The 72,089-nt window shown below is 36.4% G+C and overlaps 3 protein-coding genes, 1 long non-coding RNA gene and 1 other non-coding gene across 7 annotated transcripts; 1 reads left to right on the top strand and 4 right to left on the bottom strand.

Annotated features, from left to right (window-relative positions):
- Positions 1 to 13,837: 13,837 nt before the first annotated feature.
- LOC126714337 (polygalacturonase-like) lies at positions 13,838 to 16,061 on the bottom strand. The gene is made up of 4 exons (XM_050414446.1): positions 15,569 to 16,061; positions 14,571 to 14,860; positions 14,236 to 14,464; positions 13,838 to 14,115 (listed from the first exon to the last, which is right to left on the bottom strand). The coding sequence occupies exons 1-4, from the start codon at positions 16,004 to 16,006 to the stop codon at positions 13,897 to 13,899; spliced, it is 1,176 nt and encodes a 391-aa protein (XP_050270403.1). The 5' UTR covers positions 16,007 to 16,061; the 3' UTR covers positions 13,838 to 13,896.
- Positions 16,062 to 23,792: 7,731 nt separating this feature from the next.
- LOC126691741 (type II inositol polyphosphate 5-phosphatase 15) lies at positions 23,793 to 42,823 on the bottom strand. 2 transcript variants are annotated; one of them, XM_050386856.1, is made up of 11 exons: positions 42,007 to 42,822; positions 41,289 to 41,529; positions 39,869 to 40,661; positions 32,620 to 32,744; positions 30,262 to 30,346; positions 28,509 to 28,674; positions 28,369 to 28,406; positions 27,996 to 28,263; positions 27,525 to 27,648; positions 26,575 to 26,935; positions 23,793 to 24,590 (listed from the first exon to the last, which is right to left on the bottom strand). In XM_050386856.1, the coding sequence occupies exons 1-11, from the start codon at positions 42,716 to 42,718 to the stop codon at positions 24,234 to 24,236; spliced, it is 3,270 nt and encodes a 1,089-aa protein (XP_050242813.1). In that variant the 5' UTR covers positions 42,719 to 42,822; the 3' UTR covers positions 23,793 to 24,233. The 2 variants fall into 2 exon arrangements, with proteins under 2 accessions (XP_050242813.1, XP_050242806.1); XM_050386849.1 differs by having other exon boundaries at positions 28,369 to 28,674; positions 42,007 to 42,823.
- Positions 42,824 to 49,654: 6,831 nt separating this feature from the next.
- On the bottom strand, positions 49,655 to 54,487 carry LOC126691754 (V-type proton ATPase subunit C-like). 2 transcript variants are annotated; one of them, XM_050386867.1, is made up of 11 exons: positions 54,363 to 54,380; positions 54,067 to 54,222; positions 53,851 to 53,978; positions 53,628 to 53,727; positions 52,435 to 52,502; positions 52,141 to 52,282; positions 51,683 to 51,799; positions 51,349 to 51,474; positions 50,995 to 51,093; positions 50,829 to 50,908; positions 49,655 to 50,079 (listed from the first exon to the last, which is right to left on the bottom strand). In XM_050386867.1, exons 1-11 carry the CDS (start codon positions 54,363 to 54,365, stop codon positions 49,977 to 49,979), a joined length of 1,122 nt encoding a protein of 373 aa, XP_050242824.1. In that variant the 5' UTR covers positions 54,366 to 54,380; the 3' UTR covers positions 49,655 to 49,976. The 2 variants fall into 2 exon arrangements, with proteins under 2 accessions (XP_050242824.1, XP_050242833.1); XM_050386876.1 differs by having other exon boundaries at positions 49,984 to 50,079; positions 50,995 to 51,070; positions 54,363 to 54,487.
- On the bottom strand, positions 50,486 to 50,611 carry LOC126692823 (small nucleolar RNA snoR74). The gene has a single exon (XR_007645099.1). It is a non-coding gene; the product is annotated as a small nucleolar RNA snoR74 (small nucleolar RNA).
- Positions 54,488 to 62,047: 7,560 nt separating the features above from the next.
- Positions 62,048 to 63,314, top strand: LOC126714334 (uncharacterized). The gene is made up of 3 exons (XR_007651580.1): positions 62,048 to 62,165; positions 62,295 to 62,374; positions 63,231 to 63,314. It is a non-coding gene; the product is annotated as an uncharacterized LOC126714334 (long non-coding RNA).
- Positions 63,315 to 72,089: the final 8,775 nt, after the last annotated feature.

The raw sequence follows: 72,089 nt of genomic DNA, 5'->3' as shown, positions 1-72,089 counted from the left end.
ATATAGCTGCAAGTGAAGTTGCAAAGGAAGCTGTGTGGATTCGCAAGTTCATTCAAGAACTTGAAGTTGTTCCTTCTATTGAGTCACCCATTACTATCTATTGTGACAATAATGGGGCTACTGCAAATGCAGTAGAACCAAGGGCTCATCAAAGGACAAAACATATTGCACGTAAATATCACTTGATACGTGATATTATACAAAGAGGTGATGTAGCAATAACAAAGATTGCCTCTGCCAATAATGTTGCAGATCCACTCACAAAGGCATTGTCTCAAAAAGTGTTTGAGAAACATTTGGAAGCAATGGGTATTAAATACATGTATGATTGGTTTTGAGTGCAAGTGGGAGATTGTTAGAATTATGTGCCCTCAAAAACAATATTGTGCATTTTTATTTGATGATAAAATTCTATTTTCACATTCATAATTTTTATAGGTATATTTCATTGTTTAAATGTGGCATGTGATGTCACCTCTGTAGGAAAAATCATGTTAATGGTTAAGGAACCAAAGACAGGGAGTAATGATTTTTCATATATTATTAAATTGTTCTAGGCTGTGGATATTAATTGAATATTACCATTGAAGCCTACACTTGTTGTGCTGCTATATGATAGGATGATTTACTCCATCATTGAAGTAGTGACTTTAAGCAAACAAGTGGGTGTAATGTAACAAGTACATACACTGAATTGGATCCGATCAAGAACAACTTATGGAGTGATCATTGTTATTTAAAAGGTTGTTCTATCGCAATTTTTCTATTGTCCTCAAACATGAGGGGTTTGTGTATATTTATTTATTATGCACATAACTTTGACAATGTCAACTGGTGATGCCAATTTTAAAAGCTATATACAGACACATTGGGTTATGTATGTAATGAGTAAAATATATAAATGCTCAACAATGAATCCACCAGTCTCTAAAGAAGATAGTATATTCAGTTGATTTTCATATTGAAGTTGAACTCAAAACAAAACCGGCCGGTGACATTTTTCAAAAATGTTTTTTCATATATATAATATTGTATATATATATATATTTAAAGAGTTTTTATAAATATTTTTGAGTCCAATAGAAATTATGAAATCAAGAAATTAAGGGTCACATAAGCTAGGGACATGACAATGATATTTATCCAGTCCTAGTGGCTTGTGGGAATATAGTATGGTGGAAGGACATAGATATAAAATTGTATGAAATGGGACCTCATTTGTAATTCTCTAATCTTCAGGGGTCAATTGCAATGTGTTGATGGACATTATTGCAATATGTAGAAGTTCAGATATTTTCTTGATATGATTGAGAAAATTAAGAAATAATTTTGGAAAGAGTTTCAAGATAAGTCAATAACGTTCAAAAAGTTATTGATAAAAAATCCTACGGCTGAAGATTAGGATCCCTAAGGATCCCACGTCCAATCTCTCTCTAGGGTTTTAGAAGTCTACTATAAAATAAGATTTTATAATATCATATTTAGTCGTTGGCCATCAGAACTACTGTGTGATACTGCAGTCTTCTGAAAACTCAAAAGAAATAGAGAGAGAGACGTGAATACCTTGGGAGGCAACACGCTTGGGTTGCTAAGAGAGGTACGCAATTTTGTTCTATTTAGAATCCATGGTTGTGTGGTACAACGATCTTTAAATGAAAATATGATTTTTGTTTTATATTGCTTCCGCAAAAGCTTTCAATTGGATGTATAGAGTTACTAACACCACATATTTTCTTGTTATACTGATAGGGGTTGGTGCAGACTTTCATTGACAATTGGCCACAATATTAGCATAGGATTTGCTGCAGACACCTCTACAACAATTTTAGGAAGAACCATCCTGGTGTTCTGATCAAAGACTTGTTTTGGAAAGTAGCCAAAGCTACTTATAAAGCTGAGTTTGATAGGGTGATGGATGAACTGAAGGAAATTGATGAGGATGCACACAATTGGTTGTAAATTCATTCAACCACCATATGGGCTAGACACATGTTCAGTGAGGATTGGTTGACTGATACAGTACTGAACAACATGTGTGAGAGTTTTAATAGTAGGATAATGAAATTCAGATCTAAGCCTATAATTACTATGGTATGAATCTTGTGTTTTCAGTAACAGTTAATTAGATATTTATGATTGATACATTGTTTGATTCATTGTTTGTGTGTGATTGCAGCTAGAGTCCATCAGGTTATATCTTATGATCAGGTTTCAAGAGAATAGACAAATGATCATGAAAGTGCAATTAGAGATATGCCCTAATGTGCTTAAGAGGTTGCATAAGGAAAAGATTGCATGCAGTAGGTGGCTTTCTTGTTGGGCAAGTCATACACAGTTTGAGGTTAAAAATGGACTGTAAAGCTTCACTGTGGACTTAGCCAAAGCATACTATAGTTGCAAGAAGTGGGATATAACTGGCATACCATATGCCCATGCAATTACCCACATATTCTTCAACAGGCAAGATGCTAAGTAGTATGTGCACAAGTGTTTCCATGTCTCCACATACAAGGCCTGTTATGAGCTAAGAGGCTCAATGGTGTCCAACCTGTTCAGCGTTCTTTCAAAAGAAGACCACCTAGCAGGCCCAAAAAGAAGAGAGCAGGGGAGCCTAATGAACCAACAGGTAGGAAAGCTAGTTTCTTCAAGTAGTATAGGACTTGTGGTAAATTAGGACACAATAAAAGAAGTTGCAAAGGTGAGATTGGAGGAAACTCTTCACACTTAAGCACCACAAATAGAACCAGTGCAGCTAATAAGGTAACATTCTAACATATCTATCAAGTAGATGCTTTTACATATCATATGTTAAGAAATGTGGATTTCTTGTTTGTAGACCAACAGATCCAAAAACTCTTCCAATATCAATCAAACAATAGGACAAGCTCAGCCACACCATTTTCATCATTCCAGTCCAGCATGCATAGCTGCAGTCCAAGTGCACCACTTCAACCATGGACAAGCTCTTCCAGTCCATTTGCACCCCTCCAGACCAGCATGCACAACTCATCCAATCCAAGTGCACCATACCAGTACACCATGCCCAGCTTCACTCCAAATGCACCACCTCAATCATGGACAAGCTTTTCCAGGCCATTTACACCATACCAGACTAGCATGCACAGCTTATCCAACCCAAATGCACCATACTAGTACACTATGCACAACTCTGCCACACATTTTCCACCACCTAGTTTAGCATGCACAACTCCAGTCCAAGTGCACGCCAGACCAAAATGAGCCAATCCAGCCCAAGTGCACCACCTCAAGCCCCCACAAGATCATCCAATCCAGTTTAGGCCAACAAAAGCTCATTCTTTAAGCTTATGCAAATCAGTCCAACTTCAATCCAATTACACCACCCAACTTAGGCAGCAGTCCAACTCCAAGACTAAGGAGGAAAAGGATGGGTACATCAAAGACCCTAAATGCTTCCAAGAATGCATCCAAATACATGGGGGCAATCATATTTGCCAGGAGTCAGTCATCAATGCATGGTCCAAAGAAATGAATAGCTTGTGTTTTTCTGTTTTTTGATGAATGGCTTGTGTTTTGTATAATTATAACCAAGCCAATCACTGTTGTAGTTAAACAATGCCTACTGTTTGGGTTGAGATTGGCAGTTGAACAATGCCTTTCTATTGATTTAAACATACTTTTTTTGTCCTGCTTTTTAACGATAACTATGAAGATGTTTTACTAGAGCATATGTTGTGTTTTGGTAAACCTTGCTTTGGTATTCCCAGCAATGACAGTATGTTAATTAAGATGCTGAGTTTGTTATTTCCTTTTGTCTTGTTTTATATGTGTATACTAGTGCCTGACCTAGAAGTATGTTACTTGCTTGACTTAGAATATGTTATCTGTTCATACCAGTTTTCTTTGTTGCTTTGACTTGGAACTATGCTACATGGTTTAGTGCAATTTGACAATGTGTTGCCAGGGAATGCATGTTCAGCAATTCAACAAGGACATTACTCTATAGCTTTTTTTTCCTTCAGTCATAGTTCAGTTAAATATTCAATTCTCATATTCTTTCTTTTTGAACATCAATTAGTTTGCTTTCTTTGTTTTGATATCTTGGTTGCTGTTGTACTTATTTATAACACAACTAATGCCCCAACTAATGCCACAATAAGTAGCATAGCAGCAGTAGCACATAGCAACAGCACAGTAGCAACACACAACATCCTGCTATTTCAAATTTCCAATTCATAGAAAAATGTTTATCAAACCATCACACTATCACATTACCAGTCCACACATCCACACATTTAAGAAGAAAGGTATTCATTTATTTCACAACAAAAAGAGTACAAAATAACCAGTAGGTGTGTCATTGCTAATAACTAATCCTAACAAAATTGAGCACAATGCCAGCCCTATATACATTAACATTGCCAACCCTACATACACTACCAACCACAGTAACCCACATAAGTTATTTCTGTCCCTACCTAACCAAACATAGAACTACACATATCACCACTAACAATGCCATAGCCACAACTAAAAACTTCTCTCTCTTCTTACAATCTACAACCTCAGCCTCAAGTGTGATGATCCTTTGCCTTTGCTGTGGGATAAGTACCTTACTACGATCACATATCTCATCATCACGCCATTTGAAGAACCTACACTTTTGCCTCACCTGAAATGCAAATAATGCTTTGAAAAATGAAAATCCATAAACTATTGCAACAAAAAATTGAAACATACTGAAATTAATGTAGTAAAACCCACTCAAAAAATTTATTGAAACTAACATACCCAGTAGTTTAGACAACCATAGAACCTTCTGCCAGGATTGTCTGTTTTCCACGACAAAACTAGGACTGGTTTCTTTTATTATAGTAGCACCTCATTGGTGCTCTCCTCCTCACGCTAGAACTTGTTGAAGAGCTTGCTTCCATTCTGGTATGGGGCTTTGAAGATTGTTTTAATCATGGTTTGGGGAGGTGAGGATCAACTGTGTGGGTAGAGGTCCAAGCTCAAATTTTGGGAATTTACGGTTTCTGGTACTGATTTGGGGGATTTTAGGTTTCTAGTACTGATTTGGGGGATTTATGTGGTAGTGAGGGTCACGTGTGAAATAAAGGGGTGGGAAACCCATATGGCATGGGTGACAAGTGCCATGGTGGATTTTTAATAATATTTTAATTCCTCCGTCAGCCACGTCAGATATTTCCATATGTTGACTGACGGAAAAGACGAAAATAACACACGTTAATTAGTTTAGGGACTAAAAGTGGTAAAATGAATGTAGGAACCAAAATAGAAATAGGGTCAAAATGTAAGGACTAAAAGTGCATTTACGCCCATGATTTTAAAAATCGGATCAGACCGGCCAGTTCAACCGAGAACCGGACCTTAATCCAATCTGGTTATTAGTTAAAACCGAAAATGAAAGAAAAACCGAACAAACAATACAAACCGCTAGTTCAACTAGCATAACCAAAAACCAGAGCGGTTAAATTGGTTTTAGCATTTGATGGCATGCTATAAAATAAGCCAACTCCAATCTCGTCCATAAGGGTCGTCCAAAGAAGAATGGGCACTTTATAGATCTGTCATCTATGAAAAGGTCGTCCATCAACAAAGATGCTTGGACAACCCCCAAATAGAAATTCCAAGCATGTTTCTCTACACAAGTTAATGAAGTGAACCACATGTTCCTATCCCGAAGCATGAGTAAAAATCAAAGTTCATTGTTACAAGTTCTTACTAAATACTTCCAAAAACAGCTATGGAAAATAAGTTCAAATAATCTAACTTCCATGGCGGTTGTAGAAGTTAACCCCGAACCCTTCAACCTCCTCAAAGATAGGGGAAGTTACTAAACAAGTAACCACTTCTAGTGTGCACTATATAAACACTCATTCACGACAAGAAAAGGTAAGTCTGAAACAATTCCCAAAAAGTTGGAACTCCAGAATTTGAGAGAGAAACTAACTTAAGCATCGGAGGGTTCTTGGCTGGTCACCACCGGTCTCCTTTGATTGTTTGTTTTCCTTTTCAGGCCTTCCAAATCATTGAAGCCCAAAGCATTCAGCCTACTAATTTTCTGTGCATCATCAGCATTTCTTCATGAATACATCAGCTTTTGTGTTTTTTAACCCAAAAAAAAAAATTAAAAAATTAAAAAATTAAAAATTAAAAATTAAAAAAGAGAGATCTTGTTTTAGATTTAAGAAGAGAGATTTTGATTTTGAAAATGCTCTCTCAAGTATGAAGTGGTGAAGCCTAAGACACCCATAGTGACCCAAAAACATCAGATTTACTTTACTTGCCTTTTGGTCAAAAGAGAAAAAAAATATATATATATCAGATTTACTATATTTGTGTTGAGGAAGAACCAAAGAAGCCCAAAGATAAGCAAATTTGTAATGATCTATCTGCTTCAGTTGAGGCTTTTTTTTGCTGCTCTTGCCTCTTACACATGCACATATTCACAAGAGAGAGAGAGAGAGAGAGAGAGAGAGTTATGAAAAGCAAAAAGTGAGATGGGAAAATTATATGTACAGAGTTGTTGTTGAACCAATCGTGTGGATGTATGAATTTCAAAATGTGTGGTAGTTGGGATATTAACGTGTAGAATGTGTGGATGGAAAAAAATATCAAGTGGGCAATGACATTGCCACCCATTGGTGCACTTACTTTTTGTTATTTGAAATGTTAAAAAATAATTAAAATATTTTATAGTGGGCTTGTGGGTTGTGGGTGCTTGTATATGTTTTTTTGTTTTTGTTTTGGTTGAATTGTGGTAAGCTAAAGTTTAATGTTTTACTATTATTTAATATTTTAGTTAAAATGACTAGTTATAAAATTATTTATTTATTTATTTTTATAATTATTAATTAAATTATTTATAACGTCACCAATTTAACCATCAGTTGGACTCTAGTCCGAGCAGAAAACCGGTAACCAGTTCCTTTTCTTCTTCTTTCACTGTACCCGTTTTTAAAACCATATTTATGCTTGCCAATGTTGTTTTGCTCTCATAGTTCTTGCAAATATTGTTGTGTTTTCTTGGACTTGCTAGTGCTACCGAGCCCTATTCCCTTACTCATTATCTCACAATTTCTTTGGCCCTTTAATAGACCTATAGATCTGCTTTGGGCCTGGGCTTAAGCAACCTTCAAAAAAGGTTACTAGACACCACAAGGAGCTCAAGCCTAAAACCCACAGCCTCACTTCTTCTCTCCGCCTCCATGGACCTCCTGGGTTTTGCTCTGCTCGCTGCCGCCACTATCAATAGTACTTTTTGTGGTTGAATCTCCATGGCTTGTCCACTGTTACATTCAATCTCAGAAAGAGGTTGGGGTTTCGTTAACGGTGGGTTTGGATTCAAAATATTGAGTTTGTTATGAGATTTCTTTGTAGAGCTTGTGGGTCTTGCAAACCATGTCTGTGTTGTATTTGTGTGTATGTGACCGATTTGGATTTGTTTATTTTTGTGTTTGGTTACCAAGTGAAAGAAAAACTAGGAATTATTTTTTGCGTATCTGGGTTATGTTTCAAATGTTTCTATATTATTTTTCATATTTTCACTTTAAAATTGTTGACGCGGCTTTCTTTAATAGCAATTAATTTATTTTTTTTTATTAGTCACCTGTAAGCCAGTTAGCGTTGCACAGAGTTTGCCACATAAGTGTTTAATGTGAATAAGTTGTCGGCCAAGACTAAATTGACTGCGACTAAGATGTAAAGACCATGTTAAAATCTGGCACCTGAAGATCCCAGCAAAGATTCGTATTTTTGCCTAGCGAGCTTGTGTGAATGCCCTCCAAACTAAGCTAAATCTGAGCAAAAGAGGTATTGGCATAAGTTCTATCTGCCCCATGTGTGATGATGAAGTTAAAACCATAGCCCACTCTCTAGTTTTTTGTGACAATGCAAGGCAGGTTTGGAACAGATGGGATGAGTGCCCAGTGAACCTGAGAGCAGGACCCTTAGACATATCAGATATAGCCATGGAATTTTTGTCTAAAGGAACCTCCCAAGACCTTGAAACTTTTTTTGGGGTGGCCTAACCAAAAAGTCTTTGAGAATATTGACCACTCCCCTGCACAGGTCTGGAACTATGCCAGGAGACTTATTCTTGATTTCAAAGAAGCAAGTACTCTTTGCTGTCAAAACCAGCAGCCGGTGTTTTTAGGGTGGAAAGCTCCACCTCCAGGCGTGTTCAAAATAAATGTAGATGGAGCTACATCAGCTGATGGCAGATTGTCTAGTATTGGGGTATTCATAAGGGATAGCAAGGGCGACACCATAGCAGCATTGTGCAAGTCCCTCCCTGGCCAATATTCCAGCGAAGAAACGGAGATATTAGTGGTTGAGAATGGAGTACTTCTTGGCTAAGGACCTGGAGCTGTCACAGGTTTATATTGGATCAGATGCTCTGATGGTAGTCCAAGATATTCAAGCTGGAAATACAAATGGCAGTCTTGGCTGTAATACCCCACGTACCCTTATTTGGAGTTATTACATTTTTTTTTCTTTTATATATAATTGATGGGTCATAAGTATTTTTTGCTAGTAACTGCAGTCCACTACCCCACTAAGCCCATATCTCTAATGTGTTAACTATAGGGTAGAGGGAGAGATAAATCAAGGTTTTCATAGGAAGGGTTTCATCACTAAGAAAGATAGGAGGTGTACTTTTCTCTTATAGTTTAGAACACATACAATTGAAGAGGTAAACAATTGTTCCTGGTATGATTTTCATTTGTTATAAACAAAGGATTAATGGGTGTAAAATGTACTCCCCCCTAAATCGAGGGTTTTACATAAAGTCACCACTTATTTAATTTAAAAGGAAAAATAAGAAAACCTTCAATAAAAAATACTTCTGTTGTATTAATATATATGACAATTTACATCAAATTTTGTAACAAAAATTTACAATGCCTTTTTGTCCTAGATACAATCTAAGAAAAGTAAATTACATTGCTTTATTTCCTAGTTACATTCTAAAAAAAAGTAAAATTGTATATACAAAAGCATAGTTTAGAACCCTTGATCTTGGTTCAGAGGTTAATTTACAAGATAGGAAGGGGTTAAGCACCCATCTCGCCCTGTAAAACCGGTCTCCTAGGTTAAGGTGGCCAATGTCATGTCATGTCAAAAAAATACAAAGAATATGTCATATAAGCATGTAATTTGCAGGAATTGTAAACAAATATGTGTTAGGGAATTTGACATAAAGAGAAACAAAAAGTGAAACTTGTTAGATAACAATTTTAATGTAAAAAAAAAATGAAGGTAATGGCATGTTCATCCAGGAGATCAATATAAACAAAGAATTCCTAGCCTAGACATGTTCATCTAAGCATGTGAAGGAAAAAACAAAGTTGTCATATTATTTGTCATCAACATAATTGCAAAGAGAAACAAATAAAAATAAAACATTTAAGCATATTTGATCATCCAAGCAATTATGAAAAGAAGTAAAGAAAAATCCCTTAGACATGTTTATCTAGAGAAAATCAAAATACTTTGACATGTTTGTTCAAGCATTTTTAAAAAGTAAAATAACTACCTAGACATGTTCATCTAAGTATTCAAGAGAAATTTGTGCTTTAACCTAGAAGTGTTCATCTAAGCATTCAAGAGAAAGTTGTGCTATAACCTAGAAGTGTTCATTTAAGCATTCAAGAGAAAATTATGTATTACCTAGAAATGTTCATCTAAGCATTTAAGAGAAAATCAATAAGACATATAGGCATGTTCATCCAAGCATAGCATAAAAGAAGTGAATAATGATTTGTAAGCATTTATTCTAGCATGTATAAAAATTAAAGAACACAATTAACTATTTGCTAGCATAAAATAAAGGGGGAAGTGATCACTTAAAGGGCTAGGGAGAAAGCAAGGAAGTACTAAACTACAATCAAAGTAAGAACAATGGTTGCTCAACAGCTTTTCTTTTCTGTTTTCTCCCTAGCTCTCTAGAGGGAATTCGAGATCCATAAAATGGAAGAGGTCTTCTCTATTTATAGGGGAAGGGATGGCTTAGCTTTAAAGCTAAATTATTAGCTTTCTTCTGAAGCTAAGGGAGGAGATAACCTGTATAAATGAGCTGGAACGGATTTGGTGTTGATCCCCATTCAAATTTTGAAATGATGCTGCACCTGCTTCGTATTTTGGCTCTAATTTTCCGCTCAAAATTCCAATTGATTCAAGATGGGTTTTTTTTTAAAAGGAAATTCAATTATCTACAACTTTTTCAGAAATAGAGAAAGCCAAATTTCAACGTTATCCATGCCAAAAATGTGTTTCAAATTGCTGCTGAAAATAGTAACGTCTTTTGAGCATTTTTGAATTTTTTCACAGGATGTATCTGTTTCTTTATCCAATTTATTTTTCAAAAATCTTTCTTCTAAAGCAAAGGGAAAGGATAAGTCTGTTAGATAGGCTTGAACAGATTTGATATTGATCCCCATTTGAAATTTTGAGAGAAAATTGAAGATAATGCTGAATTTGTATTATCTTCTGCACCTGTTTCGTATTTTAGCCATAACTTGCTCCTTAAAATTCCAACTAATTTGGGATTTATGTTTTTTGATAGGAAATTTAATTCTCTACAACTTTTATAGAAATAGAGAAATCCAAATTTCAAAGTTTTTCTAGCCAAAAATGCGATTCAAGTTGCTGCTGAAGATAATGACGTTTTTTGAGCATTTTTCTGTTTTTTTGAATTTTTCATGGATTATATCTCAAAAAAAAAAAAATTAAAAGAGCAGATAAGATGCCATAAAGAAAAATTTTTTTATTATTTCTTTAAAAAATGAAATAAAATGAAATCCAATCCAAAATCACACTTAATTAATTTTAAATTAGTTCTTGTGAGAACCAATCAAAATTAAGTGTGTAGAATAGGATGTGATCAAGCCCATCGTATAGGCGAGTCATGATCATTGAAAATTGTTTGTGTGATAACTTTGATCAGGTGGTCTGATCAAAACCCATGACATACCATTATGATCGTTAGAACATCAAGATTTGTTTTGTATTACAAATCTAAAGATCTACCGGTTGGTTAAATACAAGTTGTAAAATTGGGTGTCTACAATGGATTAGAATTTTATCTTGGGAACGTTAGTGATGTTTAGATTTTTCAAAAGGGATTTTTCCTAGAATGGTTGTTTACACTATTACATTAGTTGCCCACTGTGTGTTCTAGAACAAAAGTCATGTTTTAAATCTTAATTCTTTGGCTTTTACATTTTCATTGGGATAAATATATATTAAATCCTAGATTGCCCACTACCCATTATGTGTTTTCTTGAACAGAGTCATGGAATTGCAATTCCTAATTCAAGAACATGGCTTTTACGTTTGTCTTTGTGGTTATATATATTAGGTGGCTTTAAGGTCTTTCAATTGTGGTTATATATATTAGGATGGCTGTAAGGTTTTCAATTGTGGTTATATATTTATATTAGGATGGCTTTAACGTTTTTTCTTTGGGGTTATATATATTAAATCCTAGCCCACTGTGTGTATTTTCTAGAACAAAGCCACGGTTATAGAGCCTAATTCATGTTTAAGGTTTTACTTTTTCGTTTAGGACATATATTAAATCCTAAAGTATTGGCTACTGCCTCTGAGTTTTGATAAATTAAAGGAAACATATTTTTTTGGGTAGAGATGCTTTGCATAAGTATTATCATTTAGTTCAACAAAATATAATCCTAGTGAGTCAGTTTGTATAATTCGATACACTTTTATATTTTGTGAAGGATATTAAATAATTTTCATGGTTGATTTATAGATCTTATTTAAGAGTGTTTTGAGACTATTTGAAGGGTGTTTCGGCTGGACTTTTAAAGTGATTCAAGTGCTGTAAATAATTATGCATAATATGCACAATTTTGTTCATTAGGTTCCTAAAAGTCAAAGATTTTCAAAAGTTATGTTTTTAAGCATACATTTTCTAAAGTTTATCAAAAGATTTTTACATCACTGAAAGAGAAACTTCGCGTTTAGAATAATATTTTAAAGAGAAACTTCAAATTGTAAATAACGTTTTGAACATCTGAATCCCATTTAAAAGATAATTTATAAACTAAACTATTTTCCAAAAATAATTGAGTTTCAAAGTAAGTTTTCTAAAAAGGTTCTTGATCTTTAAATTTGTCTTAAACCAAGTGATTCAAATTCATATTCCTATTTTTCAAATGGTTTATAAAACATTTCTTTTAGCAAATTGAGTTTTCAAACTTATTCAAGAATTGTAAAATACTTACATAAACTCCATAGTTCCTATTTATTCCTTAAGAGAGTTAAGCATTCTTTGGTTTATTTTTCAATTCAATATTGTGATATTTGATATGCCTCTATATTTGGAATAATTGTTAATATTAAGAAAATTATTCCATTTTGTATAAACTTTGCTTTTGTGATATGTGACTCAAAATAAGTGTTTTTAGAATTGATCAAATATATGTGTAAGGTTGTTCATAGGGTTGTATGTGAGAATCAGTGTTGATCCCTCACTAACAGAAGTTAGATGTTGGTATCCGGTCACATGATTGTATGTGAGAATATGTGATATGTGTATATGTGACACTGTGCACTGATCAATTATTTGCATATGTTTTTGAATGATTTTAATATTTGATTACATACGTGTTAAGTGGTTTATTATATTCTTTGGAAAAACTATATTTGATATCATTGAGTGAGTTTGTGAAATCAAAATACTCGTGCTCTACTTGACTCTATTCTGTTGTATATTGTGTATAATTGCTTACTAAATGTGTGGCCCATCTCATCAATTACAATTTTCAGATTAAAGTTTAATTAGGAAACAGAAATTTTGGATCTCTTCATAAGGTGCAAAGTAGAGCATGTGAGTTTTTAGGCAACATCAATAATGCTTGAAGCCTTAAAGGATTTTTAGCTATTTTTATCTGTATATATTAAGAGGATTCAAAAAGTTAGCTATTGTTTTTTTTTTTTCCTGTCAAAAATACCCCTAAATTAATTAACCAACAACTTAAAAATAGGGTTAAAATAGTAAATTAGCAAAAGAAAGTTAGTTATTGTTTTTTTTACTGTAAAAAATAACCCTACCTAAAACTTAAAAATAGGGTTAAAATAGTAAATTGACAAAAATAATAAATTCCTACTCCTACGTTGAAATGCCTTCTTACTTCTAATAAATTCCTACTTTTACATCAATTTAAATTCCTACTTTTACTCTCTAATTTCCTACAAAATAAAATCACTCTTTTGTTAGTTTTAAAACTCCTCAAATCTAGAAAACTCACTTCACTTAAAAATCCCAAATTATAATAAATGCAAATTATTAATATTTACTCAAAAAATAGAAAAGCCGTGAGCGCGTGCTCAGAGGCTAGTTTAGCTTAAGATTTTACAGTATTTGGAGATCATTTCTAAATTGTGGATTTTAGATATTGTAAGAGGTTTATTAAGAGTATTGTTTATTTGGAGTTTTATTTAATTATGAAATTAATTATGTTTATTGAGTTATGTAAGATAAGTAAGTTAGTCATGCATCTAAATTCATGTTCCATGGATTTGGGTCATGACATTGGCCATCTGCATCAGGGAATTAATAGCATCCTTGAGACCTTCAGTTGTTTTGGAAAATTCAGCATTTGAAAAGGGAATACAACAAGGTAGCTCATGAGCTACCTAGTTATGCTAGATGTAATGGTAGTACTTATCAGGTTTGGAAGGGGATTTATCCTCCTATGGTTCAACATCTTCTCCAACTGGAACATGCCTAATTTGTATCCTTTGTAATTTAGTTGCCTTGTTGTACTTCAATTTCATCTTAATGAATTCAGTTTACTATCCAAAAATGTTAAAAGTAACCCCAAAATGGTATTTTATAAATGGCAATACACAAAACACTCATTCCCTTTACAAACAACCATTTGGTTGGACTGAACCGAGGGTCTTCCCAATTGCATTTGTACAAAACGATTGAGCTACTTGATTTGGATAAATCAAATTGACATTTTCAATTCTTATACCAGTGCAAGGGTTCTTGGCACTACAATCAAATTTTATAGCAATTTGTGTTGCTGAAGTTCCTCTGATATCCTGGTATAACACATCACTGATTTTTACTCCAGATACCTGGCATATGAAAACATGAAATACATTCAAGATATGTTCATTTGGACCATAGAAAGTAGTTTATGAGACCATAAAAGTAGTCTCTGTCATATCTGTAGACAAGATAACAAGATTTCTTACCTGACCAGGACAATTGATATTGTGAGGACAGTAATTTTGGTCTATAACTATAGGATTTTGGACATTTTGCATAACAGCTCCTAAAAAGCGAACCCGTTGGACAAATCCAGAGCTGGGTCTGGCCCAAGACTTTATCCTTAGTCCATTTTGGGTACCAATAAAAATGGCTTTACTGACCGTCACATTTTGTACCCCTGCCTCTTCCATGTCCTTCGCAAGGCTCCCTATGCTGCAACAAGCAGAGGAATTCCATTCACTCAATATATTACACCTCTGCTATCGTAACTATCATATTTTCAACCAAATAAAAGATCTATAAAATTTATTTTATTCACCTAATGCCGTGACCGGGGCCACATTTGATGTGTTCAATCCACAAGTTCTTGGTGCCAGGGCCAATGGAGATGCAATCATCCCCAGTTTTGATGGTGGAGTTAACTATTACAACATTACTTGATAGTTGAACATGGATGCCGTCTGTGTTGGGGCTGTCCCCGGAGGCTATAATTTTGATTCTTTCAACATGCACATTCTGGCAGCCGTTGAATACAATATGGTACATCTGACTATTTAGTGACAATAACCCGTTGATCCTAATGTTGTAAGAATTGGTAAAACTTAAAGTCTGCAATCACCCACAAGAAATCTATTTTAAAATAAAAGGTTAGAAATAACTATCGAGATGAAATGCTAGTACGTACATGATTCAATAGTAACAAGGACAATAATAATTACCATCGTCGTGATTATTATTTATTTTGATGATTATTGTCATCATCGTACATTGACTTTTATATGGGGGGGGGGGGGGGGGGGGGAACATGGCACATTGGTGGTTTAAGTGCTTGATATATGAATAAAGGGTTTCTTCTTTTTCTTCTTCTTCTTTCTTCTCTATCTTTTTTTTCTTTTCTTTTTTTTATATGATGAGTAATATATGAGCTACTATGTAATTAGTATGAATGCTCATGAAATAATACCGAACAAAACAAAAGTCTTTCTGTCTTCATTTAAAAATTAATGAAGTTGTCAAAACCATGCAGAGACAGATGTAATAATTCCATTAACCCAATACAATAAGACTAATTATATAATAAATTTCGTAACTTAATTTTTTATAATTATTGAGGTGGCAAGTTATGACTAATGTATAATAAAATTGATTTTGGCAGTAATTGCATGTAAAAGTGATATCGTATGCATATTACCACCTTAACAAAAAATACACTGATTTGAAAGATTTGACTTTGAAATATTGTTTTAAAAAAATTATAATCATGGAATGGATTACTAATAAAGAGATCAGAAAAGCACAAAATCAACAAAGTAATACCGTGGCTCCGCTGGGACAGTTAGTGCCAGCGGCTTTGCAAGCCCACAAGCCTGATCCTTTGGCATCGAGTGCTCCTCCAATAATGGTAACTCCGCTAACACCTTCAAAGCTGAGCCAATTACTAGCTTGGCCAAGAACACGATAATCTGCTGTAGCCACTAGAGTTCCATCAATCTGGAATGCGATATCAGAGCTTTTGCATTCACCTTTGAAGGCCAAGGAGCCAATCAAGTACCTTCCCTTAGGCACATTTATGGTTGAAGAGTCCGAGGAAGCACAAGCTGCAGACCATGCATTAAGAAATGCTGGGGTTGAGTCTGTTTTGCCATCTGGTTTAGCTCCAAAATTTATGACATTGTAAACTATATTTGCACGTGATATGTGGGAGACAGAAAGAATGAAGAAAAGGGTGTAAAAGAGCCTTGAAAACTTGGCCATGTTGATTTGCTTAGGGAATAGGGAGAGAGAGAGTTTTTTTGATATTGAAGAAGTTTGAGAATATGTTAATTAATGGAGAGAAGTTGAAGAGTCTTGGAGTATATATACAACAACATGTTGAAGGTGTTACTTAATTGGGATGGTGTGGGGTTAAAGAAATTAAGGGTGGATGCATGCATGCTGTGATGGAAATGCAAAGAAAGCTGCGCCGGTACTTATTTGGTGGCCACTCTTTTTATGTGACTTAGCTCCTAATGCAATCGGCACCAAATTAATTACAGATTCAAGGAATTTGTAATACTTGCATTAATTCAAACATATGAGTCTCTCTAACTTCGTAAAATTTGGTTATGTTAATGGTCGTCCTTTTTTACTAGGTTATAAAAGAAAGGAAATGCTAACGAGTGCTCTTAGGGCACTGATTAAGAATCCAAATAGAGAAAGTTTTGACATCACTTTTATAGGAAATGAAAAAAGCTGTCAAAACATTAATCAATATTTACCCATCAAAAATGAAAAGGGAAATTAATGTATAGTTTATCTTTTTCTTACACTTGGTAAGGTCTTGGTTATGTTTCTACTAAGGAAAAGTGGTTTACTAAATGCTATATTACCTTGGCTAGCAAGTACGGAGTTGTGACCTTTAGCTGTCTAGCACACATTAAGTCACATGGAAAGTCCTTTTTATAATAGTATCATTGAGCCAACAACGCACTTGCTCATTATATTCAACCAATTTGACATCACTTACTACACTATTTTAAAACCCAACAACTTTCTAATTTTATTTGACGAATATTAGATATCATTTACTACTAGCTTATTTAAAAATAGGAAGCACAACCCTTTTACCTTTCTTCTTCTTTGCTAGTTAACAACATAATTGATAAAGGTACTTCACTCCTGTGCACAACGAGGCATTTACAACCCTCTCTTTTTGTATCGATTGTATTTTCTTTAACTTACTTCTATGTTTTGAGAGACTATATATATACAGAATTTTTCATTTTAGTAGGATTTCCTTATATTTTAGTTCTGGTTAGGACATAATGTGGGCATCTTGATCAAATCAAACATTAGGAATTTGGGAAGGTTGGGAGATACCACAAAATATATCAAAAGCCTATAGAAACAGTTTATACACTTTACACTGAACGTTGATTATGACGCAATAATTACCATTAACAGAATGGTAAGGAAAAGCTTACATTTTAGATAGTGAAAGGTAGCCATGATAATTAAATGCACCACGAAATGATGCATTACCAAATACAAAATGATGACCTAGTGTTTTGGCATTATGACTGTTTGATATCCTATCAATTCATCTTGGAAACCGAGTAGCCCCAGACGACCGAAAAGTTCCATTTACCTTTTCCTCTATTTCAACTCTTTCTTTTTGATGAGGGGTTCTCGGCCAAAATGGCCAAATGGCCATAAAATCGTAAGTATATAATTAGTAGATTCAGTTTGCAAACATTATAATTTATTAACATCTCAAGTCTCAAAGACTCGATTTTGAGACTATAAATCGAGTCTTTAAGGCTCGGTTTGTATGTTTAGATCAGATCTGATGTGGCATTTTTTTCCACGTGGTGTATACCTGGAAATCAAGTCTCTAAGACTCGATTTCTAACCCAAAAAAATTTTAAAAAAATTTTAAGTCTGTACATGCCGAAATACCCAAAACAAATTTAAGAAACCTCACCGCTACTCAGATCAGATCAGTGGGAGAGAAAGAGCTCAGAGGGAGAGGACCTCACCGCTACTCAGATCACCAGCGCGGCCTAGGGCTCGCACCGGCCAGCATCGCGTGCGGCCAGGGGCTCGTGCCGGCCTGGGTCGTGCGCGACTTGGGGATCACACGCGGCATGGGGCTCACGCGAGCTTGGGTCTCTAGTCAGTTTCTGGTCATGCCGCGTGCGCCTGGGTCTCCGATCTCGATCTTCTCTCTCTTTCTATTTCTGGTTTTCTTTTTTTTTTCTTTTTTTTCTCTGGGTTTTTCTTTGATGTTTGCTCTGAGTTGGTCATATTTATAGGGGTTAGAAATCGAGTCTTAGAGACTCGATTTCTATGTGGTCCACGTGGAAATATATGCCACATCGGATGTAATTAGAACATGGAAATCGAGTCTATGATGCTCGATTTATAGGCCAAAATCGAGTCTTTGAGACTCGAGATGCTAGTAAATTATAATGTTTGCAAACTGGGTCTACTAACTATATACTTACAATTTTATGGCCATTTGGCCGGGGTTCTCAAGTGAGATTTTATACAACAATATTAAAACTATGAGAATTTTTTATTATTGATTTCTCTTTCTTTTTTCTTTTTTAATTTAATGATTGAGATTTCTAAAATGTGGAAAATGTAGAACTTAGGATTTGTTTAAATATCCATATCTTAAGTTCATATTATATATATATATATAAGTCAAATTTGAGAGAAAATTCAATTACATTTCAAATTATATTTCAACTGTGGGCTAATTCTGTTTCATATATCAACTTAAGTTTTTTAATATTTGTGTAAAGAGTGTTAATTAGTGTGAAATACTAACTGTAAGGACTCAAAAAGAAAAGTCTAGGCCCACTTAGAATAGTAGTTCTCAGTCCTTCAAACCAAGCCCAATTTAATGAACTTTTAGAGAGTGGGCTTCCGAGTCAGGTGCAATGCAAGCCTAAGTCTTATAGAATAAAAATAGCTAAGATGCATGGAAAAAAAGACAATTCAGCATAAACTCTTCCTCAGTCGGGTCCGAGGATAGATCTCTTACTAATAAACAAGGGTGATCTCTCTCTTACAGGGTGATCCTTTGCTCTCTCACTTGTGCCTTTTTTCTTGAGAAATGTTCATCTCCAATTTCTGAGGGGGTTCATTTCCTTAAATAGCCCCTTCCATTGCATCTCAACCCTTCATCTGTACTTCTCAGGGGAACACTTTGGGATGCTTGTCCCATCAGGACCCTTCTGGAGGTGGTAGAAAGAGCTGTGAGCTGTGAAGTCACTGTTCAGGTGTCATTTCCTCATTAATGCAGCTAGCGGTGTAGAGTATTGAATGTGGAGGTGGGAGGTGTCTCCTTTATGAAACTTCCTTCCTCCACCCCTATATGTTTTGTACTCTTTGTTTGTCATCTACTCCCTTATCCTCAGCTTTTCGAGGTGCCTGCTGCCATTTAGTCTTTTAGTCCTCCTCAGGTAAATGCAATCCTCAGGGCTTGATTGCGTTTATTTGCTTGGGTTGGCACATTTATCCTCGGATTGAGTACCCCCGTCCTCAGCCCTCCCACACTAGCAATCCAATATCAAGACTCAACTTTGTCATTTCCCAATAAGGAGGCCCAACACATGTCTACCTTCCACCACTACAAAGAGATGATGAAGGACCCAAAGAAAAACAACTCTTCCTTCTTGTTACGATGGAATCTACATCTAAGAATGCCTTTACCAGCCTTCTTTGTTTGAATCGTGTCTTTTTTCTTTCTCCATTGTAAATACATACACTACTATAACTATTTTCCATAAAATAGTAGATTATTCAACAAGCTTAAGCTTAAGATTGAGCTTGTGAGTTTTCCCCTCTTCAAACATCAAGGGTTTCCATGTAAAAAAAATGTCACTCATTTTCATTTACATTTTTTTTTATTCTTTAGCTTTATTTTCTCATCATCAAGCACCAACTTTCAGACAGTGTGTAAATGTCATGGTAGCAATCCAATGCCTTAATATATATATATATATAGAGAGAGAGAGAGAGAGAGAGAGAGAGAGAGAGAGAGAGTAGTTTCTTTTTTTCTTTCTTGGCAAATGGTCAACTTTCATTTTGGTCCCTACTTTTTTGGAGTGCCTATGTTAGTCCCTCAAAATTAAAAATTATTACCATTTTGGTCCCTACCATCATTTCACTAGCAAAAATATCATACGTGATAGTGCGAGGTGCATTGCTGGCACACTAAATGCTAACGTAACTATTAAAATAATATTAAAAAATTATGTGCACAATAAAAAAGAATATTCAGCATCCACATCAAATTTAAAATTTTAATAACAAATGACATTCAAAGAAGAAAAAAATTAAAAATAAAAATAAAAAAATAACTGAATTAATCACACACAAACCCAAAAATTGTCTCCCTCATCTCAAAAACTCTCTCTCTCTCTCTCTCAACCACCATGACTAGCCAAACCTTCTCTCTATCTCACCCTTTCTATTTTCCTCTTTCACTAGCCTGATCCCAGCCACAGCCAAAACCCTTAGTTCCACCTATTGCCATTCCCCAACGCCCCCACCTCAGGTAGTGGCTCTCAAAACCACACGACTGGGTTGATGAGGGAGAAGGTAAGGCTTTGATAGGCGGTTTTTTGGTTGATTTGGTCGATGCTGGCATCAGCTCCACCACACCATTGCCACCATGTCGATGTGGTATTATTTAAAGGCTGACGTGGATCTGACATGGCATTTTTTAAATCACTGTTGATACCCATTTTCAAGACACATTTTCTACAGGTCCGATTCAACTAAGTCCAACTTCCTTGTGGGTCCAATTCATATATTAAATTCTATTTTATTCTTTTAAACATGACCCAAGCTCATGTGATATATTGGAGGAAATTGAGGAAGTGTGGCTTGGAAGGTATGGTCGGTTTCTTTCGAACCTTTTGCATGAGTCCAGCCTACGCGTGCTACCAAGTGGCAAAGGACACTAGTAGCATCTCAAGCTCATGGAGGAAGTCTTGTACCTAAAATTTCCACCCCAATAAAGTTTGTATGCTCTTGCTGACTATATCCCAACTTTTCTTCTTTGCAATCTTTTTGCCAAAAGCATATAGCTGACCCTAAGTGACTAGCCCTATCTATTACAGCAACCAAATGTAGACTCCAAGGGTCTGCCATGTCTAGGAAACATCAACCCCTAAATTTAGGCCACTTCATTTCCCAAATTATGCAAAAAAGCAAGTCATCTCTCTTACCCAATTAAAGCAAATCTAACCATAACCTCTTATGTTTCTGACTTACTATGTTTTTATGTATTTCTCAACATTTTTATTATTGGCATTTTGATTCTCTCTTGTTAAAACACCATTAACCTCTATTCACTAAGTATTGAAATTTTGGGCTTAACACTCTCCATAAATAATTACTTCTGAAAAACCTAATAGGAGATTTTGACAATTCTTGCATTTATGGCCCTTGTCGCAAAAACGTCTCCAACAATCACCAATGTTTTTTTTAATATTATTTTAATAGTCACATCAGTATTTAAAGTGTCGGTACTCTATCGCCACATATAAGAGATCAAAACGTAAGACCAAAACTGCATTTTTGCTTCTTTTTTTTTTTTCTAAAATCTTTTTATCATCCAACACGTTCCAATTCAATGCACTCTAGTCGGACAACAACCAAAGTCATGACCTGATTTAGTTCTCATTAGAAAATGGTCCAGTGGTGCAATGAAGCATAGACGAATCGTTAAACATTAGTTTTCGATAGCTTAATTACTAAATGTAAAATAAAATAATAAAATAAAAAGTTGATTTTTTTATTTTTTTAAAAAATCAACTTTTGTTGTTTATTTGGTAAAACTAAAAACTAAGACCCAAAAAAAAAAAAAAAAAAAAGAAAAGAAAAAGACAAAAGCAACACCCTAGCAAGACAAATTGTTGTTTAATTAGTGCTGGTATTTGCAGCAGATTGCATCACCCTAGTGCGTGTGCCCAATTGGGTGTACTTTAGCCTAACATCTGCGTAGATAGCTCTATATATAGCTTCTTCGTTCTTAAAATTCTACTGTGATTCTCTGGAGTATTTTGTTCATCCGACCATGTCAATTTTCAGAATCAACACTGGTAAGAGACTTAATTTCCAGTAGAATATAATCCAAGTCAACTCCGAATCACAGTCGCCAATTTGTTTAAGAATAATACAGTTCCCAAGAAGACTTTCCCAATTCCTTTTTTTTTAAAAATTAAAAAAATAAAAAATAAAAATAAAAGAATAAAAAAAAAAAAAAACATTCTTAAGAGGTAGTTCCTACTTTTCCGAGCCCCTGTAAAGAGAGGCATTGAACATCTTCCCTACAACCCCATTGCAGTTGCCAAGAAAGGTTTTTTATGCTAAACCACTCAATAAAAGAAAAACAAAGCTTTCCTTCAAATTAATTTAAAGAGAAATCCTTTAAACTCCTCATATATCTTTATATTAAGGGTTCGTTTGGATACAACTAAAAGCTGAAAACTGAAAAACACTGTAGCAAAATAATTTTTAAATGTGTGAATAATATCATAAAACCCATTTTTAATGAAAAAGTTACTGAAAAATGAAGTTTGTATGTTCCGTAAACAGTACACGAAACCCACTGATGTGCTAAAAGAGTTGAAAAGTCAAATATTATAGTTACTGTTCATGAACAGTAACCATAACAGTAAAATTTGTCTCCTTGTGCAAAAAAAAAAAAAAAAAAAAAAAAAGCCAAACGCAGATGCGCCGGCTTTTTCAGCTAAATCCAAACGTAACCTTAGTGTAAGTTTTGAAAATCTAACCATTGATTAAACGTTCCTATTATATCATTCATGCTTACAAAATTTTAAGAAAATCAAACATCAATTTCTATGTCATCAAACAAATGTTAAAATTTTAATTTTTTTAATTTAAAATTATGTATAAAAAATAAATTTATTGACCGAATAATAAACAAAATTTGATTTGAAAGAAATTTGACATGCATATTAAGAATATAAAAACATGAAATTCAACGGTTAGATTTTCATGGTTCACACCCAAAACAAAGATACATGAGAAGCTTAAAAAGTCTCTCAACTAGTTTGAAAGTAAACTCATCTTGAATTTTGCTTTTGGGAATCATATGATCTATCAAGCAGCTCTAGGAAGACTTCCTCTTTATTGCATTCCTAAGTTGGTGAACAGTTTTTCAACTCCTAACTTCAATATATTGGTTTCATTTTTCTCTCATTGCTGTCTCACCAGCTCTCGAACCTATGACTTGATACTCATAAGTATTCATGCCACAGAGCTACAAAGAGGACTGGTGAGCAGTTGTAAAATGCTGACTTCAAAGTTGAAACCCCCCAAATAAATGAAACCAAGTATAAAACGAGAAATTGCAGTCAATTTGAAAATACTGAAATCCTTTAATAAAACCAGAAAATTAATTTTAAAAACCTTCAGTAGTAGCAGCAGCAGCAGCAGCAGCAGTCAAAAGCACGATCAATCAGAAAAACCTAACACCACCAAGGGAAGCTCCCTTCTTGCAAAATCAGCAAGTCACACCCATAATAGGTGTGCTTCACATGACTTTAGAGTATTCAATACTTAAAAGGTTAAGTGCACATTGATTATTTGAAATTGCATGACAATAGGCACTATACAATCATTATCTGTCATGAATAAAAAGTTAATTAAAGAAAGATAACTGATTTAAAAATAAAGTAAAATAAAATAAATAAATAAATAAATAACTGATTAGTTGAATCCTACATTAATATTTTCAGATTATAAGGTAAAGAGTAACTCAGCTGGTACTGACATACAAATGAAACCATGCCGGATTGGGCTTTGCCCCAGCAAAGTAAATTTCAGTATATGGGGTAAGAATAACATAGATATAATGTTTATTCACTATAAAACGGAAAATCATGAATTTGGAATTTTCTATTCGAACCAATAAAATAATTCAACAAACCATTAAAACTGGCAGCGGTAGCAGTAGCAGTAGCAGTAGCAGTAGCAGCAGCAACTGAAAAACAAGAGAAAACAATTCCGTGCCATATATGGAAACTCACTGCAGAATCTGCTCCTTGATCTAATTGATGATGGATACTGTTCATATTTCACACAATAAATAGGTTCACTTATAAACAGGAGGTCAAATAAAAATTCACCCTCTCCTGCTGCTCAATGTATTAGCTGTACACTTGAAAACAGAAAATCAGTCCAAAATATCACAGGTTGGAATGAGACCTTGCACAAAAAACTCATGAAAGTTCAAAAGAATTGGCACCAGATGAACTAGATGAAAATTCTATAGACACAAATCAACTGGAAAAAAGAAAACTTAGAGAATGAAAAGGTAACCAAGGACCTCAAGTATTTACATCAAGATGCTTGTATGACTGGACTATGTAGACACAGGAGGATCCCTTTAGGCTAATTGAATTGGCCATCCAATGCCTTGTTTTCTCCATTGACAATTCATGTTAACAGAGATGCTTTAAGGGCTATGCAGATTCCGGAGGTGGTCAACCACGTCATAGGAACTGCTAAGGCTTTGAATATCAGACCGGTGGAGAACAGTTCCTTGGATTTGCCTAGTGCTGATCAGTTCAGGGTCACTCCATTTTATCTTAGCTGCAACACAATGGCGCACGCGAACACGGTGATTTCTTGTCTCCATCGTATACCTGCCCCGCACCTTAACCACCAATATAACTTCCTTGTCTCTGTTGTCTTCACACCACGAGTTTTGTGGGACACCATCAACAAACTCTTCCAGAGTTAAGAATTCATCATGATGAACTGACACCTCTGCAATATGATTAGGTCTGATTATGCCAGCTGCTGGAGTGACCTGGTTCAAATACAAGAATAATAGATAAGCTTTTTTATTTATTTAATTGGTAAGTTATACCTGGTGGGTCTTGAATGCAAGACCTCACCCTCAACCTTGCTCTTACAAAGAGATAGGGTAATATTTGTCCATAAATTTATAGTTATGATTTCATGTATGAAAAAACAATGAAACACAATATATATATATGGAACCAACGCTGTAAAAGTCTAGGGGCCTGTTTGGTAGTGGCTTTTAATCGACAATTTTCAATGTTTAAACAACAATAATACTTTTGACACGTATTTCCACAACACTAAAAACTGAACAATAATACTACACTACTACCAAACGGGCCCTAGATTTGTGGAAAATTATTCAATATTCCCAGAATACAACAATGTGGTACTCCCAAATCTCACATGAATGATGAGTCCCGTCCCACTAATCAAATTGAATAATTATTCTAAAGAAAACAAAAGTAGGCAGCTGTAGGATCTCTGCTGTTGCCTAGTCTAATAAATTGCTGCAGGACAATCAACAGGAAAATAAAATAACAAGAAAATTAAAAGATAACCCTAAGAATCAGCACCTAGGGGTTGCCTGGAATCAGCACCAAGCAATAAAACTTAGGCATAGGCATCAACACCTAAGGTGTTAGGAATCAGCGCCCAACATATTGGAAAATCTCCAATCTGAAATTTCATTAATCAATTGTCTACTATATATCAAATAAACACCACCTGAAGCTTTTTATATAGCTTCTAGGAATAAAAGTTCATAAACCATAAAACTCTAAACTGGTAATAATCTAAAAGGCTAATCCCTATCTAATATAATCCTAATTTGAATTCACAATAATCTGAAATTATAAACTAATCCAATTACATACAATATCCAATCTCCCACGATATAAAGAAAATCTAAAATAATAAATTTTAAAATAATTCTGGGTTCTCCTGCATCAGCATGCCTCATGTCCTCAAGTATAAACTCTTTCTCCATCAGATTGTTGTTTAGAAGGCACTAGATTTATTTCATGAGCATGTTGTTTCAAGTTCCTTTGCGACTCAACTTGTATAATAAAAGATAACATATACCCAAAAGAACATTATACAGGATTAAGGACATTATCCAAGCTTTGTTGCCTAAACAATATTGTTGAACTAAGAGAATATTATTCACCTCAAGGTCCTTTCTTCGACACTGACAGGTTATTCAACTCTCAACTACTTGGACTTGAATTCGCAATGATATAAACATCAAATAAGATTACAACAAAGTAATATATTGTATAAGCAAGTCAATATGCAAAAACAATGATGCCCTTGGAGTTATCTGATCCAAAATTTAAAGTACTTTAATCATGAATGAATTCAGATCAATCCAATCAATTATAAACATCAAAGTCAACAACAAAAGGTAGATTTCAGGTGATAAGAAACATATTAATCCAGACCTCAACTTATTTTTCTTTAGAACTTTATTGGATTGGTTGCTTGCTTTGCAAAACCAATCATTCACCTCTTTCTTTGATTTTCTTGATTCTTGAATTTTTGCACTTGATTGTTGACCCCTGTACACTCCCTGTGTACTAGGGTGTCCCTTTTTGATATCGATAAAACTTATTACTTATAAAAAAAAATAAAAAATAAAAAAAAATAAAAAAAAAAACCTATAGCTATCAAGAAGTGGAGAAATAATGTACATCAAGTTCACATAAATTAAATATAATACCCAACCTCGCTTGTAAGGCTACCCAATAATGCTAAAACCAAATGCAGGCCTTGCATGTATATGAATGAAACAGAAACAAATGGGGGTTCCTGGTTCCATAGCTTCAAACACAAGACCAATTAATCAAACCACAGCTCTAATACCATGACACAGAATCTATAACAAGTTCAAACATTAACTCTTAACACTTTCAATTTGACCAAAGCCAACTCTAGGTCCAGATGTCACAAATAAAAGTACACAAATTAATTCAAGTTGAAGAAGTCACCTCAAGCCATCGTGGATAGCCAAAGGAACCTCTTGGACAATGATCCGATGCTTGTCCATCTTCCTTAATGGAAGACTCACCTTCACAAATTATTTCAAAGAAAGCGTCGCTTTTCCCACACTTATTTGTAATACGCAAAATGGATGTGTCCTGGTTTTGAAGGATTATGTTGTTTGTACTGATAATAGTTTCCGGGATTTTGCATAGTTCTTCAAGAACATATTTGATTTTCTCATTTGATCCAAGAATTTCACCAAGCTCTTGTCTCCTTATTGACTCATCAACTCGAGCGATATCAACAGTAAATATGCAGCGGACAGGCTTGTGATCACTGTCTGTCACATCCATACAAGCTTCATACCTATTAAACAGGAAATGTCAAGTTGGAAAGTATTTCAAGGGAAAAGAAAAACAATCTTATGTATGTTGATGGCTTTATATAATTATATTAATGGCAGTACACTTGCATATACATACAGAAAGAGAAAGCAAGTGCAGATATCAAATTGCATCTAGTATAATAGCCAACGCCTGTTACCACTTTATCTAAAACCAAAAGAATGACTAGTTTAGTCGGACTATATTTGATTTTGATCACATCCCCTTCGGATTTTTTTAATACGTCAATAGTTTGGGTGGGGAGAGTGGAACCATGGATGTCTCTATTGGAAACAACATAAGGTGCTAGTTGAGCTACAAGGCTCTTAGCATCCCCTTCGCATATTTTGGACACATAACATCCAAATCACATGAAATTGCATGCAGGTTAAATAAAAAAAGAATCAAGTCAAATTGAAATGTGATAAGCACAGAAATGCCATCTAATGTGGCCATAATATATACACTCCACTAAATTATCTGAGGCATCATTTACAAATTTTTTTTGTAGGTGTTAACATTCTCACTATTCCCTATAAATGTGCAGAAAGCAATAATACCAGGAAAATTACCTTGATATTGAAGAGACTACAGGACACTCCAAGCTGCACTCAGATACCAAAGCTGAGCGGCTATCACGGTATAAAATTCTGTCACACCAGGCAGGAATGCGCTTCTTTTCACCAGAATCATACCCTGCAGACAATTTACACAAGTTCAGAAGATTTTGGGCAACCCTTACTAGATAATCTAAGAGAGACTCCACGTGCCAATAACTTTCAAAAGGGTTTTATGCTTTTCCCCACCAAAATAGAGAAAACAAAACAAAACAAAAATAAAGAAAGAAAGAAAGAAAAGCATTTATAAACAGGGAAATTGCTTATCGGAGTCGTAAACAAATCAACAAGTCACCAAACAATGTTTAATCAACTCATTCGGCATTGCAGGTCATAACCAATAAAACTATAGTTTTTTCCCCTCTTTTTGAGGCCCTAGCCAGTACTGTTAATCTAAGAATTCATATATGTTAAGGTAAGACCAACCTGCAAGACCAGCTTGGTGTCTTTCGAACTTGTATGTGGGAGGAAATGTAATGACTGCTTCACGCATTCCTTGGAAGACATTACCAGCTTCCATTTCTGTCCGAAGCTGATCCCTTTCTCTAAGCCAATCAAAGCATCTTTGAGAGATAAAGTCCCTTGCTTCATCATAAGAGATACCATCAAGCCGATAATTGAAATCACCGAGAAATATGACCAAGTCCGCGTCAGATAATTCAGGCATCCCTTCTGCAGTGTGTGTGCCAATAGCCTGTAGGGGAATCATGCTTTATGAACCAACTGGAACAAAATCATTTGTACAGAAAGTAACTTAACAATCAAAATGGCAGCTTTACCAATCAATATAATTACATACATTGGTACCGCGAAGCATTTGAACAGAAGAAGAACCAGCTGCAACAGAAAGGACCAATGGCAAGCCAGATCTATAAACAAGCGAGACTAAATACATTGAGAAGGCAAGCGAGCAAAAGAAGAACAGGTACAGAACCGTACCAGCTGCAGCATTGAAAAGGTTGGTTGGTCGGGAGAACGTCATTGTTCGATATACATGATCAAAGTCTGCATTGCGACGATTAACTGCTTCTAAATGTGCAGCAAAGTGACAGTTAACAAAGCACACTACCCGATCATACACTCTTAGCCTCAAACCAACAGCTCCCTGATCAAACAACGATTAGCACATCAATAATATAATAACCACCAATAATATGCAGTTGATTAAGAACAAGAAACTACTTTCATACAAACCAAGGAATTTAAGTCTTTGGGTTTAAGCATGTCTGTAGTTATAACGCAGACGCACACATCTAGAGAATTATACTTTTTGGAAAATGTGATACAGGAGTCACCAACTATTTGACAATTGATATCAGAACCTCATCAGATAAATAATCTTATCACAAAATAGCACAGCACCAAGCTAAAGACAATGGAAGCCATCCCAAGTAAAAAAATATTACATGTCTCAACGTAACTGATGCAGGAGGCATTGGGGAGACAGATTTATTATATTTTATTTGATTTTATGTATCAAGGGCAATTTTGTAATTTCATAATATTCTGGAATGGGCTGTGCTAACAGTCCATTAGATCTTCTTCTGGGTCTTATTTTAATTTTAAGTTTAGTTATTTAGTTGGGCTTAGTAGTAAAAGCCTAAGGAGTCCAAGTCCAAGTCTTATTAGGGTTATAAGAAATCATAGTTCTACTAGGAATAGGTATTAGTCTTTCTATTTAAAGAGTTGTCGTGCCATCTATTGAGATGGTTAACAATAATATTTTCAGTTTATAGCTATGAAGCTTTGTTTATGGTTTGTTTGATGCAAACTATTCCAAGGTGTGCAAACTATTCCAAGGAACCCCAGGAGTGATTCCTAGATATTTATCTTTTATTTTACTATTCACGGTTACTGTTCAGAACACTATTCACAGCAACCCAAACTTGATTCTTCTCCTTTGTTTCATCCCCAAACCCTACTAATCCTTGTCCCCTTTAGAAACCCTATAATCCCTATTATTTTCTAGCCTATTCCTCACTAAAACCTAACCCTAATTCCTCAAAACCCAAGCTATACCAGATCTGCCCCAGGTGTTCTAAATCAGATTTTGTTTGCTCCCCCTTGTCCTACGTCAATAACCCTCATATCAAAAAAAAAAAAAAATTTCCTTTTAGTCTTGGTGTCCTCAGGTTTGAGGGAACTAGTATTTTTTCTTTCTAATTCTTCACCCTCTTTTGGGTAGTGACAAAGGTGGGATGGAAAGAAAATGGACATTTTTCTGAACATAAATAAAAGTGAAGTGAAATAAACTCATTTACTAATATCATACACTAAACATCGGCTGAAAAGATTATAGGATTATGGCCTAAGAATGTTGCAGAATAATTCTTTGGTTTGGGTAACATGGCAGATATATGGTGTGGCATATGGCCCCCTCGTATCTAATGTGGGCACTTCGGAAGTAAAGGAATTATAGTACTATTTATGGGGTGGAGGTGTCAATTATTGAGCTGAATTCTTCATTTGTGAGATCATTGTCTAACTGGTATCAGTGCACGGGAGTCAGTGACATGCACCTCTAGTAGATTTCATAGATTCTCTTTTCTTTAGACTGTAATTCTGCTTTCCACGCTACTCTTTAGAAGAGGTTTGCATATATTTTCTGTAATCATAAACTCTCTTCATTTTTTCAATAAAGTATTAACTATGAAAGAAAAAAAATCAGCAAAAAAGCTGTAGTCCAGGATACCTTATTACCAATTGCACGCCCAAAGCCACAAGGAACTGCTGCAGCATCAACGTCACCAACATAAGCTCTAATATTGTTTCTAACCCTGAAATACAATACTTTAGCTATCATAGATGAGAAAGTCAACAAGGATAGATGCCTTAAATTTTTTTTTGATAGATAATAAGAGTTTTATTGATGAAAAAGAACAATGTGTTTACGATTGTAAACACACTGCCCTTGAGACAGATACAATCAAATCATAAGGAGGATAGATGTCTTAAATAAGATTAAAGACAAAGAAGTAAACGCCTGAGAAAAGAAAGAGAAAGGCAAACTATATATATCTGATAGTTATAACACGAGGAAGAGGGGATACAAACCCTGGATCTTCTAGTAAATCAGAGCAGGCTATACCACTTGGCTCAACGCTAATGGCCTGAGAAAGGCAAACTATACACACACACGCACACGCACACATATCATGGAGGAGCTGAACATCACAAAAATTTCATTAGGCCATTGTTTTATATTGCATTTCAGGACACAGATCAACAGTTCCACGAGAAAGGAGGCAAGGCCATCAAAAATTGGCCAAATATTATAAGAGTGAAGAAAAAAATGATAGCCTCACCTAACATGATAAATAGGATTAACTCATTTCAAATATTATTTGTAAATATTATTTGTAACAATATGAAACCAATGAAATTTAATTAGACTCTCTGAACTCCTCATTACATTGAAAGAGCTTCTCAACATTTGGCACTCGTAGTTAGAGAGGGTTATCATATTTTTTTTTTTGATAAGTAATAAGAATTCATAGATAATAAAAATAGAGACACCCAAGCACACAGGGAGTATACGGGGGTGAACAAGTCAAGAACGAAAATTACAAAAGTCAAGTAAATCCAAAATAGAAAAAGGATGGTTTCTCCACACAAAGAACCATTCAAGTAAGGTTCAAATGAAAAGAAGCTTGAGGTCAGGCATAGCACGCTCAATGTCTTCAAAGCATCTACTATTCCTCTCCTTCCAAATACACCACATCAAACAAAGAGGAATGACCTTCCAAATAACTCCATTGCGGTGGCGACCAAAGTGACCTTGCCAGCAAGCAAAGAGCCCAACAACAGACAAAGGCATGACCCAACACACTCCAAATAAACCAAAAACCATATCCCATAACTCCAAAGCAACCGGGCAATGAAGGAAAAGATGGTCAGTGGGCTGGGGATATTCCTCTTAAGCTTCTGTGCCCTGATCCTTTTGCGTGTCAAGTGATAAGGAAGCTTTATCTCTGATGTTTTGGATCACCAAGTGGATGGGATTTTTAGGAGTTGGAATTTGAGATTTCACAGAGATTTTCATGATTGAAAACTAGAGGCAGTCTTCTCTTTTCTTAAGTACATTTATTCGCAAGTTCCAAGGGGTGAGGGGATGGACAGGATGCGTTGGTGCCATAAAAGTAAGGGCCAGTTTGATACTCAGTCTTTTAATCAGGTGATTTGGGTTGCTACTAAGTCCCCATTTCCATGGAAGGGCATTTGGTCCATTAAGGTTCCTAAAATGGTTGCGTTCTTTATGCGGACTGGAGCTTTAGGTTGGATCCTTACATTGGATCATCTAATGAGAAGGGGGTTGCCTTTGGTGAATTGGTGTTGTATGTGTTGGAGTAATGGGGAGTCAATGGATCATCTTTTACTTCATTGTAATGGGGTCCAAGCTCTGTGGGGAGATGTGTTTCAGATATTTGGGATTCATTGGGTTATGCTGGGAACTGTTGCAGCTTTATTATTTTGTCAGAGGAATTGGTTTGGGAGGCATGACTCTGTAATATGGAATATGGTACCGGGTTGTTTGATGTGGATTGTGTGGAAGGAGTGGAATCGTCACCAGTTTGAGGGCAACATGATTTCATTGGACCAATCAAAATCTGTGTTTCAACACACTCTTTGATTGGGCACAGTGTTGGGGTTTTTCTAATTATTCATCTGTTTTTGAGTTTCTAGCTTCACTTAGACCTGCCTCATAATTTTTTTGTATTTTCTTTTGTTCCTTTGTGTTCATCATCATGATCTCAAAGTGTGTTTTTTTTTTTTTTTTTTTTTCTCTGATTAATAAAATTGCACTACTTACCTATCAAAAAAAAAGAGAGCTTAATTTCTGGATTTTTAAAAAAGCCAACAAAGCTAAATTTAAGGTTTATTTGTTTTAGCTTAAAATGCCAATGCATTTTCACAGCCAGCTTACGGACAGATTTTTAAATTCTTACTTTTTCAAGGTACAACTCTACTGTTACACAACTAATTTTAAACAGAATAAGCCAATGGAAATAAGCTAATCCAAACACACTCTTTTCCCAGGACATATACTCACCAGACAGAAATGAGCAAGCCTGCCAGCTGCCTAGAACCAACACGTTCAAACGTTGATCCTTCATCTAACGTTTTGCCTATCATATCCAGCCACCACTGCCCGACAGAACTCCCGTCAAGTCCTACCTACAGTTAATGGGGAAAATATAAACAAGAGGAGATAAAAATCCTAATGAGAAGTTCATTAAGGATCTGAATATATTACAGGAATGAAAAATAAAGAAGTGTTCAAGAAAAAAATAGTAATCTATTCCAGTCCTTTTGTTCAACAGTAGTAAGGGTGATAACCAATTCTTTCTGTTTCTTCCCGTTTCTTTTAGGAAGGGTAAGTTTCATCCACTTTGTTGAATATATTGTGTTCCCTTTTAACAAATATTACTCAACATTAAAAAAAATAAAAAATATCAAAAAACCCACCCAAGCAATAAAACTAATCTAAAGGGTATTACTATTATGTAATACCCTGATTTATCATCATTACTATTATTATTATTATAGAGTTGAGGTACTGTACGTGTGCACAGTAAGATGGGAGTAGACAATTTTGTGGTGCTACAAAATAGGTGAGAAAATTAACGTTTTAGTGCAGACAATTTTGTGCGGCAGTTTAAAATATTTAAAAAAAAAAAAAAAAGAGGAAGATATAATGTGAAGAGTTACTTTGTGGTTATTCATATAAGACTTTTAGTCTTATTATCAGTTAGGAAAAATGATAAAAGATTAAAACCTATTTGGAGTTCCAGCCTATCTAAAAAGATAAACCTTAATTTTAGGTTAATTGGAAATTAAAGTCTTGGAAGACTATTTAAACTAAGTGGGTTTCTCCGTAAACGTGGATGCCAAAGAAAATTTGAGAGGGAGAGAGAGAGTCAGCGTGACAGGAGGCCAAAATTGTTTAGAGGCATAAGGTTTGGCTGCGAAATCAAGGTGAGAACCTTCATCTCTAAGATGATCAATATTACTATACTATTCTATAAATCTTGAGATATATTTATGGTTTTGGCAGCATGGTAAGATTAAGTTATGTCAACCATATTGACTATTCGATTACAGTGGAAAGATGTTTATATATAAGCGTTATTCAGATAAAGATCCGATGGTAATTCTCTTAAGTTTATGGTTGTGTTGTATTTTATATTGGTAACCCATTGAATTTGAAGACCTTGGGTCTAACAAAGGTTGATATATATTATATTAAATTTCTAATGGTTAGCCTACAGATTTTATTCGAATATAGACTTCATGATTATAACCTTTAATTCTAAAGGTGGCCTTGTACCCTTATGTTTTCAATGGGAATATTAAATCCAAGGTCTAGAATATTTTAGCTACTGCCTCTCTAATGGTAATATGAGAATTGACCCAATGCAAGGAAACATTATTGGTTAGAGAAACTTTACATCAGTATCAAAGTGTTATTAGTCTAAGCAAAGTATAATCCTAGTGAGTTAGTTTATATAATTCGATAAGCTTTATATTTTGTGGAGGATATTAAGTAATTTCCATGGTTGATTATAGGTCCTATTTAAGAGTGTTTTGAGACTATTTGGAGAGATTCAAGTGCTGTAAGTAATTATGTATAATATGCCAAGTTTTGTTCATTAGGCTCCTAGAAGTAAGGTTTCCAAAGGTTATGTTTTTAAGCATACGTTTTCTAAAGTTTATTTAAAGCATTTTTACATCATTGAAAGAGAAACTTCAACTTTTAAATAATGTTTTAAAGAGAAACTTCAAATTTTAAATAACGTTTTGAACAACCGAATCTCATTTAATAGATGATTCCTAAACTAAACTATTTTCAGAAAAGAATAGAGCTTCAAGATAAGTTTTCTAAAAAGGTTCATATTCTTTAAAATTGTTTAAAACCAAGTGATTTCAAAGTCATATTCCTATTTTCCAAATGGTATTTAAAATGTTTCTTTTAGAGAATTGAATTTTCAGACTTACTCAAGAATTGTAAAATATTTATATAAACTCCTCAGTTCCTATGCATTCCCTAAAAGAGTCAAGCATCCCTTGATTTAAGTAAATTATTCTACTTTTTATAAACTTTTCTTTTGTGATATGTGACTCATTAAATGTTTTTAAAATTGATCAAATATATGTGTAAGCGCGCTCACAGTATTGTATGTGAGAATAAGTGTTGGTATCCGCTCATAGATATGTAAGAATATGTGATGCGTATATGTGACACTATGCTCTGACCAATTATTTATATGTGCTTCCAAATAATTTTGAGATTTGATTTGTGAAGAAGGGCGATAATAATACTTGGTTCTTTCATAGATTAGCAAACTCTCATAGAAATGCTAATCAAATTAAAAGGATTGAGGTGGATGTTGTTCTTTATGAGGATGAGTCTAATGTGCACTCTCAGATAGTTCTCTTTTATCAAGGGTTGTATAAGGAAACTGAGGTGGGGCGTCCTACTATGGATGGGTTAGATTTTGCTTGTATTGAAGAGGATGAGCAGTTATCCTTAGAGAAGGAGTTCACGAAGGAGGAAGTCATCCAGGTATTAAGGGAGATGGAGGGTGATAAAGCCCCTGTTCCTAATGGTTTCACCATGGCTTTCTTTCAAAAATGTTGGTGTGGTGGAAAAGGATGTCATGGATTTTTTTGATAACTTTCATCAGCACTCTGTGTTTGAACAGTCTATGAATGCATCGTTCCTCACTTTAATTCCTAAGAAGTGTAATGCCGTTAACATTAAGGATTTTCGCCCCATCAGTTTGGTGGGTAGTGTGTACAAGCTGCTGTCCAAGGTGTTGGCTAATAGGTTGAGAGTGGTTTTGGATAACCTCATCTCTGAGACTCAAAATTCATTTGTTGGCGGAAGGCAGATTCTAGATTCAGTGCTTATTGCAAATGAATGCCTGGATAGCAGGTTGAAGAGCAGAATGCTAGGTGTGGTTTGCAAGCTGGATATTGAAAAAGCTTATGACCATGTGAATTGAGAGGCATTGTTTTATTTGTTGGGCCGGATGGGTTTTGGTTTAAAATGGAGGGGGTGGATTAAGGCTTGCGTTTCGTCTGTCCGTTTTTCAGTCCTAATAAATGGATCCCCTGAAGGTTTTTTTGGAAACTCTTGTGGGTTGAGACAAGAGGACCCACTATCCCCGCTTTTGTTTCTTTTGATTATGAAGGTTTCAAGTAGACTCTTGAAGAAGACAGAGGAGTGTAATCTTATTTGGGATTTTCATGTGGGAGCTGTGAACTCTGTTGGTGTGCATATTTCCCATCTGTTATTTGCTGATGACACTATCTTATTTTGTGATGCCTCTAGGGATCAGCTGCTGTCCATAAGGTTGGTGTTGTCGTGTTTTCAGGCTTTTACGGGTTTGAAGGTCAATGTAGGGAAAAGTGAGATTGTCCCTGTTGGGGAGGTGAATAATCTAGATGCTCTGGCTAATATTCTTCACTGTAGAATGGGCAGTTTGCCTATGAAATATTTGGGGATGCCGTTGGAAACTTCTTTTAAGACAACCTCAATTTGGAATCCTATTTTGAAGAAAATGGAGAAGACGCTATCTGGGTGGAAGCGTCTCTATTTATCTAAGGGTAGGAGGCTCATGTTACTAAAGAGTACTCTCTCAAGTCTCACAACATACTTTTTATCTCTTTTTACTATTTCTAAAGCTGTGGCTGCTAGATTGGAAAGTATTTAAAGGAATTTCCTTTGGGGGTCTTCTGAGGGGAGTTTCAAATATCCTTTGGTGGCTTGGGAAAATGTGCGTTTACCCATTGAGATGGGTGGTTTGGGGATAAGAAGTGTGTTGCCTTTTAATCAAGCTTTATTAGGGAAATGGCTATGGAGATACGGTCATGAAATTACCCATCTCTAGCGGCGAGTTATCTCCTCTAAATATGGTGAGGGTCAAGGGGGGTGGAGTACTAATGTTTGCAAGAGGACTCATGGGTGTGGCCTTTGGAGAAGCATTAATGAAGGGCGGGAGAGCTTTTCTAAGCATTTGACTTTTATAGTGGGGGAAGGCACTCGTATCCGCTTTTGGCATGATAGGTGGATTGGTGACAATACTCTAAAAGATCTCTATCCTGAGCTCTATGTGTGTTCAGCAGTCAAGGATGCTTGTATCTCAGAGGTTTTGTGGATTCCAGAAGGGGGTACTGTTAGAGTGTGGAATTTAACGTTTTATAGAGCGTTTGAAGATTGGGAGTTGGCTGCATCTTATTCTCTACTTCAGCTTATCCAAACTCGTATTCCTCGGGGTGATAGGAGAGATACTCTTTACTGGCAGCTTAAAGGTGATGGTAAGTTTGACACTCGGTCTTACTACCATGCGATTCGGGGTGCTTTGAATTCTTTGTTTCCTTGGAAGGGTGTTTGGAAACCAAAGATTCCTAAGCGTGTGGCGTTCTTTTTGTGGACAGCTACACATGGTCGAATTCTCACTTTGGATAAACTAATGTTTAAGGGTCACCCTTTGGCTAATAGGTGTTGTATGTGTTGCTATAATGGGGAGTCGGTTGACCACCTTCTTCTTCATTGTGCTGTTACCCATTCCCTATGGACTTTTATGCTACAGGCCTTTGGTATTCATTGGGTTATGCCAGGATCAGTGGCGGGTTTGTTATCTTGTTGGCATCAGTGGCTTGGGAAGCATAATTCGGACATTTGGAACTTCGTTCCAGGGTGCTTAATGTGGATTGTGTGGTTGGAACGAAATCGTCGATCCTTTGAGGACAGAGAAGACGTTGGATGAGTTAAAGGTTTTATGCCATCGTAGTCTTTTGGAGTGGTCTCGTTGTTGGGGTTTTACAGATTGTTCTTCTCTCTCTGAGCTTTTGTCCTCCCTTAGCTTAGTTTTCTGACTACCCTCTGTTTGTTGTGCTGTTTGTTTCTTTTATATCTTGTTGTTCATCATCATGAACTTCTCGTTTTTTCATTTTTCTCTCATTTATGATAGCTTTTTGATTACCTATCAAAAAAAAAAAAAAAAAAGTGGTTCATTATAAGTTTTGGAAAACTATATTTGATATCATTGAGTGAATATGTGAAATCATAATACTCATGCTTTGCTTGATTCTATTATGTTCTATATTGTGTATAATTGCTTACTAGATGTGTGGCTCACCCCAACAATTACAATTTTCATATTAAAGTTTAGTTGGGAAACATATCCTTTAGATCACTTTGTAAGATGCAAAGTAGAGCATGGGAGTTTTTAGGCAACTTCAGTAAAGCTTGAAGTCTTATAGGATTTTTAGTTATTTTTATTTCGCTTAAGATTTTACAATATTTGACAATTATTTCTAAATTGTGGATTTTAGATATTGTAAGAAGTTTATTAAGAGCATTGTTTATTTGGAATTTTATTTAATTTTAGAATTAATTATGTTATTGAGATATGCAAGATTAGCAAGTTAGTCATGTATCTAAATTCATGTTCCGTGGATTTGGGTCATGACATATTAAATTAGCAAAATTTTAAAGAATAACATAAGCTTGTTGGTTGTTGTTAAATTACCGATTGTCCCAAAACCTTAAGCTATTGGGATAGGTAAATTTAATCATTTAAACACACAATTCAAACACTCCCCCTCACGTGTAGGGGATTTTTTAAGAAAATAACTACAAAATCCAAACAATATCATTAGTTAGGAAACGTTTCAAACTAATTTGGTTTCTAACAATTCGAGTCCAGAGGACTCGATTTCTAGGTTGTTATTTTATTATTTTGCCAGCCAGAAATTGAGTCCATTGGACTCGGTTTCTAAGCATAGAAATCGAGTCTACTGGACTCGGTTTTCGTTCATGGAAACCGAGCCCAATGGACTCGATTTAGTAACGTAGAGATAGCGAGACACTGGATTACGCAGAGATGAACAACGAAGAAGAAAGAAACAACGCCCAGCAACCCAGGCGCCGATTCTGACCAAACCCAGGCGGCGAAAGCTTCAAGCGATGGATCAAATCGGATCGGACGTGGTTTCTCGCCACCGCTCCAGTGGAAGAAAGAAGCAACGATGCCAACCCAGGCGCCAATTCTGATCAAACCCAGGCGACGAAAGCAAATCGGATTGAACGTGTGGTTTTCTCGCAGCCGCTCCAGTGGAGGACGCCGATTCTGACACAGCGAAAGCAAATCGGATCAGACGTGTGGTTTTCTTGCAGCTGCTCCAATGGAGGATGCAGATTCTAACACGGCGAAAGCAAATCGGATCGGAGAGTGGGACGGCATTTTAAGGAAAAAAGGGAAAGGAAGAAGAAGAAAAAAAATCCGTGCAAGTGTTTGAGGAGTGGTCTGCCTGAACTGAAATCAAGCTCAGAGGGCTCGGTTTCCATTAAACTAAACCGAGTCCTTTGAGCTCGATTTCTATGAAGAAAAAGCGTCTTTGGGATCGATTTCCAGCTCAGCTGCTGTGCAATGGGAAATCGAGTGCAATATACTCGATTTATACATCAAAATCGACACTATTGAACTCGATTTGTTAGATACCAAATTAGTTTCAAACCTTGGCCAACTAATAAAATAGTTTAAATTTTATAGTTATTTAAAAAAAAAAATCCACGTGTAGGCTGAAACTACCTTTAATAGGTGAGGCCCAACACATGGAAATTTAAATGGGAGGTAGAGTGAAGGAGACAAGAATCAAATTCAGAACCTCATGCTCTCATACTATGTTAAATTACCAATTATCCCAAAAGTTTAAGCTACTGGGATATGGTAAATTTAATTATTTAACCACACAATTCAAACAATTGTCATGAGTTGCCTAGAATAACAATATAATACAAGGCCTGCAACACAGAATATCAACACAATCTAGTCCAAATTCAACTTTATAATGCCCCTCAGTAGAGTGTGAAACTCTGATCTCTCTTACTAGCGCTAATGTCTCCACAGCATTCCACACATTTCTAGAGGCTTTAGACCAATAATGTTAAAAATTCTCTTAAGATATCTAAATAGCCAAAATTCTTGATAATCATTGTCTTATTTATGGCATATTAAAACTGTATTTCTTTTATCCTGGCCAACTCTTTTATTTTGAACCAACCCTCTTGAGTTGGAACCACCCATTCTCCAACACCATAACATTGATTACCAAATGTACATTTGAAAGAGGATTCATGGATAAGTTTTGACGCTCTGGATTTTATTTTATTTTTTGATACAATATCTTCTAAGAGTCTATACTTTCCAAAGTCAAACTGAACAATTTGTATGTTGTAAACTTTTGACTTACTTGACAAGAGATTTTGACTGAAAAGAAGTCGTACTTACAGTCTCTTTAGCTGCAGACATTGCAAGAACTCCAGCACCCATTTCAACTTCTTGCAACCCAACAACAATGACCCCAACATCTGAGGTCACAGATCCTAGCCAAGATACAAGTGAATCATGAGACGCTCTTCCTTGCCCGACATTCCAAGTACCAGTCAATATTTTCACATTTTCTATCCTTGTATATACAAATTCTTTGCCAGCCAATTCTGAACGCAATATGCTGTCCAGTGGTCCTGGAGATGTGATGTTCCATCCACGTATGCCACCATGATTAGCCAAGGTGAAAATATAGCCCGCTCCAACAGTCATTCCTATCACCGGACTGTTGTGAGCAACCCACTCTCCAATAAAATTACCATCAAGGTCCATTACCTGTACAATTCCACTGGCATAACCTACCCATATTCGCGACCCAAATGTACAAAAACATTGAACAGCAAAAGCATGATGCTGAAACTCTTGTATGCGATTGCCATTGCCATCCCACTGCACAAGCAAGCCACTTGTACACCCTGTCCAAATTATTCCATCTACAGTCAATACCATTGCTTCAGTTCTCCGATTGTCATCTCCAAAGGCTCCCTTCGCTGCAACTCGACGCACAGCATCTGCAGCTCCCATAATAGCATTACGTGAGCGCTGAAAGAAACCAAAGGAACTCTGAATTTTTTCTTTCTTTGAGCTAGAGGCATATTCCATTGATAAGTCCTGTACTGAAGGAAAGTCCATTCGATTCTCAATCTGACCATCAGTATTAAAAATTTTCAGTAACTCCCTTGTCCGAGCATCCCTGTAAGATAACAACTGAACAAGTTAAATCCATAGACCTATGAAATACAAACAAATACAATTAGATGAACCAGATGCAACGCATGAATACGTTTATTAAAAAGATACATAAAAGCATCATTTTTAGTCATTTATGAACTCTCCCTTCATTCCAAGCACATTTGGAATCACAACTTAAGCGTGCACCAACCCAAAATATAGGAAGCCCAAACTTAAATGCGGCATAGTGGCAGACTATTATCAAAATTTTCGCCCTCTGGTGACCAACAAATTGCCTCCTCACATTCGAAGAAGTATCAGACCAGATAAAGCAGTTTTGAGCTTTATCTGTTGCACAGGATGCATGGGCAGCTCCCAAGATGGATCATGGAGAATTTATGTTCTTATGATTGCTATGAATGGACCAGCAAGGACCAAAGTTAATACATAGAAAAACATGATAGGAAAATGACAGATTTTTCATCGAGCAAGTTAGTCAGTTTTTTTTTTTTTTTTTTTTTTTTTTTTTTTTTTTTTTTTTTTTTGCTTTTGCTAATGTTTGAAAAACAGTTTATTAAAAAGAATCTATGAACAAATAAAAACAATATCAAACTTGAAATAAAGAACAGTATTGAAAGTTAAAACATACCATAGTGCAAACGACAGATAACCAGCACTCCAAACTTTTGCTTTAGAATTATCAGATAACAAGTACTTAACATCTGAACCGAAACCATTGGCAGTGAGTTGGCTCCGCAGGTCAATGTACGATCTCTCCACTAAATGAACAGCAATGGGCCTTTCTTCATTCGTCACAGAGAGAGATTTTTCAATAGCTTCCCATGGCCATATTATAATACCACCACCTTCAAAACCCGACCACAGATCCCCTGGACGAAAGTCAAACAGAAGTGAGCAAAGGAGAAAGCACAATGATAAATTCTTGTAACCCCAAGCCTTTAATGTTGATTGGCTGATAAAGGTTAAACCTTACAAAGCAGAAAAGGTAGAGCCATAACTAATACTTCTAAAATGTTTTTTTTTTTTTTTTTTTTTCCTGAAAAGAGGCGATTTGTGAATTCCATTTTATATTTAAAAGTTGAAAGAATCAAACATCTGAAGAATGTTTGAACACACCTTTTACTTCACAATGATCTCTAACTTAACTTAAAGAAATTTGCATCCTTTAATCTATTCTCTCAACAATCAAGTCTTTCATCTTTGTTTCTAATTTACTAAAATCTAAACCTAAATGTACTCTATTTTAATCCTACTTATTCAAAACCGTTTAAATAAATTCAAAATTCAAAATTCATCCTACAAAACAAATTCAATGATCAAACAGTTAACGGGAAGAGGCACATTACCATAACACGTAACAATCATGGAAAGCACCGGCCCGCGATTCGTCTGCCAAGACAACGCTTCCTTAAAAGGACTCTTCGTATTCGTATTCGCCATCTTCCAGCACCCGATTTTCCCATCTTTGTGTCCACTCCACACCACTCCAGTCCCTAAATCCGCAACCAAACACAGAGTTGAACTAGCCGAAGAGGAAGAGGAAGAGGAAGAGTCCAAAAACGGCGCCGTATCTTCCTCCTCATCTTCGTTTCCAGCTTCGTACAAATCCTTGAAGTCCCAAACCCTAAGAGTTCCATTTTCGCTTCCGCACAACAAGTGAGAGTCCGTAGAAGCTATGGTTCGTAAGAAACGGTTGATTTGAGTTTCGCGAAGCGGATGAGGTCGGAGGTCCAGGGAAGGCGGGCGATCAGGGTGGAGAACGTAGCGGGACGGAGGATTGAAGATGGCGGAGGCAACGCCTTTGGCAATGAACTCAGGGAGAGATGTGGTAGTGGCGGTTTCGGTAGAGAGCTTGCGATCAAGGAATTGGAGCATGTAGTCGAGGCGTTTGGTTGTGGTGGAGGAAGGGACGACGCCGTTTAAGGAGGTGGGTGAGGAGGTGGAGGAGGAGGAGGAGGAGGTGGTGGAGGATGGAGAGGAACTGTAGCGGTCGAAGAAGCGAGGTGCGTCGTCGTCGTCGTTTAAGTCGATCAGTGGTGGTAGTGGATCCATTTCCATTTAGAGTTTGTGAGGGAGAGACTGTTGGGTGTTAGGACTTTAGGAGAGATTACGAGTTGAGACTTCACGATAACAGGGAGGGAATGTGCAGAATTGCTGTGTAAGAGGGTTGTATGTTGTTAGTTAGGCAACGTTTGTAAGAATAATGAAAAGTAGTGTATCGAGTTTTAGAAATTCGAGTTTTACATTAAAAATCAAGTCTCAAAAACTCACTTTGTACCTATTTTGTGGTGCTGAGTTGGGTGAAAATCTACATAGATCTTGAGTTTTAAAAACTCGAGTTCCTATAGTGGGACCAAAATGGCCAACTGGCCCTAAAATCGTAACAATCTAGTTAGTAGGCTCTGTTTAGAAAGATATTTTGTTTCTAGCATCTCGAGGCTTAAAGGCTCGATTTTGGCCTCAAAATCGAGCCTTTAAGCCTCGGTTTTCTATTGTGATCTGGCCAAATCCAGGGGGAATGTCGAGCTGGAAATCGAGTCTTAAAGACTCGATTTCCACGTGAACATGCCCCGTGGCATTTGAGCCAATCTGACGTGGGCAAATCCAAGGTGGCTTGTCCACGTGGAAATCGAGTCTCTAAGACTCGATTTCCACGTGTACATGCCCGTCCACAACAGACTGATCTCGAGTCTCAGAGACTCGGTTTGCTAAAAGTCAAACCGAGTCTCAAAAACTTAGAGACTCGATTTCCACGTGTACATGCCCGTCCACAACAGACTGATCTCGAGTCTCAGAGACTCGGTTTGCTAAAAGTCAAACCGAGTCTCAAAAACTCGATTTTTTAGTACAGTTACTCTTGTTTTGATCGTGTCTGGTCATGTCTGGTCATGTCTTGGTCCCATAGTTCAGCTGGTTTTGTCTGGTCTGGGGTTTCTCGGGAGTCAGCCTTTGCAGTTTGCACATGCTCTCACTCATTGTAGGTATACACATTCAGCTAGCACCCACATCCTTCCTCTCAGTCATTTTCATTTCAGCAGAAAATTCATTATCTGGCTGTCTCTCTCTTTCACTCTCATACAAAACTCACCCCATTACAAACTTCAATTCAAACTCACCCCACATCCTCATGTCAGGTAAGGTTTCTCAATCTCTCTAGTTGTTAGTTACATATAATATATATATATATATATTTATATTTATATATGTATTGTTAGGTTTTTTTATGGGTATGTATATCATGACTAATTTTTTTGTTTGGTTTGATATTGTTTTTTATATTTTTTGATAGAATGATTTGAAGGTTTGTAATGGGGTGAGTTGTGTGTTTAGTTTTTTTTTTTTTTTTTTTTTTTTTTTTGTTTGAGTATAATTAATGATTTTTTTTTTTTTTAAATTTTGGAAACAAATGATAATGATTGAGTGTGTTTGTATGTGAATATGCAAATGTGGGGTTTGTAACAAGTTATATTTGGTAGTGTATATATTTGCTAGGATTTTATAAAAAGTAAAAAATATATTTAGGTATATATTTGTATTGTTAGGCTTTTATCATGACTATTTTTGCAAGTTAGTGTATATATTTGCTAGGATTTTATACAAAGTAAAAAATATTGTAGATATATATTTGTATTGTTAGGCTTTTATCATAACTATTTTTGCAAGTTAATGTATATATTTGCTAGGATTTTATAACAAGTAAAAAATATTGTAGATATATATTTGTATTGCTAGGCTTTTATCATGGCTATTTTTCTTGTTGTTTGGTTTGATATTTTTATTTATATTAGTTAGAGCTAAGTTGAAATTTTGTAATGGGGGTGAGTTTTGTTTTTAGTTTTGTTATTTGTTTGAGTACGAAATGATAATGATTGAGTGTGTTTGTATGTGATGTGGGGTGAGTATATGCAATTGTGGGGTGAGAATTTGTAATTTTTGTACTTTAAGTAGATAGAAAAGGTTTTGTAATTGATGTTAAATGAAAGAGAAAAAATATGTCGCTAACATATTATACTTGACTCTCTAATAGATTCACAACATCTAAAGAATATTGATATAAATGTATACTACGGTGGACCCCTTGACAATCCTGCAGGGGATTGAGGGATTTCCATTTACAGGGCCGGGTATCCAATGCTACCCCATGATGATACGTCGTAAGTTGAAGACGTTGAATGATTTGAAGTTGAAAATAATGGACGAATTGAATTTGAACTCTGCTTGGTATGACATCAAGATTATTTATCGTTACCCACAAGAAGTCCTACATGAACGAATAAATTACGGGTATATGGTGATTAAAGAAGACAAACATGTGAAGATGATGTTTAATAGGATCTAGAAAATGCCCCAAGTAAATGCTGCTGAGTTGTACATAAGGTCAAAGCCGCTTGTGGAAGTTGATACTGAGATGGTGCAACAAACAACTACGTCTTTACAATTTACAACCCTTGATGATGGATGCAATGCAATGGGAGGGTATACAATGGGAGGTTATATGCTCCAATTTCAAGATCATGTTGTAAATACTGGTGAAACCCTCCATTTGTCAAGAGACACATTTAGAGGAGGATGACGAAGACGAAGACTATGTTGAAGACGAAGACGAAGACGAAGATCATGCTACGAATGATGGTGAAAGTATTGATGGTGTGGATGAGTATGAAGAGAGGATTGAACGAGGCGACTTTGAGAACGATGTGGATGACCATGAAGTCGTTCTCCATTTTGAAGAGGAAAATATGGAGTTCAATGATGAAGGTGATGCAGACGATGATATTGGCATCCAGCGTGATACAAATACGACCACTGGCTACAGACCTCCTGCCGACTCATTCTATGCAAATACTTGGGAAAATATGTTTGATTCTTCACGTCTATTAGAACCATTTGTTTGTACTTGGCAAGATGGGATGCATTTTTGTAAAAGGTTGACTTTTGCAAATAAATCGGCGGTGAAACGTGCATTGATAATATACGCAGCAAATGATAATAGAAATTTTATAACCCGAAGGTCGAGCAAAACAAAATTGTGCGTCGCATGCGTTGATAACAACTGCAAGTGATACGTTGGGGCATTCATGAAGGCTAAACTTAATGGTCTGTGGGTGGTCACGTCTTATGTGGGTCCACACACTTGTATACCCTTTGGCCTGCAAAGAGACGGTAAAATGATGGATTCTAATTTTGTTGCATCAGAAATTGTGGAAAAATTGCGACAAAATTACATTGCTCGTATTGATGAGCTCTAGGAGATCATACGTACTAAGTATAATCATGAGCTTTCTTACTATAAAGTATGGGACGCAAAACAAAAGGCAATTGCTAAGATGTTTGGGGATTGGGAGGAGTCTTACTAAAGGTTACGAAAGTTGTTGTTGGCATACTTGGATCAGGACTCAGGTACCAAGTACAGCTATCACACCATACCTAGGCCATACGAAGGTATTGCGGTACTGCGCTATGTATATTGGGCATTCGCTCCATACATTGCTGCATTCAAATATTGCAGGCCAGTGATCAGTATTGATGGGACTCATTTGTATGGTAAATACAAAGGGGTGTTGATGATTGCAATGGCAACTGATGCTAACCAAAAGGTTTTGCCTCTTGCCTTTGCTGTTGTGAACAGGGAGTCAGGGCCTAGTTGGGGTTGGTTTTTAGAATGTCTCAAGACTTCCATAGAGCATGTCATACCTAAGGATGGCATTTGCATTATTTCTGACCGACATAAAGGTATCAGATGCGCCATTCGAGAGTGGCCTAGAGGTGAGGACGGAAAAGAACAAGTATATCACCGATATTGCCTTTGACATGTTGCTAGCAACTTCAACACAAAATTTGAGGACCCGACTCTAAAGGCATTGGCCTTAAAAGCTGGATATGCGACTCATGAAGCAAAATTCACGTCCATAATGCAAACCATTAAGGAGGCCAAGATTAATTTACTGAGGGGTGTAGACCCTACTGATCGCCACATCTTACGCTATATGCCATACACATATCTAATGAGTGATGATGTTGACAAATGGACCCAGTCACAGGATGGTGGAAGACGTTACGGGGCAATGACAACCAATATCTCTGAGTGTTTTAATGGGGTACTTAAAGGTGCCCGCGGTTTGCCCATTGTTGCAATGGTTGAGTTCACTTGGTCCAAACTTGTTGCATATTTCTACGATCGACATGAAAAAATTCTTTCTGATCTCTCTCAAGGTAAGGTGTGGAGTGATTATGCAATGAAAATCTATAACAAAAATAAGCAGAAAACTGCAGGACACACTCTGAGGAATTTTAATCATGAAATTGGTGTATATCAAGTGGTTACCCCGTATAACGACCATAGAGGTGGAGGGGGAAACCACAGTCATGAAGTGCACATAATTGAGCAAATATGTGGTTGTGGAAAGTGGCAAAATTTGAAGATCCCTTGTTCACATGCAATTAAAGTTCTTAAAGGTCTGCACCTCGATACAACCAGCTATATTGACCCATGTTACAGTTTGAACAACGCCATTCAGACATATTCACATCATTTTGTGGTGCCAAAATCAGAGTCATTGTGGAGGGATGTTCACGGACCACGGTGGGTGCCTGACCCACAGCTGTTACGGGGCAAAGGTCGTCCTGTGAAGTCAAGATTAAGGAATGAAATGGATGGGATACGATGAGAACGGGGAAGCCTGAGGGAAGATCCGGACTTGAGGGAGATTCAACCAAGGCAACGATGTGGAATGTGTCATCAAGAGGGGCATAACCGCAGATGCTGTCCCAATTCCTATGGGGCTTCAACAAGTGGTAGTGCTGCAAACTAGGCAAGTGTTGTCACTGTTTTTATATAATATGCTCAGAATGTCATTTGGTTGTTGTTCTTCATATTTGGAAACTAACAACTGTACCTTCGTGGTTGTCAGGCGAGCTGAGACTGGATTTTGGAATGGCATTGTACGTGGGACTTATGGTTATGTTCAGTATGAACAAGTGCTAGGCAATTATGTAGACTATGTTGTATCAGTATGGACAAGTTGTAGGTGACTATGTAGAGTATGTTGTATCAGTATGGACAAGTGTTAGACGACTATGTAGACTATGTTGTATTGACTTAGTTGTTATTTTGTTTATTGCTAAATATTGTTCTAATTGAACGTTTGTTATCCATTGTACTCGTTACATTAGTTGCGTTGTGCAGCTTTTGCCTGTAATGCAATGATATGGCATTGGCAATGTAGCTACTACTTTGGCAACTTCAACCAAAACGGCCTTGTTTGAACCGATGATAATGTATTGAATGTTTTTGTGTGCTAAGGGCAACTATAATGCCCATGAATAGTAACTGTTTGAATCCGATTGTTTGCATCTGATGTACTCTCTCCTTGACTGGTGATTATGCTTGTATCTACTTCTTTACCGCTGACCATGTGATGTGTTCTGGATCTATTTTACTATTGCAGGGGAAGGGAAAAAAGTAATTCTAGTTTACACCTGCAGGACTGCAAAACAAACAAAAAAAAAAAAAATCCCCCAGTGGAAATCGAGTTTCTAAAACTCGATTTCCATTTGGGTGGCATAATCGTAAATAAATTACAACACCAATTTACAAAAATGCCACTTAAATGGAAATCGAGTTTTAGAAACTCGATTTTCACTGGGAAATTTTTGCTCTCACATTTCCCCCTAAACAGTCTTGAACTCTCGGGTTGGCAAGACAAAAAAATTTCCCAGTGGAAATCGAGTTTCTAAAACTCGATTTCCATTCAACACCAATTTACGAAAATGCCACTTCAATGGAAATCGAGTTTTAGAAACTCGATTTCCACTGGGAAATTTTTCCTCTCACATTTCCCCCTAAACAGTCTTGAACTCTCGGGTTGGGAGGACAAAAAAATTCCCAGTGGAAATCGAGTTTCTAAAACTCGATTTCCATTCAACAGCAATTTACAAAAATGCCACTTAAATGGAAATCGAGTTTTAGAAACTCGATTTCCATTTACAACACCAATTTACAAAAATGCCACTTAAATGGAAATCAAGTTTTAGAAACTCGTTTTCCATTTGATGAAATGCTTATATATCCATTAATTAGCATACAAGACATATCATTACATAATTGTTATATATTAATGACGAGCTCTGCTCTTTCATTTGTTCATAACCGGCTAAAGACATATCATTAATGTTTTTCAGACTAGCGAAGAACCTAAGATGTGAAATATTTGGAAGTTTGATGTCTAGAGTTTTAAGCCTTAAAAATATAGGTTTGTGTATTTCATTGTGACTGACTAACTGTAATGGGTAAAGAGTGACACTCGTATAAACACAAAAAGAGACTAAATTAAAGACTCTTATTTTAACTTTTTAGCTTTATGTAGAGCTTTTTAAAACCTAACTTTTCCCTATCAAAATAAATAAATAAATAAATAAAACGTAACTATTCCCACATTTTTTTACTTTTTCATTTGTTTTTTCAAAGTGCAAATATATTTTAGCACACTTTCAGTAAAAAGTTAAATAAGTTGTTAATTATAGTTTATTGCAATTCCAAATGCAACTTCTATACAATCCATAAATTAGCACACAAGACATATCATTATATAATTGTCATTTATTGATGATGAGACCTAGGGTAATGGCCAGCAGAGCCACCGACATGTGCCATAGTGCCTCTACAAGCCATAGTCCAAGGTTGAGGAGAATAATCAGGCTGTCGGATCCCTTAAGCCATTTCTACCTATTCCAGCTCTGCCTACATCCACACTGCTCTTCCAAACCCAAATCCAAACATATGTCACTGACTCACTGTCCAAGTCTTCATCATCCTTGCCAAGCTCCAGCATGCATTTTCATCATCCAATTTCTCTATCAGTGCCCACTGGTCCATACTCCACACTAAACAGTTAAACATTCAAGGGTTGTAATCGGTAATCACCTATCTAGACTAGTTCTGAGAGCATCAAATTTCAAAGGCACGTGAATGTAGTACATTAAAAACAAAATGTATTGCATTTTTAAATTATTAATATAACATTATTATAAAATACACCAAGAGCATTACTGTCCAACTTTGTAAATGCAGATCCCGCAATCTCATAATATAAATCTTGTAATACAAATTTCTACAGAGCAAACCTTTCTCACAGATTCCACCCTCGTACCATCAGACTCACTGGAACTCCCAAAGCTGAAACTATAATTGAACACAAAGAATTGGGCAACTAAATTTAATATACATTACCACTAAACACTTCCATTATTATTGGTGTCTAGAAAAATCCTTGGACTATGACTTCGAAACAGATAATGAACTCAGAGTCAGCACTGATCACACAAGATTGATTGTGAAGGAGACATATGGATGGGAATCAGCATCACCTGCCAGACCAGCCACCCCTCCTCCGACTTCATCTTCAGTTTTCCAATATGTGCTGCATCCAAACATCAGAGGAAAAACAAAATGAGGAAACATAAATCAGATTACAAAACCACTAAGATATACAAATGTACAAACACTTTCCAGAAATACAACATTGCAATTAGTATCATCCTCTGTATTATTGCATAGGTGAGCAAACAAAACAATACACATCATAATTGAACTGCAAGATGTGCTCCCAATTTTTTGAACTTAAAAAGGCATAAAGAATTCAAGAGTCAGAAGTTCCTATAAAAGTTTAGAAAATAGTTTAGAGTTTAGCTTTATCATCAAACAGTTACTGAACCAATGAATTTTAAACCTTTTGACAACCTTCATATTTTTCTTCACCACACAGAGTAATATTTTTTTTTTGATAAGTAAAAACATTGGCAAGCTTAGAACTAATGTAATATAATAAATGTTTCATCATTTACTGAACCTTCGGTCACAAAAAACAAACAGAGGTTCACCCAAAAACAATGAAACTTGATATCCCTGACATTTACGAGAGGCCCGTTCACACAGGACCACACAGAGTAATATGCCCTCCCATGACCACTGAATCAGGTAACAATCTCAAATAACATCTTCTCATTAGTTAACTAAATAATGGATCTTAAGTTCATCTGCATCTACACTGAGTACATATGGCCTAGGTAGTTAAGATCATGTCAACCTTGACCCTCTTATTCTTAACTGTAATTATTGAGGTGTACTCATTCTATACCATAAGACATACACAAAGGCTTATGGACTTGCCTGTTTGCAGTGTCACACAACCCTTCAAGGATTGAGCGCACTTTCTTCTCACTTTTTACCGACGGAGCTAAAACGCATGCCTGAAATCATTTCAACAACCCATGCTCTGTCAAAAAAGGCAAATTCTTGGTTGGAAAACCACTAATGAACATAAGAGTCTACATACCAAGAAAGATGGCGGCAGACCATATCTCAAAATGCTCTCTGTGAAAACGCGCACAGCACAAAAGTGCATCCAGGTGCTAAAAACGTACAGGCAGGAAACCTATTCAGTATAAAAGAAAATTATGAAACCTATTGCAAAGGGCAAGACAACATCAACAAGAACAAGTATACCAACAATGTATACCAATAATAGTAATAATAATAGATCAAACAGCAAAACTAAAAAATTTTAGTTCAAAACAGCAATTTGAAAGATTCCGAACAAAAATGGGACCACATATTTATAATAGGCTACAGAGGTACACATAAGTCAGATGCATCTTATAGATAATGAAAAAAACAAAAAGAAAAATACCTCCCCATAACTGTTATAGCACCACTGCAAAAGAGAACTTCTCATACTTCCCTGATCTTCAATTAACTTTTCTAACTCCTGCTTCCGACTCTCCTGTGCTTCTGGACTATGTTCAAAATCACGAATCTGAATCACATATTAAAATAACAAGCCACTAATTAGATATGTTCCACCTAGTCAAATGCTGAAATTAGCATAAGTGCAGCAAATTCTTTATGCATTTCTGCTTTGCAGACAGTACAAATGAGCATGCCAGGATATAAATTTTAAATGACATGATGAAGATTCACTGTTGTAACATCCCTGGATCATGCCACTTGTACAACATACTCACCTGAAAACCTTTTTCACGTGAAGCTGTTCTAAAATTGTCTGCAACACGTCCAAAGAGCGTCACAGTATAAAGAGCATATTCATTATCCTCAAACAACTTCTTGGATGACCTGGGGACCTGAAAGCACATAGCAAGATTAATCAGACTTGAGGTAAGATCATGATACTAAAAATAAAACAATGTGATTACTACTATTGCACAGGTAAAGTTTTTTTTGTTTTTTGCTAAACAGGTATGATAGGTAAGTTGGATAAATTGAAGTGACCCATATCATATTGTCAGAAAGGTAGCACAACTGTTCCACAGATTTAAGGGGCATGCTGGATAAGTTGATTGATTAAAGTGAACCCATATCAAATTGTAAGCAATGTAGCCTACTAAATCACAACTCTACCACAATATCAACAAGGCCGAACCAACAGGAACTAGAATATATAACCAGAAATAATAATCCATACCACATAGCTAGTCAAAGTCTCATAGCTAGCTAACCAGTCTTTCTGTGAATACTTGGGAACAACTGCAAGGAGAGTCACAAGATGTTCTGAGGTAATTATATCCTCTGGTTTCACTACATTTGAGAGATCCCATACAGCCAGGCTGAAAAATGCAGAAAGCTAGGTCTGATCAGAAACCAGAATCAACTATTTTGCATATATGTGCAATTTTAACCCCCTCCCCCCCCACCCCCCCAAAAAAAAAAAAAAAAAAAAACAGAGAGAAAGGAAGGAAGAAAGAAGAAAAACATGTACCTTCCACTTTGCTTTTGGTTTATAGCATTAAGCTGACTACGCACATTGTTGTATTCAGCAACACGAACCTAATATAAGAGACAAAGCTTTAAGACACATATACATTCATCTAAAAAATAAAGATTTATTTATACGTCAGTCTAAAAAACTAAAGAGCTTTGGCTTAATTATGAGGTTTACTTCTTCAGTCAAGAAACATAACAGATCTAATCAATCCAAGTGGAGGAAAAAATCCTACATGATAAATGACGGGGAGAAAACTAAAGTTTGTAAGGTGGTAGCCAATCATATTAAAGTAGAAATGAATACATGCCTAGAAAATATGAGGACAGCCAAGTAAACAACTGCTCTCATGGTATCAATTGTTGTTATTTCCATCAAAATAAAAAATCATAAACACTCATGCAGCAATTTACCACACTCTACTTATCACAAGGTGTCAGGGAATCAACATTCTATGCTCCTCCTTTTTTGTTACCTCCTAGTATGATAGAGTCTGTGCCAAAACTAATCAGTTGCCTAGTTCAGTGCATGACTGTGCTATATAGCCTAAAGAAAACAGGTGAAACAAACACTCAAGTTTCATAACCATGTACAAAAGATCTGACACACTAAAGCCAATGACACATCCTTCCCTCAAAAGAATAGAGTGGAAGCTGAATTGTGCTCCAAGACCCACTAGATGTGCGTGTGACTCACCAATTAAAAAAAAAAGAAAAAAAGACCCTATACACTAAGAAGAGTTCTTGGAAGGGTTTTGTATCTTAATATGAGCCACAGGAGTTCACCATACCCATCATTCTCTGAAATATCCTGGCTTTACAATTGTAATTCTCTATGATTTATACACAGATGCTCATCCTTCCTATTTTTGGCATTCTCCCGAGCAATTCATCCAGCTAAGGAAGATTACCCCACACTTAAGACATCCACAATCCACAGATATCACATGTCATAAGCTAAACAGAAAACAAGACACATTGTAGTCAAGTGCAGTGAACAGGTGATTTACCATAAACACCTAACCAAATCACATAGGTCATTTGTAAAGAAACTTATTCTATCTCTCTCAGCTGATCTCAAAGAATCTTAACTATACAGTGTTGTCAAGGCTTGGTTTAGTAACAAGCAATGATTCTGCCTTCAAATAATAGATAACCAACATATCAAATCAAGACGAAATTAATTATTACCTTGAGATCATCCTCAATCTTTGACACTTGACTATGAATACTATCCACAGTCTCCCTCAAGGGTGACATAGTTGGGTACTTGGCTTCATCCCAAACAAACCTTTTCCATTACAAAACCAAAACAAAAATTCTCGGTTAATAATACGCAGATCCCTCACAATGACAGAAAAAACCAAAATCCTAAGTCAAAATATCTTTATTGATTTACAGAATTGTGATTCACCTAGTGAGGTACGAATCAACTGGTACTCCGTCAACAGTGAGAGCATTGCTCTCCACACCCGATACCCTCTCTAATTCCTTGATTTGACGCCTGATCTTGTGTGACACTCCTTCCACAAAGCTGTTTGACTACAAAATTCCACAGTAAAACTCCAATTTAATAATAATAATAACTATCTAGTTAAACAAGTATTCATATATAACTATCTGCAAATACCTTTGAAGCAAGCCCTTCTGCTGCCAGCTCCTGCATGGTAATTTCGACGGCGCCCGGCTGTTTCGGTCCACATGGAACCCACATATCATTAGAATTCTTATAAAAGAACATTGCGTCTTGTGTTTTACGAACAGGTTCAAAAAGGACATCCTTAACCTGCCAAAGTGATGAAAAAAATATGAAGGGCACTGTGGTTAGCCATTTCCAATTGACCTGCCTCACATTATTTATAACATTAAGGACAACCTGGTCTAAAAGTTAAAGAATAAAATTCACTGGCTGCAAGTCTAACATACCATTTTAATTATTTAAAAAAAAACTGCTCCAAATAATTACAAGCTATAGTTCAAAAGATCAAAGAAATTGTAAAATGGAAAAGGAAGTCATAACATGGTCTCAAAAACATATCATTTAAAACTTCCATCAATATTACCAGTCACAAAAAGTTTTTTTTTTTTTAATAGACCAAAAAAAAAACACCAGTGAAAACTCAGGATAAAGATCGTGGAGTGGAAGTGAGAGCATTAATTACAAATGCTATAAGGTCCAGAGCATATATATATATATATTAAATTGACATTTTTAAGTGCTTGTACAATGTCCAAATTTTGTTTTGTTAAGGAAAAATATTATTTAAATACCATCAGCATACAAAACAAGAGGGTTGGCCTTAAAGTTTTTTTGCACTGTGTTTTGCTGTTCTAGGGTTTAGGTCCCATGCTCAACCCCATGGCTCCTACAAATTCCCCTTGTTTCATTCTTTTTCAAGAAACTAGTTCATGCGTGGTCAAATTTATGTTTTGAAAGTCAAATCCACAGATTTGTCAAGAGTTAACCTTCACATCTCGATTCTGTATTTTCTTTTGCTAGTATTTTTTTTTTTTGATAAGTAATAAGAATATATTAAAAGAAGAGGGGAGCCACAGGAAGTATACATTAAGGACAAAAACATTTTCTTTTCTTTTCTTTTGCTAATATGTTTGAGATGCTTGATAGGTGTTGGTCTTGTGCTTACTGTTGGTGTACTTAAGGTACACCTCCTGTGTACATGGGTTGCCCCTTTTGCCCATTGTCGACATGCAGATTCCACCTGGCAAGTAAATGAATCCCTGATATCAAAATATGCAAAACATTCAGACATTATGGGTTTATAATGGAAATGTTAAAGGCAGGGAGTTTATATTCAGCAAACCATGTAAAAGATGGGTGAGGTTGAGTTCAGCATATGACTTATGAACCAAAATTATAGTATGGTCCCAAAAGAAAAGAACCAAATATGCATGTGTATATCAAGCAGAGTCCCAAAGAAGAAATTATGGAGTGGACAAGAGTACGTATATCAAGCAACCTGATAGCACACTACAATAAAATAAATTGTCCATTTATAATTCACCTGCTGCATTAACTTGGCAAAGTCAACACACAATGCCTTGCGTCCAGACTCATCGAATATTTTATCGAGAGTGATATCTTGTAAAGCCAATAGAGTTGTTTCCAACATGTCAAGCCCTGTCTGGTTTGCGAAGATGAAAACTGGCACTGTTTGCAATGCCAATGAAAATCCAGCTTTAATAAAATAATACTACCATTTAAATAGACTAAATAAATTGAACAATATGCTAAACCACTATATCAACTCCACAACCGTTCCATCTAAGTATAAAAAGAGGTGTGTTTTCAACTGGAATCTGTACCTTTAATGAACAGCACAAAATGGCATCTTGGTGATTCCATAAATGTTTCAACACCGAATCACCACCCAGAGAATCAAATCTCAGCAGGTCTGCTCCTATATGATAACTGAGGAAAAGATAAAGAATATAATTGACTAGCTTGTACAGGAATATATTGGAAGGGTCTATATTAAAACATTTAATAACAGCTGAACAGAAGATAGGTTGATCATGAACTTCAAAATTTTTTGCTTGAAGGACGGAAGCTAACATCCACTTTGTAGTATTCAATGGAAGTCTTATCGCAACAATTTCAGGTTTGTCACATAAATTCTATTAATGCCACATTATAGATATATGTCATGATTACCATATTTCTATTGACCGTATGTATGGACAACATAGCAACATGAGATAATAGAAGGCAATGCCATATTTCCTTGGATTACTTACAGCCTTAGTGTTTCAACTTGAAGCATGCAGCAATAAAGGACAGTTTTTTTTGTACACAAGTAGTGTACTCAGCATGTACCCTTTACATAACAAAATAGACCAGCAATTGTAAAATTGGGTAAAGCCCCATCAAGCTCGTTTTACATACCTTGTTGGGTGTTCCAACAACAACAAGTTTCCCACTCCTAACTTCCGCATCAGCAACAACGCTAGCTCCAACTCCTTCCCCACCAAAACTTATCGATTGAATACACCTACCCGACTTCTTATGATACACCTCCATTTTCGTGGACCTCAGAGGTAGGGTCCAAGGAAACTGATGAAAAGGCTGATGAGATTCTAAAGTTGGATATCTTGGACTGTTGGACTCCAGAAAATCATTACAGATGGTCTAAATCTAGAAATGTTTAACACTTAGATTCAGTCCATCCATAGTGATTTTCTGGCGTCCAACAATCCAAAATATCCTACTTTAGAACCTCATCAGCCTTTTCATAAGTTTCCTTGGACCCTACGTACAGAGCAAAGTTCAAAAATTGATACGATCCTGATAAACAACATAATCATACAGCACATTTTCAAACTCCCCAACTTCATGAGGCTTAGCCCCTCTAATTGGCTGCAGTTAAATACATCACAAATTAATAAGTTAGAATCATTACCAACCACTTCAAAATCGACCTAAAAGCTACCTTCTCCAAGCTTATTGGCATTAGAAAAGTTATTTGTTGCTACTTTTATTGTGCTGAACTTGAATTTTAGTGCTTCCGGCCTTTTCATAGCATCATCATCATCTTCATGAAAGTAACAAGTGAACAAACCATAATGATTAAGTAATTATTATATGACAAATAATGCTTTTTAGCTGCTCATATATTGTAAAATAAACTTTGAAAATGTATTATTTCAGTTACCTTTTTTGGACCTTATGCCGTCTCGTATAATAAGGAGGAGGTCTTGCATGTCCTTTGTCAGATGCCTCGGGCCCAGCGTTGTGTCCATGTTTGTGCCCCCCTGTCCCACAAGAAAGTGCCTTTGATATGCGTTTCGGCCGACCTTCTGGTTGAACAGGTAACCCACCGCCTGCTCAACATGAACCTGGGGTGGGTTGATGGCTGATGAAGGGCCAATAGATGTACTGTCGGAGGGTGGCTCCTACTGCATGTCAGGTGGGGTTAGATGAATACCTAAGTCAAAGGATGGAATGGGTGACACCTTGGGAAATGACCGTGGGGTGGGTGGACGAATGTCAGACCCAAGACAAGGATGTGGAGTCAATGGAGGGATGGTGGGACTACGGGATGGATGTAGGGTGGGTGAAGGGATTGTGGGGCTAAGGGATGGAGGTGGGGTGGGTGGAGGGGGATCAGGGGTAGGGACAACTCGAGGGGTACGAACAGGCAGACGTCTAGTAGGAGCTGTGCTCGTGCTTGGGCTCTCAGTAGTGCTTGGCCTCTAAGTAGCTGCTGCCGCAGGAGTAGCTGCCTCCTCATTCGGGACCTCAGGGTCCCGAGGTTGTACACGGCCAATCGCCTGCACTGCAGTCAACACATCAATAATGTCCTGGTGGTCCTCCGTGCCCACCGGGTGACGGCTCAACAAACGGAGGTATCCTTCAATCTGCACATGGGAAAACCAAGTATATTAGTAATGCAATACGAAATCAACAACCAGTTTATGTATGTACGAATGAACAATCAATGTTTGTTGCTACTTTTTATGCTACAAAATTGGACACCTTGTATTCTAACAGAAATGCCATGCATTATCACAGATCTCAGGAACTCTCTAGTTGCAAATATCACTTTGCTTACTGGTTCCTCTGATTGGTTTAGGGCTTAAGCAAATTTGTCATGTTTGAAATGGTAGTTTAATTGGCTGAATTGTATGTGTATATATATATATATATATATATATATTTATTTATTTGAAGATAATATATTTGGCAGCGCTGGGAAAGGAATGAATGTCAAATAATAGGTTGCCATACAGGCATGGAATTTTACAGTACATAATTGTTGTTGAATGTTCATGCTGTCAAGAAGGTCCAACAGATCTTGGAACTAGAAAGCTTATGTTTATTCTTGTAGTCCGTATGTGTAGTTTGTTATGTGCAATTTGTTCTACCCGCAAATGTGGGGTTGTTAAACAAATGTTTGCCACACAGCCCTGGAATTCTACTGGACATACAGGTGCTGTTACATTTTATTGTATAAGTGACACAAGTGTTGTTTCATGTGATTTATATATTCATGTTTATGATTGGTAAGTTACTCAACAGTCAATGAGTCTCGAACCATGACCTTACCCTCCTCATTGTTATGGAACGAGAAAGTGTCATTTGAGCTAGAGCTCACTGGCTACATTTAAGTTCTATATTGAGTTTTAGATCTTGGATTAGAAATATTATGTTCCTTTGTAGTTTATTGGAGAAATTAATTGATTTGTGTTATGCATAACTTCTCTTTAAGGAATCTTAAGTAGAAAACAACTTTAAGCTACTTCTTTGATGCTAAGCATACATTGGACCACATATATCATGTTTTATAAATAGTGGTTTCATGCTAAGAAGTACGGTTATATGTAGAAGATGTGGAGAAGTTACCATTATAATCGATGTAGCACCAGGAACATCGATGAACCTCCGAGTCACCCTTTTGAACCAGTCGAAGTACTGATGCTGTGGAGGCATATCACCAAGCACTGCTTGACAACACCATTGAAGGCGGTTACCCCAATTTATGATATGCAAAGCATGTTTCCGCATCCAATTAACGCCCACCTTCCCCCTCAAATCAATGGCATGAAGCACGGTGTCAGTGTCAACATCGCCGGGAATTTCTTGGATCATCCCAAATTGACGAACGACACGATCCGGTGTATGTATCTCTACTAGGTGGAAACATACAAGCGGCACCGTTGCCGTCCACACAGCCCTCTCTGCAATGCACCATGGCGGAAGGTCCTCAAAATCGGCTTCATATGGCTGCCACACCACCTACAGTAGCCCAAAAACAAGTACGCAACACATTAGGCAACTATGTTTATATTTCAAAGTTCACCAAACATATATCTTGTTCCTAAACATGTTAAACAAAGCATTTTCATACCTGGCTTGGCAACATTGAAGCTATTTGCTGGCGATACCTGTCCCTGAAGATGTGGGCAGGCTTGTTTTTCTTGTTTAGGACCCACGCTCACCTACAACAATCAAGAACAAAAGATCAATATTTAGAACTTTCCTACTAAGATAATGTCATAACTAAAACTATAATGTTATCACATATAACTACTAAGATAATGTTATAGATATTTACTCAATTAATAATATGACTACAATAAGAAACAATCCTTATAAGGTAAAGACTTACTTCAGGTACAGAGGACCACGCGCTGGAGGACCATAAGCGCCCACTGGCGGGCCACGCTCAATTGCCGGGCACAAATAGGGGAACCTGGCCTATACCCAATACTGCACCAATAGTAAGCACCCACCGATTTGACTGGTGTCCTTATGGCTTGCCCTGCATAGCTCTCGGTACAACCATGCAAGGCAAGCACTTCCCCAACTGTACCTTCGTGGGTTGCGAAAGTCTTCCAACTGCTGCACCCACATTAGATGCACCTTATCGCCGGATTTGTCCATGAATATTGTGTCCCGCAGTAGCGCTAGGATATGGCATCGTGCGTACTTATGCAGCTCATCCTCTTCGGCATTAGGCGGCAATGGATTAGCAACTTGCTCCAAAAGCCGTTTGATGAGAATCCTTTGGCCATTAAGTTCCTTATGCTGGTCTTGAGTTATAGGTCGAAAGCCAAGGAACTCCTCGCACATAGTCGTCCAAGTTTTCTGTGTGCTCCCTGTTACAGCGTCACCATCAACAAGAAGCCCGAGAATCACCTCCACATCCTGCAATGTGATGGTCATCTCACCATGTGTCATGTGGAAGGTGTGAGTCTCGGGCCGCCATCGCTCCACTAAGGCTGTAATTAGGCCGTGGTCAAGCTCTCTACCCGGCTGCCTCAGCAGTCCCTCCAAGCCCAATGCCTTAATGATGTCAACGACTTGATCGTCTACCATTGGCTCTTGGTTGGAGAACTCTTCAGTATGGCCACGGCAAGTAAGGGCCCCTGGATCCTGCACAAAACGGATCCTTGGATTAACATATGACAAACGTCTGCATGTAAATTGTATGAATTAAATGCGTGTACATTTAACATAAATATTTACTGCTGTATTGTACCTGCCCATTCCAAATAGCTTCTGACTGATGGGTGGGCTGCAACTTTAACACCGAATCGTCAATAGGGCCAGGCTGTGTATGGTCAATCCGTCCAGCATTTGCAGCAGCCATACTGCACAAGAATGATAAGCAATTAGCACGTAATAGACAGGATTCAAAAAAAAAAAAAAAAAAACCAAAAACAATCTAAGAAAAATTCTCAAAAAACAACTTATATCTGGCCATTACGTTATTTTCAAAACTTACTATCCTGGTTTATAACAAAACTCTAAGTTCACAATAAAACTTACTATCCAAAGTCATATAACGTAAAGGAGTCAAACTTTATTAATACTAGCTTTTTTATATATGTATTACGGAGGTTAAGAATTAAGTTTACTATTAAAATGTTTCATATTTTCAATCAAATTTTAAGAGTAGAGTTTCTTCTCTATAACAGATCTAATTCAATATTAAACGGCAAAAATAAATTTTTACAACTGAGAACGCGTGTAAAGGAATTACATGTAACATAAGCAAATTGAAGATGACATGGGAAATTGTACATATTTAAGATCTATATGTAGCATCTGCCATAAAACAATTAATTTATTCTATTGGCATCCTATATAACCCCTTAAGAGATGAAGATGACATATGAGAGATTTCCAGTTACCCTTAACAGAACAAAAAAATCATGAGAAAGCTTTAAAACAAACAATAGTAACAATTACATAACTTTGAAAACACAATTTGTAGATTTTACAGTGAATTATCTGCATGTAAGCCTCCTTAATAATCACATATTCTAGAAAAACAAACCTCGATTACCCAAATACTCAAAACAACACCAAATCTAACACAAATATGCAAAACCAAACCAATTCTAAACCAAATACCTTAGTATATAAACCCAAATCTAAAATCAAACCTGAATTAAAGCCAATCTGGCCAAAATACTCAAGCCAAAAGGGATTTTAAAAAGGGACCTTTCAGAAACAGCAGACCCAAAAAAAATCAAGTTTTAAAATAAAACTTTGGTGTGGTTTTGATTATTAAAGATTTGCCTTTTGAGTGACGGAGCAAATCTTTACAATTGGAAAATTAGCAAAAACTAGCCAGACTTTTGTTGAAATGAAGTTCATATAACTTTACAATTTGAGAATCCCAGTTGGTTGTTTTTTGGTGTCACGGAATATTGACATTGCAAGCAAACATAGATATGATGGTGCAAAAGTTATTTCTGAGTTAAATAAAACAAAAATATGATAATTTAATATTTTACTAGCTATATAAACTTGCTGATTAGAATCTCAATGAGATCACTTAGGTCTAACTAGAATTACTATACTCCAATGAGAACACTTAGGTGTTCATAACCTTCCCATTTTTTTTCCTATATTGGATAATGGTCCAAAGCCACACGTAAGTGGATTAGATCCATATGATATTGCAGCAAATTGAACTAATCCTTTTACAGGTACACTACAATTATGTGACCTTAAATGTTTAAAAGTTCTATTAGTCGTGATTTATGAGGATCATTGTATAATCTCTACTTATTTGTGTTTTTCTTTAGTAAATTCTCTTGGTGAACTATTAAAAGTTATTTTTACCTTGTGAATTTTTTTTTGAATAGCCATTGTTGGGGACATTACACCTTCAGATGGGATTTCAAAGGAAGAGAAGAGTCGACAACAACGAGAAGCATTAGACCACATGTGCAAATTACTTGGTGGAGGGTCAAGAGGTACTTTATTCACTAACTCTATGTGTGCACATGTGTTGTTGTCAATGTTAGGAAAATGAATTTGTTATTCCTCTACCTAAAAGTGATTAGTTGTTTGACAATTTTTGACTTCCTATTTATAAATTGCAGCCCAGGAAATAGGTGAGTTGTGGTTGGAATATGAGGAGAATTCTTCACCAGAGGCTAAAATTGTTAAGGACCTTGACAAGGTATATTGCGTCTGTAGTAATGCATTTTATTTAATAATAATTTAACTTTGATTCACTACTTTTGCCAAGAAGCCTTGTAGCTCAATGGCATTGCTTGGTGTTTCCAACAGAGACATCTAGGGTTTAAATCCCCACTCCCAACTTAAAATGTATCAAAAAAACGTTGACACAGTACCTTTGTACCAACTTTTAGTTTGAAGTTCAATTATTCCTTTTTTAAAGATCTTATGGTTTTAGTAACTGATGTTCTTTATTTAACTGCTTGTCTGTGAGGGAGCCAACCTGGCAGTTACCATCAAATAGAAAACCAATTCCTCAAACAAGCAATTATTATCTGCTCAACAAAGACTAGTTGCTTTCTTGATACAGCATTATGGCATAATGTATTACCTGTTCTTTGTACTTTTTCTTAAAATCTGTTGGAAACCCATCAATTGGGTTATTTTTAATGATAATTTAAGTTTTAATAGTGGTAAAGCAGTAAGACATAATCTTAAATGGAGGATATTTTGACTTTTCTCTATTTTATTTTATTTTATCCCTTGGGAATGAGAAATCTTATGCAAAAGTTTGGTAAAAGAGGAATGCCGATGTAGACAAACTGTAAAGTAGCTAATGACTAATCAAAAACAAAAAAAATAAGAAGGGGAGAAAAAGAAAAAAGAAAAAAAAAGAGAAGTGGCTAATAAGCCAGATTCTAATGACAAGTTGACAACGCTAGTAAAGATAGCATTTAAAGTGGTGTTGATACAACTTTGGTGATAATTGACAAATCATGCTTATACTTGAAAAATAAGTTTCTGATTGTTTAATACATACACTGGATAATCTGATTTAAATACATTTTTCTATCCAGGTGGAGATGATACTTCAAGCCTTAGAATATGAAAATGGTAAGGCTTTCTTATGTTTATATTTTATTCTCAATTTTGTATAATTGCATGTTTTATATTTCTTTTTGTCATAAATATTATTTCATATTGCCCATGAATCTCAATGGCCAAGAATTGGAAATTGACATGGTAAGAAACTATAGAATATATAGAATAATGTAGAAAGATTTCGTTTGTTTGTAGGAAACCCCAAACCTTTTGGGGGGAAAAAGTTTAGAAATAGGGGGACATAAGATAGACAGAGAGTTCATGGACATAGAGAAGAAAAAAAATGTTGCAACTCTGTTTGGACCATCATGTCAGTAGGTTGGAAACTTGGCTATGATGTACTAATAAGTTATTAGCTACTTACCATGAGCACTTTTTTTTTTTTTTAATTGGTAAGTTATGCTTATGCATGCACCCAATGGGTCCTAAACCCAAGACCTCACTTTCCAACAAATTATTATACAATAAGGAAGTGCCAATTGAGCTATAGTTCATTAGTAGCAGCTTAGAATTCAACTACACTTGTTAATAGATTCTAGCATAAATGAACTCATCCCCAATGTTATTAATTTTGAATCTATGAGCAACCTCCCCCATATGAATGGGGAAGGGATACCACATGCCTTGTCTACAAAGGCTGTAGTAGGAATCAGACGTACTCACTGTTACTAGCAACCATCAACATAAAGCACAGAACATGAATATGTAAAAAGGAATTAGGGGGATATTAATTAATGTTACTCTTTTTCTTGTTGATATGCACAAAATGTACGAAGTCCTAAGTTCCTAATGGAAGTTCCCAGCATTTCTATCTTGGTTCTATAACTCGTTATAGCAGGTGATGAATAATAATAAGTTAAAGCATCTCATGAATAGAAGATTAACAGTTTTAAATAATAGTTAGGGAGTCTTGCTCCTAAGTGTGCATTTATGAAATTAAGAGTAATCAAGTAAGACGATGATCAAATTATAACATGTTTTCTATGCTCAAATACTGTGAAAGAAAAGAAATTTTTATAATTCACATATTAAAATATGTACGTATATCAGTTTTAAAGTCAATCATGGATCACCCTGGTACCACAAGTTTGCCATAATATGTGCTGTGGTTTGTTACATAAATATACATCAATGTACAAGAATCATGTGTAAAACTGTACATATTGCAATATGATGTGACACATTATTTGTGTTTTATACTAATATTAATGACCAAGAAAAAAATTTGTTGACTTTTCCATAGCCAACTTAGAACCCAGTTCTAAATCAGACTAAATTGGATGAGATATGCTTGTTTGAACATCTAAACTTTCTAGAGATATTGTTGTCCGATTCTGCTTTAGAATTAGTTTAAATGGGCCAAGAATCTTGTAATTTAGTGACATTTCCTAATCTCTTTTATAAGGAAAACCAGCGTTTAAATCCCCCTCCTCAATAATTGAATAGGGTTTAGGTTTTGTTTTCAAAGAGGCATTTGGTTCCTAGAGTTCAAAAGCACTCGTAGCTTAAAGCCGTAATTTCTATGTGCTTTGTTGGCCAAATCAAAGCAACCCAAATATGCAAAATCGATTCTAGATACCTAAAACCAATTTATGCCAAGCCAGCTAACCTAAACAAAACATCTAACCAAAATCCCTTAATCAAAACTAAATCTAATCCATCTATTTAAACTAATTAAACAAAACCATTCCTAACCGAAAAACCTAAATCATAACCAATCAACCAAAATACCTGAATCTAAATCATAAATAATGCCCAAATGATTCTAAAAGAAATTTCACTGAATATGACCTATACCCATTCTTTGACTTTATCATCCTGTTCTTTCATTCTTCAACAGAATTAAAAAATTAAAGAATTGAAAAGCCTTCCTTCCACAAAGATTCACATTCCTACTTATATAGATTAAGGGAAATTCCTAATTTACTTTTTCATTCCCACTTGATTTGTATTGCTTATAACTTTGTCTACAATAATCCCCTGCTCTATTTCAATATTCGAAATGCCTGAAAGAGATTAAGACTCACTTAAGTTCTTTAAATCTGCTCCTTTATTTTAACCCAGCCACCATAGATAGCTAAATACAAAAAAATTAACACAACTAACTAAACTAAAATCACTTTTACTCAAATACCTTTGAAAGTTCAAAAACGTGTACAAAAACACTTTTGAACGTTTAGACCCCCAAAACCAATTTAATCAACACAAGCAATATGTTAAACAACTAGTGTGCGGAAACTTAACATATGCTATAACATGGAATTGATTAAACAACTATCTAAGCCACAACAAAATAAACCACAGCAGATAATGTAAAGGCAGAGATAGAGAGGAAGGAAGATGCAAACACAGCGATAATACCAGATATGTTATCGAAGAGGAAACCGAAGACCTCGGCGAAAAACCTCTCCGCCGCCCTCCAAGCGGTAATCAATCCACTAGAAAATACAGTTGGGATACAAGGACAGCAATAGACCCTCCAAGCCTAATCTACCCAATGCACCTAAGCCCTCCAAGCTTCTTGCTCCAACGAGGTTGCGCCGAACCTTTTTCTTTTCTAGCTTTCCGGATTCCGCTACTACACCGTAGCATCAACCAATAAAGATTGACTCCTTCCTAACTGCTTCCCAGAACTCCAAACGACTGTCTCACAGAGATGATAATGGTGAGAACCAGGTTTGGTATAATGGCCTCTCAAGGATTTGACAATGGAGAGGAAGAGAGTGAGGGATTTTGATGAGACTCTAAGGTAGAGATTGTGGGTGAAACAATCTGGTTTTTCTTTAGGGTTTCTCTCTCAAAATTCTCTCTGGAAGCTCTCTTTCAATCGTGGGTTAAAAGGGTATTTATACTGAAGTAGAGTGGAATGCGAAACGTCAGGTTTTTCCAAAACAGGGGTGGCTCGCGGCTTGACCTCGCGGCTTGACTAAGTCGCGAGTTCCAGTCACGAGATAACCGTATGGCCAGTTGTCCTGTTTTGTCCTGTAGTGCTCCAGCTAGCATGACTGTTCATCTTCCAGCATGCTTGGCACGTGTGCAGATTCTGGCGGGTTGAAGTCGCGAGTCCAGCCGCGAGTCCCAGCCGCGACACTCTGTTTTCTTGCACACTCTTGAGCAATCTTCACACTATCTCACTCACTACCCTTACAACAATCCCACCTAAATACAGGGTTACTAAATGCTGAATTACAAGCAAATTTGGCACGGAATAAAGCCAATTAGATGGTTGAATAAATTCAACCTTACAATCTCCCCCTTTGGCTATTCCGTGACAAAACCCTAAAACAGACTCTAGACTTAACATTTGAGTTGGGAACAGTTGATCAAAACTCACTCACACCTAACTCTAGAAGCTGTGAAGCACTTGAATCATATGAACATAAACTCCTGAAACACAACAATACACCATGATCATTGTAAGCAGAAAATTATTAATGCATATGAAACAGGCAAAATGAGATCAAGCATAAGATGGAGTTAATGAACAAACCATGGCTTGATCAACCAAGTGAACACCACAAGGTAGTGATCACAGTGCTCATTCACACTTGAAATGAACACAAGGACATACAAGTTAACAAGCACAAGGCAAGACACTTGTATGCTCAACACTCAACCAATGCATAGCACACATGGCATATGCATCTAGGAACAATCCTACAAGGGCACAAGAGTGACAGTACATAAACCACAATGCATAACATTTAGATTTAAAATACTGATTTCACATAGCATAAAGGCTGCACTTAAGCATGGTACATACCGCAAGGCCTACAAACTATGCATAAAACATAAACCCTCAAAGCTTACAAAAGCATATGGGTACAAACCAACAAATACCTGAATAACATCATCAAACATATATATAAAAGTTTATCCAAGAGTATATGAAAAGAGTTAGAAACAGTTATACACCAAAACACAGTGTATCAAAACCATAAAAACACTAAAATACCCAAATCATAAACACATTAAAACCACAGTACTCCCCCTCAACAAATTACTCCCCCTTAAGAGCTGCTTTTCTGCTTCTCAATCATCAATGAACTTTCTCCCCCTTTTTGACATGGAATGGCCAAAGAGTCAGTTGCTATGCTGAGTTGTGAAGCTGTCAAGTGTAGCAGCCAAGACATCAATCTGGTCTTGCATGGCTCTCATCCTGTCAGAGTGCTCAGTTTGGACTGCCCTGATCCCATCAAGCCTTTCCAGAATGATCTGGAAAGCATCTGGAGGTGCATCTGCAGAAGTTGAAGCTCTAGACCTCTTGCCACTCCTCCTTGGTGTTGAGGTGGATGCATGCCCTGCTGCCTCTGCATCAGTCTCCATTGGGACTTCCTCTCCTTCATCACCTTCATCTTCTTCTCCTGGAAGCCTAACACTGATCCTTTTGCAGGTAAGTTTGTTGATTGCAGAGGGTGTAGACATGGGACTGATGTCTTGAGGGATTGGAACACCTTTATTCCTAAAAATCCTCATGAGCAAACTTGGAAAGATCAATTTAGGCCTAGATGTTGTTCTTGTCTCATCCACAATGATGTCAAAGATGTGGGAACTTATATCTATGAAGTTCTTCTCTTTGAGATCCATCAGAAAAATTGCTCTAGCACAATTGATTGTGGTCAACTTCTTAATAGGATAAAGGTTAAACATCATGATTATGGTTAGAACCCTCATGTCCACTGGAAAGGCAGTGGTATTCAAACACTTCCCTTCTCTCTGCCCACCTATCCTCTGTTGAACTGTTTCAATAGAGACACTCCTATCCTTGAAATTGATAAACTCCTCATCATCCAAACCTTCAAGCCCTAATGCATCATCTATGACATGGGCATCCAAGACAAATTCTTTACCTCTCACCCAGCAACTCAATTCATTATCCTTTATTACAGCATTTGAGTAAAATTCCCTAATTAAGGGTTCACACACAACAGGGAAACCACCCAAAAGCTTTTCCCATCCTCTTCCTTCAAAACAACTGGGAATAAAAGTTTGCCTTAAATCCTCCAAATCCACAAATCTCTCTTGAATGATTCCTACATTCAAGAAGTTATCCTTGTATCTCTCAAAATGGTGAACTGACCTAAACAATCTAGGATCCATCTTAAGTCTTTTGTCAGCCTTCTTCGCAGTAGATTTCTTCTTCTGAGGTGAAGGAGCCATCTGTGAACACTCAGAAAAGGCCACAACAACATATAGCAACATATGTGCAGAACCAGTCAGAACCATGTAGTAAACAGAGAGAGATATCAACCAAACAAATGTATTTCAAACACTTAAACAACAAGCAATTTAGTTCAAACATATGGATAAACCAAGCCTAGGATAGGAAACACATGAACAACATGATGAAACTATCCTGAAGGCAGTTGAAAGACATTGAGGCAGATTATGGAAAAAATGATATGACATACAAACAATATAATGAGCCAAACAGAATCTTCCCACAGATTAACAGTCTAAGACATGCAAATCTAGCAAAGGAAAACTCACAACCTCAAATAGAACCAAAAGTAACATCTCAACAACTCAAAGTTCAGATTGAAATGAAAGGAATACTTAGCTAAGCACAAGAGCAATAGGAAAATGACTATCATTAGCACAACCTATACCAACAGCATCCACACGCTAAGCAAGAACAAAGAGCAGAGACCGAACCACAAACCCATTTCAAAAACACAATCAAATGCGAAAAATCAAGGGTAAAAGCACAAAATCAAGTAGAAAAGAGTGAAAATCAGAAAACCCATACCTGTAACTCGACGATTTTGGGCTGTAAGAATGCAACACAAGAGATTGGAAACGGGAGCACGGAGTGTTTGGGAGGAAGAGTGTTTAGAGAGAAGATGAACAGTCACAAAAATTCGAGGGAAAAACTGAAAAAGTTTAAAAACTGCTCCTGTTTCTGCAAAACACGCGATTTTCGCGACTGGTTCAAGTCGCCACACAGTCGCCAGCTCAAGCCGCCAAAGCAGTCAAGAACAAAATGTTGAAAAAATTTTCTAAGTGTTTTTCGCGACTGGAAGGTCTACCCGCGAGAGAGTCGCGAGCTAAGCCGCGAAAATCTCTGAGTGAATCTCGCGACTGGACCTTCCACTCGCGAACAAGTCGCCAAAACTGACCAGCGAAGATGCGACTGAGGCTCGCGACTTGACACACCCGCGACTGAGCCGCCAAAACAGGGCAAAACTGTATTTTTGAAATTTTCAGATTTTTCAGCAAAACACTTTCCAAAAACACCTAAAACACTCAAAAATCTTTTTGTGCTTGAATTAACAAAGATTGAGCATGTGAAAACACATTTTATCAAGTACAATCACACAAATGAATATGGCATTTATCGAACATAAACTTGTGTGTTGTGTGTGGATAACAACAATGAGATAGTCCTTTGTCTAGTGTGAAGCTTCAATGATCAATTCAACCAAGGCATACACAATTAGTACTAGATCATGTGACCAATCTCAATTATAGAAATATGAATATATGACTTCCCACACAACTTGATAACATAACTTGGAGCTTTTCATTTGACTCCACTTTCAGCCATAACATTTGATCTTTTGAGGCAATCATCTCTCATTGTGAGAGGTATAGACAACATTTTTCTTTGAAGAACAGGCCTTTGGCCTTTTTGAAAGAAATTTCTCTTTTAATATAAGGTCGCTTACCCTTTTTCCTAGTCAAATACTAGAATGTGCGACAGGCTTTTGCAGCTCAATATCTCTTTTCATTTGGAGATTTACATTTAGTGAGCTCTTTTTAGCAAAAAAAATAAAAAATGGGAAGAGATATAGACACAAGTCTATGCATGTTTCAAGATCAACATAACCATTCACTAATCATTCATGACAAGCTTGAAGATCTATTTACAACAATCACATAGATTTCAAGATTTTTCCCATAGTGATATGAGTGCATGAAAACAAGCAATGCTCGAAAATGCACAAAGCCATTAGCATAAAGGTACAAGGCAAAACGAGTTTTAAGACAAAACTCAACAAAGTCAATCAAGCCTTTTTGATTTTCAAATTTTTATGTAATTTTTGGATTTTTGACTCAAGAAACAAAAAGATTGATAAAACACAATAAAGAAATATTCACAGACAAACAAACAAAATCAAAAACAACAAGCATACCGAACAAACATAGTCACAAAGCATAGGAAGTATTAATGCATGGACATGTTGTAATGCTTATGCATGAGTACCCCTTTTCACCCACACGGCACTTGCGTTTGGGGTGATTTCCTTAAAGGATTGGGTACGGGAGTTAGGGCTTTCAAACCTTCGTGAGAAGCTTTCCAAGCAGTTGGTGAATGCACCAATCATCTTCATCACGTCCATCATTCCGGGATCTCCATTTTGCTCTCTAGGTTGATCCCCTGCCCAAGTTCTCCTATCAGTTCTTGGTCCTCCTGACCTTTGAGGAGTAGCACTGTTCTTTGCTCTCAGCTTTTGGCAATTCGGTCGAGTGTGCCCTTGAAGTCCGCAATAATGGCACACATACATTCCTCTAGGACCTCTTTGTGGTCGAGGACGTGACATGGGACGAGACTCAGACCTGCCCACATACTGATTACGATGATTCAGCATCCGTTGGTCCACCACATTCTTCTTCTCCTCCACCTCGAGCTTCACATCAATAGGATCAGTTGCAACTGGATCTTTGGCTTTGACAAACTTCACTTCTTTGGTGACATTTCCAGTTGAACTACTTCCTCTGCTATATCCCAGTCCGGATTTGTCTGAGAAGCTCTTTTGAGAAGATATGACATCGTCAAGCTTCTTGGTGGTGACCCTCTCTATTTTTGCATTTGCTTGAACAACCTCACTTTCAAGAAATCTAACTTTAGTGTAAGCTTCGGAGAGCTCACCATTCAAAGTTTCAATCTCGCATTTGGCCTCCCTATACCGGATTAGGAGACTTTTGTAGTCCTCCTCAGCCTTCTTCATCTTTCTCACAGCAGCCTTGGCCACCCTTGTGTATTCACCAGATTTCTCCAAAAGTGAGTTGTAATTTTCTTGAAGAGTAGCTGTGCTTTCTTCTTCTTCAGCTTCCGATTCTTCAACAATTCCTAGTGAGTCATCCTCACTATGTTCTCCAAGGTCTTGAACAAGCAAGTTCAATTCATCCGAAGACTCAACATGAGCAATAGTCATGAAAGCTGAATAGTTCCCTTCTCCATCACAGCTCTCTTCAGATTCTGAGTCGGACGAGTCTGAATCACTCAAGGTCGTGGCATACACCTTGCCTTTTGATTTCAAATAGTTAGGACATTCCTTCTTGAAGTGTCCATGCCCGTTGCATTCAAAACAAGTAACACCTTGTGTGGATTGGGATTCTTTTCCATCTTTCCTTTGGAAATCCCTCTTCTCCCTTCCAAAATTTTGGAATTTTCTCTTATCATCAAATTTTCCATTGTTTTTGAATTTCAAAAACTTCTTGAAATTTTTAACAAGATAGGCTACATCCTTGTCCACCATATCTTCTCCCGAAGAGCCTTGATCTTCCACCTTCTCATTGACAGTCTTTAGAGCAAGGGATTTACCCTTCCGTTGATTTGGCAGTGACATCTCATAGGTCTGTAGAGATCCAACCAGCTCCTGTACCTTGATGTCGTCAAGATCCTTGCTCTCTTCAATGGCTGTCACTTTGGCACGGAAGCTTTCCGGCAATGATCGGAGGATCTTCCTGACAATCTTAGAGTCCTCCATCTTCTCCCCCAAGTTAAACTTACTGACAACCACTTCATTTAACTTCCCATAGAACGAGTCGAAAGACTCATCCTCACTTATCTTGAGCTCCTCAAACCGAGTGGTCAGCATTTGTAACTT

The sequence above is a fragment of the Quercus robur genome, chromosome 1, assembly GCF_932294415.1.
Source record: "Quercus robur chromosome 1, dhQueRobu3.1, whole genome shotgun sequence".
Classification (NCBI taxonomy): Eukaryota; Viridiplantae; Streptophyta; class Magnoliopsida; order Fagales; family Fagaceae; genus Quercus; species Quercus robur.
Note: the sequence above shows the minus strand (reverse complement) of the source record. Positions and strands in the feature narration are given on the sequence as shown.

Coding starts and splice junctions, on each gene's coding strand:
- LOC126714337 (XM_050414446.1), bottom strand. CDS start 16,006: ATGGCCAAGTTTTCAAGGCTCTTTTACACCCTTTTCTTCATTCTTTCT. Junction 14,861..15,568: donor ACTGTCCCAGCGGAGCCACG/GTATTACTTTGT, acceptor GGGTGATTGCAG/ACTTTAAGTTTTACCAATTC. Junction 14,116..14,235: donor ATATCAATTGTCCTGGTCAG/GTAAGAAATCTT, acceptor TTCATATGCCAG/GTATCTGGAGTAAAAATCAG.
- LOC126691754 (XM_050386867.1), bottom strand. Junction 53,979..54,066: donor CAGAAGGGCTTGCTTCAAAG/GTATTTGCAGAT, acceptor GGAATTTTGTAG/TCAAACAGCTTTGTGGAAGG. Junction 53,728..53,850: donor GTTGATTCGTACCTCACTAG/GTGAATCACAAT, acceptor GTAATGGAAAAG/GTTTGTTTGGGATGAAGCCA.
- LOC126691741 (XM_050386849.1), bottom strand. CDS start 42,718: ATGGAAATGGATCCACTACCACCACTGATCGACTTAAACGACGACGAC. Junction 28,264..28,368: donor AAATGCTTCGCGGTACCAAT/GTATGTAATTAT, acceptor ATTCCCCTACAG/GCTATTGGCACACACACTGC. Junction 24,591..26,574: donor GCTATCCACGATGGCTTGAG/GTGACTTCTTCA, acceptor TATTTGAACCAG/GTCACTCCAGCAGCTGGCAT.